Source organism: Scyliorhinus canicula, chromosome 13 (assembly GCF_902713615.1).
Source record: "Scyliorhinus canicula chromosome 13, sScyCan1.1, whole genome shotgun sequence".
NCBI classification, from domain to species: domain Eukaryota; kingdom Metazoa; phylum Chordata; class Chondrichthyes; order Carcharhiniformes; family Scyliorhinidae; genus Scyliorhinus; species Scyliorhinus canicula.
Window position 1 is genome coordinate 30,462,610 of NC_052158.1, and position 68,527 is coordinate 30,531,136.

The 68,527-nt window shown below is 45.7% G+C and overlaps 1 protein-coding gene across 1 annotated transcript; it reads right to left on the minus strand.

Moving 5' to 3' along the window:
- Nucleotides 1-6,635: 6,635 nt before the first annotated feature.
- On the minus strand, nucleotides 6,636-51,828 carry LOC119975535. The gene is made up of 13 exons (XM_038815327.1): nucleotides 51,786-51,828; nucleotides 49,642-49,983; nucleotides 39,850-40,170; nucleotides 34,884-34,902; nucleotides 34,490-34,527; nucleotides 28,828-28,856; nucleotides 26,938-26,981; nucleotides 24,096-24,133; nucleotides 22,231-22,265; nucleotides 21,412-21,506; nucleotides 18,805-18,839; nucleotides 9,243-9,283; nucleotides 6,636-7,806 (listed from the first exon to the last, which is right to left on the minus strand). The coding sequence occupies exons 1-13, from the start codon at nucleotides 51,826-51,828 to the stop codon at nucleotides 7,723-7,725; spliced, it is 1,164 nt and encodes a 387-aa protein (XP_038671255.1). The 3' UTR covers nucleotides 6,636-7,722.
- Nucleotides 51,829-68,527: the final 16,699 nt, after the last annotated feature.

Below are 68,527 nucleotides of genomic sequence, written 5' to 3' on the forward strand. Positions count from 1 at the left end.
CAGGAAGCAATGATAGACGGGAGGAAACAGGAAGAAATGATATACGGGAGGAAACAGGAAGCAATGATATACGGGAGGAAACAGGAAGCAATGATATACGGGAGGAAACAGGAAGCAATGATAGGTGGGAGGAAACAGGAAGCAATGATATACGGGAGGAAACAGGAAGCAATAATAGGCGGGAGGAAACAGGAAGCAATGATAGGCGGGAGGAAACAGAAAGCAATGATAGGCGGGAGGAAACAGGAAGCAATGATAGACGGGAGGAAACAGGAAGCAATGATAGGCGGGAGGAAACAGAAAGCAATGATAGACGGGAGGAAACAGGAAGCAATGATAGGCGGGAGGAAACAGGAAGCAATTATAAGCGGGAGGAAACAGGAAGCAATGATATACGAGACATTAAACAAACGGGATATTTGAATTCCATGCAATAACGACTGTTAATTCGTGGGGCTACCTGTTAAAAATGGTACAGGATTAAAGTGCGCTATAGAAAGACGAAACTTGAGTAGTTTACCAACACCTCCAACTCAATTCCGTTTCCAAGCACCTCTAATAGAAAGGGAAATGATGAGCAGTTTCATACATTGCTGTTTGTTAAGTGCCATGTGCAGTTATTTAGAGTTGTATTTCTGTTTCATTATGTTCCGTACACTCCTTCAGACTTGCGTTCTTTTTAAATCATTATGCCTAGATTAGTAATTTCCTACACACTGTTTATTTAGCAACTCGTGCCAGTTATGCACATTAAGTCAATTCAACTTGATGTACCTAACAAATTAGCCTTGAAAGCGATGGAAGTCAATATTCCGACGGACGGATTGGTTTAAAATGTATCCCATTGCGCTCATATCGACACCCACCACTATCTCCCGCCATATTTTGCTCTTCCTCGGGACCAAGTCCTGGTAATTATTCTGGAGCAGGGTCAACCATGGATTATGTTTGACGCCATGAACCCTGCACGCTGGCATGCCTTGTGAAGGGTAATTGGAACCGAGAAACCCAGTTTACGTGGGGTCTCCGGCACATTATCTGTGGGGTAGCCGAACAAGCCTGGCTCATTAATTCAAACTGTGAAAGTACTGTGAGTTGGACCTCTACCCTACACTCTTAAACCTCCCTCGCAAGGCACAAGGTGATTCTACTTATATAGCCAAAAAATAAACTTGTCAATGCAAAGTGCAGGGTACGCTTTTATTTGGTTAAAATGAGCAGCACCCTTACCCACAGTGGAAGGCCACTAAAGCTTGCTCTTGTCTATTTGGACTGAGATGAACGGGATGGGGTGGGGACAGACTGTACTGCTTCTTCCTAGTCAAATAGAATGCTGCTTCTAGTTTGGCCTGTAGTTTTATGGTCGACGTCTGAACGTCAGGCGTTCCTGTACCAAAAACAAATTGCTCCTCCCCCTCCACCCTCGGCCCACACTCTCCCCCTTCCTCCAATTTGGTTTGGTAAAATCCAATCTTCGGATCATGTAATGTGACATCGTTTGTTTTGTCTGGACATTAATTTTACCTTTGTAAAGTTTCCAATTGCCTTCCCCATGTCTTTAGCCCAAGTAAAGTCTATACTATAACAGGCTGGCGTGCGTGTGACCCCTTGGGCAACCACATGATGGGTGAAGACCCGTATATTCGTGGGTCCCTGAATACCTCCGGCTGACAGGAAAGACAAGACCAACACTGAAGGGATATTCGGCGATGTATTGAAAGCATTCATAATAATGAACAGGCCCGTATCATCTGATTGTAAATACCCTTGGAGTGATATTCAAACATGAGTGTCGACTTCAACTAACCAGCTCCCAGTATTTTGCTAAGGAGTTCAAAACTCTCTATTCTAACACAGTACGAGACATCCGAGCGTGTTAAACGCAGAGCCGCTGAAAAATCAGCCGCAGACAACCTGTCTCTTCACCATGTTTCCCATGTTATTGGGACATGTAGGTGGGGAGATTTCGCGGGATGGCTCGGCGTCAGGTGTGTGTCTTTTACTGCGGCTTTCCACTCAGTGGATGGAAAGTAAATCGAAATATTTCTGCAGAACTGCTTACCCCTTGCGTGCAAGGCTCGCCCACACAATCACACACAGCCTCTGAACAGCAATGCTCTACGATGTCGTCTTTATTATACAGATGCCGCCTTCACGGATTTTCCTTCGAGGTATCCTGTAGCTACGAATGAAAATATGCCCATACCAACAACGGGACCTGAGAATACCCACAGCCATCTGATCAATTAGGGACGGACAATAAATAATGGCCCAGCCAGAGATTCCCACATCCCATAATTGAATAGTTTAAGATATATATGTGTATGTATATATATATATATATATAATATATATATTATTGTTCGGATAGTTTTAACATGTATGTCTCTATTTCAAACCAAGTAAAACACACTTGATATCGCTTGGCCGTTTATTCTACCCGTTATTTTAACACATGTGTCAGCATGCTGTGCACTGCAGTCCCTCGACGTTGCTACCTTGTTACCTCCTTGATGTTCCATTATGATGGTTAATGAAACTTAGGCACTGTCGTTGAAGCAACGTGTTGGATTTCAGTTGGACGTGTTTAATAAATTGGAGCATTTTTATTCTGAATTTATGACTAGAGAGGTTTAGGTTCGAAATCACCAACGCAAACTAATTTACAAAGGGATGCACATATCAAAGCAAGTTGACAATTTAGAGCTCTTTTACACCAAGTACACAATTCCAAGTCCAAACTTGTGCAGATTAAGTGGATTAGCCATGTTCAATTGCCACTTAGTATTCAAAGATATGCAGATTAGATGGGGTTATAGGTGAGGAATTTGGCCTAGGTAGTGTGATCAGAGGGTCGTAGCCGAATCGATGGGCAGGATGGCCTTCTTCTGCCCTGTATATATTCTACTGGGTGTGAATACCGCCTTCGCTGCCGGACTTCAAGTCAATAGGGGTGGATTATCCGATATGTAAATGCGGGTCCAATACTGGGTTTGCGTTCACCCAATTTTGCTCACCAATGGTGTTATTAAACAGCAACATCGTACGGAGTGTTACACTGGCCGGTCAAAGAACAAAGAACAAACAAGAGTGCAGCACATGAACAGGCCCTTCGGCCCTCCAAGCCTGTATCGGTCATGGTACTACCCTTAGTTGGTGAGGCACGACCTCTTCTTCACAAAACAATGCTATTTGTCGCTAATAAGTCTATGTGTTTCCAAATGGGTATAAAGTCTGTCCCTAAGAATTCTCTCCATTAATTTACCTACTACCGACGTGAGGCTCATTGGCCTATAGTTTCCTGGATTATCCCTGCACATTTCTTAAAAAGCCGGACCAGATTCGCTATTCTCCAGTCCTCTGGGATCTTACCTGTAGACAATGAGAATACAAATATGTCAGTCAACGCCCCAGCAATTTCCTCCCTTGCTTTCCCCAGTATTGTGGGGTAAATTCTGTGCGGCCAGGAGATTAGTCTATCTTAATGTCTTTTAAAACACCCAATACTTCCTCCTTTTTGATGTAAACATGACCCAGACTGTCCACACACCCTTCCCAAGAATCGTCTTCCACAAAGTCCTTTTCTTTGATGAACGCTGATGCAAGGTACTCAGTTAGTACATCACCCATTTGCTCTGGCTCAACACATAGATTCTCCCCACTATTCTTAAGTGATCCACTTCTTTCCCTGGCCACCCTCTTGCTTTTTATATATGAATAAATAGCTTAGTGATTCACCTTAATCCTACTTGCCAAGGACATTTCATGGCCTCTCCTAGCCCTCCTACATTTGCGCTTAGGTAACTTCATACTTTCCTTATACTCCTAACGGGCTTTGACTGTCCCCCACCCTCCTAGACCGTACACAAGCCTTTTCCTTTTTGGCCAGGTTCACAATATCCCTCGGTATCCAAGGCTCCCTAAACGTTCATACTTATCCCTCGTTCTCTCAGGAAGGTGACTTTCCTGAATCCTGACCAACTGTCTTCGAAAAGAGTCCCACAAGTCCGATGCCGGTTTACCATCTAACAGCCGTACCCGCACTTAATCCAAATTCTCCAAATCCTGTCTAATTTTATCATAATTTGCCATTCCCCATTTTAGCACTTTGACCGATCTTACCCTCATCCCTATCCAAAAGTATCCTACAATTTATGGATTGTGGTCACTACTCCCAATATGTTCCCCGACTGAAACCTCAACCACCTACCCAGGCTCATTCCCCAATACCAAGTCCAGTACTGCCCCTTCCCTAGTTCGACTATCTGCATCGTTAATGCAGGATCATTCCTGGGTACACCTCACAATCACTGCCCCATCCAAGCCCCTGCATTAAGTGAATCCCAGTCAATATATGGAAGTTGAAATTCCCTACCAAGACAACCCTTTTACACCTCTCCAAAATCTCTGTACATATCTGTTCCTCTATCTCTCGTTTGCGTTCGGGGCGGGGGGTGGCTGTAAAAAATCTCCGACATTGTGTTTGCTCCCTTCTTGTTGCTCAGCTCTGAGCTCTACCTAGATTGCCTCATTGTATGAGCTTTCCATGCTTCCACAGTATGGCTATAATATTTTCCTGAACCGGTAACGCTAATCCCCCGCCTGCCTCTTTTACATCCCTATCTCGACCCAAGCATCTATATCCTTCAACGTTCAGCTGCCAATCCTGCTCTTCCTTTAACCACGTTTATTTGGTAGCCATAACGTCATAGTTCCAAGTACTAATAAGTGCTTTAAGTTCATCTGTCTTACCTGCCATACTTCTGGCGTTGAAACAAATACACTTCAGACCACTGCGTTTGAGGAGACAGGATAATGTTATCCTCTTATTTTCGTTCTCTATTTCCCCTTCAGTTATTACACATTCTAAACTAGCACCCTGGTTCCCACCCCCCTGCCAAACTAATTTAAATCCTCCTGAGTGACTCTAGCAAACCTAGCCAGGATATTGGTTCCCCTCCAGTTAAATGTAACATGTCTTTCTTGTACAAGTCCCACCTGCCCCGGAAGCGATCCCAATAGTCCATAAATCTGAAACCACTAGCACTCCTGCACCACTAGTTTGGCCACGTACTTAGCTACACTATACTGCTATTCGTAGCCTCACTGGCACGTGGCACAGGGAGTAATCCTGAGATTACAACTGCGTTTTAGCTTGTTGCTGAACTCCTTGAATTCATTCTGCAGGGCCCCATCGCTCTCCCTGCCTCTTCGTAGCTATGTGTACGACGACGTCTGGCTGTTCACTCTCTCCCTTCAGAATGCTTTCTGCCCGTTTAGAGATATCCTGGACCCTGGCACCAAGGAGCCACCATACAATCCTGGAGTCTCTCTCACGTACACAGAAGTGTCTATCTGTGCCCCTTCTAACAGAGTATCATATAACTATGATCCAGTGCTATTTGTCCCACACTGCTCAGCAACAGAGCCATCCGTGGTGTCACTGCCCTGGCTGATGCTGCTATTATCTCCTGTTAGGCCACCCCTCCCCAACTGTATCCAAAACGGTATACTTGTTAGAGGGGGAAACGACCACTGGAGATCCCTGCCCCTTCTATCGGTCACTCATCTATCTGCCTGCACCTTGAGTGTCACCACATCACTAAAACTCCTGTCCATGATGCTTTCCGCCACCTTCGTACTCCTAAATGCATCCGAATGTTGCTCTAACCTATCCAGGGTGTCTGTGAGGAGCTGCAATTGGGCGCACGTCCTGCAGATGTAGTCGGACGAGACGCTGGAGCGTCACGGATCTTCCGCATCTCACAAGTGCAGCACTTAACCCCACTTGCCGACATTTCTATCACCAACTAAATAATTTCAGAATGTTTTCTAAACTCTTACCTTCACTTATCGCTGCAGATACCTGAGATAGGTCTGTATCCCTTACCCTCTCAGTGTGCTCTGTGGATCTCTCCCTGCAGATTACCAGTTACAAAGCAAGAGGAAAGAAAACAAAACAAAAAGGGAAGAAGCACCTGCTCCTACTCTGCACCGAATCACTACACTGCTCCAAAAGACCTACTTTCAGTCCCAACTCTGCCTCCCACTTCACGAGTGCAAATCTTATTGGGAGTGCGTTTATGCCTCTCTTATATCAAGCTCAGCTAAAATCAGATGACGCACACTAGTTAGACTTCAGACAGAAGAATACAATTTGCCCCTTTTGCCTCTAATCAGGCTTCAGGTGATTGACAGGTAACTGCCGCTCAGATATGTGGGTGGGGCAGCTCCTTTTTTTGCCAGCTAACTAGACCATTAAATTTATAACTGGAAAAACAGGAGAATTAGATTTACCACATACCTGTTTAGTTACCAGCCTGCTCCAGATTACCAACTTTCAATCCCCACCCTGGCTGCCTCACGCAGGATGCTCCAACGTCACGTGCGCAAAGCTTACTCTATGCCTGCCGAGAATGTCAAGTGGAAATGAACTGATTGAAGCACGCTTGGCAGTTTCAAAACATGAAATTGGTATATCTGGAAAATTATTTATTTTCCGTTTGTTTTCGGCCGATACACTGGTGTTTTTCCCCAATTTGCTTTAGGTGGCGGATTAACCCCCCCCCCCTCCCCAAACACGTGCCACAACAGACGAAGCCAACGATATTTCATCACCAAAACATTTATGTTTTACAAATAATACACTGATTTACAGATATCAGGCTGATTGGAACAGCAAAGGACTTTGAAATTAGAGAGAGATAACTTTTATTTAAGTGCTGTCCTCGGTGGAAGTAAAGCGCTTTGAGGGGCACTGGGGTCGTGACAGGCGCATGATCAAGACATTTTTTGTTTTGTTTTACAAAGGGTGAAATAAAATCAAATTAGTGGTGACTTAACGCAATCTTTGAAATTATGAAAGATTCACTAATAATCGAGGAGGAAATTCTGGAAAAACGTCTTTACCAAAGAGTGGTGGGATGTTTTTAAATTATACATTTCCAGGATGTGGGCTTCACGGGCTAGGCCATCGTTTATTACCCAGCCTAATTGTCCTTGAGAAGGTGGTGGTGAGCTGTCTCCTTGAACCCCTGCAATCCATATGGGGCAGGTGCATCCAATGTTCCGTTTGGGAGGGAGCACTCGGATTTTGACCCAGACACAGTGAAGGAACGACGATATAGTTCCCAATCAGGATAGTGATTAACCTGAAGGGGAACCTCCAGGTGGTGGAGTTCCTAGGTCTCTGCTGCCCTTGCCCTTATAAATGTTCGCTGTCTTGTGTTTGGAAGGTGCTGTCAATGGAGCTTTGGTGAGTTCCTGCAGTGCATCTTGCAGATGGTACACAGGGCTGCAACTGCACGTGGGTGGCAGAGGGAGTGAAAAATTAGAGATGAGGTGACAATAAAGTGGGGCTGCTTTGTCCTGGATGGGGTCAAGCTTCATGAACGGTATTGGAGCTGCACCCATCCAGGCAAGTGGATTGTGAAATTCGGTTCCACGTGGCCTAGATAGGTAAATTATATAATTGCATTAAAGGGAAATTAGATAAGAACTTGTGAAAAGGGGGAATAGATGGTTAGGATGCTCGATTCAGATGGGAAATGATATTAAGAGCGTTTAATAGAGTATTGACACCGGCACGGAATGCCTGCATCGAATGGCCTGGCACTGTTCCGCGCATCATCATGCGTAATCCTGTGTCATCTTGAAAAATGAAACCGGAACTGGTTTCATAAAGTCTGACATCAGACCGGACTTTCTCATGGGCCTCTGAGTTTAAAATTGCAGATTGGTTTCCAGATCTTCATTGCCACATCCATCGGCCACTGCAGCAAACTCTTCCGAATTTGTTCCATTTCCCTGCGGAGATTATGACAGGAAAATCATTTTGCACAATCAACTCAGTAAACAACCCAGCATGAATACTGTTTTTTTTTAAAGTCTTCCACTTAAATATCATCCTATAACTTTCAAGCTTAACACGCCAAGGAGCTTATTTTCATTACAAACTTCAAAGGCTATTCAATGATTGCTTCCACATCTTAATAAGCAATAAGACAGCCTCGCCTGCACAATGGTCTGCAGAGGGACCTGCTCCACATTTGTGCATTTCTTTTACCCTTCGCTTCATGTCAAGCATCTGGGAGAGCCACAAATTGTACATTGCTGAATTGTTTGCTATGTTGACCCACGTCCAATTTGGTTGGTTTTGTTGGCAATAAATATGGAAAGTTGCTGACACGCATATTTATTACAAATAATATAAAACACGTTCTGACGAGGCTGCACGAATTCTGTCTTGTGGCGCAGTGGGTACTCTTCCTACATCTGGAACAGAAGTTACGAGTTCAAGTCCCGCCACAGGAATTGATGGCCATGGTTGATTAGCAGCCGGAAAATCCTCCCATTCCCCTGATGGCAGGCGGAAAAGAGCTGGAGAGTTTACTGTACAGCCGTGCTGCAGAAGGGAACTGCAAACCACTGCTGTGCTTTGTCAAACATAACCATAAAACAATCCAATGGAAGTCCGCCGATGATGAGGACATGGTGCCTGACGGAGGAGGAGGTACCAATGCCACATGGTCACCAGGTGATGGATGCTGAGCTCTCTTCAGTTTTTTCCATTTGACCTAAATCCACCTTTACCAAATCTCTCAGTTTCCTATAACACAATCATGAAAGACATAGATAGGTAGATAGGAAGAAACTGTTCCCCATAGTGGAGCGATCAATAACTAGGGGCATAGAGAGAGGTTATGGGGAAGAAGATTTAAAAATAGCTGAATCCCTGCACTGCAGAAGGAGGCCTTTCAGCCCATCGAGTTTGCACCGACCGTCCGAAAGAGCTCACTTAAAGGGGAATTGAGGAAAAGCTTTTTCACCCAGAGGGTGGTGGGAACCTGTAGCTCGCTGCCTGAAAGGGTGTTAGAGGCGGGAACCCTCACAACACTTGAGAAAGATTTAGATGAGCACTCGAAATGCCACAACATACAAGGCTATGGACCAAGATCAGGACAATGGCATTAGAATAAATAGGTACTTGATAGTCAATGCAGAGACAATAGACCAAAGGGTCTTTTTGTGTGCTGTAAAACTCTATGACTCCATGAATCTAACTAGTTTCTAAATTAATCGAGTCAAACCCTGACCTGATAGTCCAACCGCTGACCACTGCCCCGTACAGAAGTGCCAAATATCAATTAGACGCTAATTTTTAACTTGTGCTGGTTCCTATGAGTGAAGTTAAATATCGGGTTGCTTTACATAAGTGAAGGGCACAAGTATTGCTCTCTTACCTCATTTACTGAAATGTTTTCCAGTTGAGGATAACGTTTCGCTGTGAAGTAAACAAGAGGATTGCGTGTAAGTAGCATCATATCTTAACCCTACAAGGGAACAGTCTGAAAATATTTATTTCAGGCATTAATCTATTTAACCGTGCAATGATGTATTGAAAATAAAGTATACATTGTATATAATAAGCCAGAAGTCTGCTCCTGGTCATTCACAGGTAACTTGTTCATTAAAGTTTGCTTGCACTGTTGCAGGGAAAGAGATTATGAATGGGCCTAATTGGCCAGATCTTTCAAAGCAAAAGCATTTGGTACAATGTACAGAATGAGCCCCTTCTCTGCTTTTTAATTGCACGACAGTAGCAAGCTCATGAGAACAGAACTTCCTCCGATTCCCCTGCAAGGCAGGCGTAATCTATTTAGACATATGTCACTAGGCGAGACATCCAGGCTAATGCTCTGGGGAAATGGGTTCAAATCCAACTTTGGAAACTGGCAGAATTTAAACTCAAGTAATAAAATCTGGAATTAAATGCTTGTCTCGGTAATAGCGACGCTGGACCATCTGTCAACAGTCACAGAAAACCATTTGTTTCATTAATGTCCCTTAAGGATGGAAATCAGCCATCCTGACCTGGTCCAGCCTACATTGTGACTCCAGACCCACATCAGTAATGTGGTTGGCTCTTAACTACCCTCTAAAATAGCCTTGCAAGTCACTAGGTTCCAGCGTAATTCACAAATGGTGAATCAATGCTGGCCTTGACATCCCGCATGAACAAATAAATATATACATATTATTTTCATGCTTGCTGGGTCAAACTCCCCATATTACCTATCCAACACCATTTTGAGAGAACTATCACATCAGCTACCGTTATCCTCTGTTCTCAGAGCGACTAGAGTTGGTAATAAGTGCTGACCGGTTTACTTTACATGCATCACAAAAAGGATTTCAACAATCACAAAGTTTTCAGATGGAAAATGTTAATTTCGCAGTGGTGATGATAGAGAAACTGCTCACTTCATCATCTCCATTGTTGCTTCACTGAAACTGACAATAAAGTCAGAAATGTACAGAATAAGATGGAAGAGCAGATATCGCTGCAGCTAATTCTACACTTCTCCAGATGATATCTTGATTAAGACACAAAAGCTGTAATCGATTTGAAATCTCTGAACTGGCAAGAAGTTCCATTCTCATACTACTGTATTAGTCCAATCGAAAAAACCCTTGAAAATTTACACATAGTTCAATGGAGCTTGCAATTGGCTTCATCTTGGCACTATATTATTCGGCAAGAAAACTTTACATTGTGGAATCTCAAACTTCTGTATTATAATAAAACAACCACATATATTTAAAACATATTTTAAACTGTATATCTTAATTTTAACTTTTACAGTAATCCAATCTTGATTTATTTATTTTGCAAGCAGAATTATCAACTTAAAGATAAATGGATTCAGTCATTTTACATTCCACGATTGCTGTCTGTGAGAATGATTCAGTTTGATTGGTTTGTTCCGATGCTTGCTGACACCATCGATGCTGAATGCCTGGAGATCCCTTTGACTTAGCACCATATGCAAAGTGACAGAGAACATCACAGAGATTCGTACATCTAGAAATATCGCTTTGCAGGGGGCAAAATCGAAGTTAATTACTTACATGCTAAAGTCACACAGCATAAGTTGCCCAGAGTTATCTTTAGACAAACCTCCGCTCAGCATTCCTGGTCAACATTTTTATTTCAGCCTCCAGTTGTTTTATGCCTCTCTGAGTTATATTGGGAACGAGGGTCAAATGGTTTCAAATTACAGACCGTTTTCTGGTCCAAGAAGATGGCCGCTAAACTCCGTTTGAAAATGAAAAAAATGAAAATTGCTTAGTGTCACAAGTGGGCTTCAATGAAGTTACTGTGAAAAGCCCCTAGTCGCCATATTCCGGCGCCTGTTCGGGGGGCTGGTACAGGAATTGAACCGTGCTGCTGGCCTGCCTTGGTCTGCTTTAAAAGCCAGCGACTTAGCCCAGTGTGCTAAACCACCCCTGATGGTGGGGGAAGAGAACTGCGTCTAACTCCATTTGGCTAATTAAAACTGGCTATGAAAGGGGACTTCCGGTGGCAGTCATGGACTGAGTGGTCGCACATTTGGTCGACCCCACTCAAGGCTCTCTCCTGCCCGATAGGTGTAGTATTTGAGGGCAGAGGATACAGGAGCACCTGAGCAAGGTGTGGCTGGTGGATCGATGGAGTCCCAGGTCCCAGTGATCCAGAAAGTGGAGGAGGCGGGAGCACAAGGAGCAGTTGGCCTTGTTGGTAGCGGAGGTGGAAGTGATGCTGGAAAGCCAGACGAGGCTGGGGGAGAAGGTGGAGGATCTGGAGAATCCTGAGGATGCCTGAAGGCATTGAATGTGCAGAGGCCGGTGTAATGTGGCAAAGATACTGCACAAATTAATGGGGAGTGGCCTTCCATCAGTCCCTGGAGGTGGACCAAGTGCACAGTGCGCTGAGGAAGAGGCCGCGTGGGCGAGCTGCTGAAGACATTGATGGTGCAGTTGCAGTGCTTTTGGGACAAGGCGAAGATTCTTTGAAGGGTGAGGCAGACCAGGAAATGTACCTGGGTAGGGAGTGAGTTGCGGGTGTATCAGGGCCTGGAAGAAGAACTGGTGAAGAGGAGGGTCGGGTTTAACCGGGTTAAGGCTGCCCTTTAGGGGCTGAAGCTTGGGTATCATACCAAGCACACCTGGGAGTGACTTTCCAGAAGCGAGTGCTTAAGTTTGACATGCCAGAGGAGCTGATCAAATTTAGGAGGAACAATAGGTTGGAAGGCATGTGAGGACATTGAACTTTGGAGGAGTTTTGTGTGCTTTCCAATGTGTTTGGTGGTGGGTATTGCAGGGCAGGTCTTGGCGGGGGGTCAGTGATCGTGAGTGCACACGTTGTTACTCTTTAGAGGCTGATGGTCGGGTTGCTTTTGCGGGGTTGGGGGGGGGGTGGTAACCAAAGGGAGATAAGGTGGTTGGAGGACTTGGGCAGGGCCCCCATGCTAGCTGGTTGGGCTAGTTAATTGGAGTGAAGTGGGTGGCTGTCAGGAGGAGGGTGTGGGGGTGGGGAGGATGGGGTTGGTTCTTGGTTTAGGGGCGGGGGAGGGGAAGGGCTGCTGATGAGGGCTTAGTTTGTGTGGTGCAGTTGGGAAGGGATCAATGATGGTGGACATCCGAGGGCGTGCCTGGGGTTGCGTGACAAAAGCCTGGGGCTGGCTCAAAAATGGGTATGGCTGATGGGTAGTGGAACCGGTGGGGATTCCCTGAACCAGGCAACGTGAGGGAGCTGAATGGGCCAGTTAAAAGGTCATGTCTGTTCGCGCATCTGAGGAGTTTGAAGGCGGGTGTGCATTTATTGAAGGAAGCGCTGGGGATGAGATGAGGTTGAGAAAGGTATAGGTGGGCAGGAGTTTAATTTTGGGCTGGATCTGAAGACGAGAGGGGTGGCAGTGTTGGTTAATGAGCGGATTGTGTTTGAGGAGGGGTGTATTGTGGCTGATCTGCAGGGGGAGATGTGTGATGATCAGTCAGAAGTTGGAGGGATGTCGGTGGTTCTGGTCAACGTCTTTGCCCCGAATTGGGCTGACATGGTTTTATGAGATGGGTGTTGAGAAATATTTCGGAATTGGACTCACACCAGTTGATTATGAGGGGGAGAGACAGATTTTAACACAGTCGTAGATCTGAGCTTGGACCCGTCGAGTCCCAAGTCATTGAGGTGTTGGCAGTGGCGAAGGAGCTGAAGGGGTTCATGGAGCACATGAGGTGGTGAACCCATGGAGATTCGGCAGACCAAGGATAAGGAGTTTTCAAACTTATCCCATGTGCACTGGGTGTACTCCCAGGTTGACTTTTTTGCGTTGGACAAGATATTGCTGGCGGGTGTGGCTGACTGGGAATATTCAACAAATGTGGTTTCCGACCATGCGCCACACTGGATAGATTTGCGGGTGGCCTGGGGGCAGGGGGCTGTACCCGCAGTGAAGGCTAGGTGTGGGGATGCTGATGAACGAGGAGGTGCATAGGCAGGTGAGGGCTGCCATTCGGGGCACGTGAAGCTGAACAACATGGCGAGGTCACCACCACGCTGTGGGAGGAACTCAAGGCTGTTGTCAGGGCGGAGTTTAGATCAATTTGGGCGCATAGGAGAAAACGGAGGGGGAGGAGAGAGCAAGGCTGGTCGACAAGATTTTGAGGGTGGACAGCAGATATTCGGAGGTGCCAGAAGCTGGGCTGTTGAAGGAGAGGCAGAGGCTTCAGATATAGTTTATTTCTATAGGGAAGGCAGTGGGGCAACTGTGGAGGGCCAGAGGGACAGAGTTTGAGTATGAAGAAAAGGTGAGCACGGTGTTGGCCCATCAGCTGAGAAAGCAGGAGGCAGCAAGGGAGATTGGTATCGTTCAGAATGATAAGGGAAAGCTGATGGTGGAACCGGACGGGGTGAATATGGTATTTGAAACGTTCTATAAGTTTCTACAGGTCGAAGCCCCCAACTAGAGAGGAAGGGATCCAGTGATTCCTGGATGGGTTAGTTTTTCCCAAAGTGCAGGAGGGGCTGGTTCAGGGACTGGGCGGCCCAATTAGGCTGAGAGAGGTGATGGGTAGTATGGAAACGATGCAGGCAAGGAAGGCACCGGGGCCTTACGGTTCCAGGTAGAATTTTATAAAGGAACACCCCTCTACATTGTTGCAGGCTTCCATCCTGATTTTAAAGGACAAGGATTCGGAGCAGTCAGGGTCGTACTGCCTGATATAATTATCTAACGTGGATGCTACGATTTTGCTGAAGGTGTTGGCATCGCAAATTGAGGACTGTGCCCCGGGCGTGATAGGCAAGGGTGACGTAGGCTTTGTGAAGTGGAGGCAGTCATTGGCGAATGTGAGGAGGCTCATCAATGTAATCTTGATGCCTTTGGAGGGGCATAGGTGGAGGTATTGGTGGCGATGGTCACAGAGAAGGCATTTGATTAGATGGAAGGGCCTATTTCTGGAGGTGCTGGGCCAGTTCGGGATAGGGTAGGTGTTTGTGAATTGGGTCCAGCTGTTGTAATAGGTGCCGGTCAGGAGCATGAAGATGAACCGAGTGAGCTTGGGGTACTTCAAGCCGCACCGTGGGATGAAGCAAGGGGACACGCTCTCCTCATTGCTATTAGAACATAGAACATAGAACATTACAGTGCAGTACTAGCCCTTCGGCCCTCGATGTTGCGCCGACCTGTGAAATCACTCTAAAGCCCATCTACACTATTCCCTTATCATCCATATGTCTATCCAATGACCATTTGAATGCCCTAAGTGTTGGCGAATCCACTACTGTTGCAGGCAGGGCATTCCACGTCCTTACTACTCTCTGAGTAAATAACCTACCTCTAACTTCTGTCCTATATCTATCTCACCTCAATTTAAAGCTATGCCCCCTCGTGCTAGACATCACTATCCAAGGAAAAAGGCTCTCATTAGCCTTGGCGATAGCCATTTGCAACAGCACTTCAGGCGTCAAGGGACTGGAGAGGGATAGAAAAGTGGGAGGTGTCGAGCACAGGGTCTCATTGTGCCCAGATGACCTGTTATTATATATCTCGGACCGGGTGAGCAGCATCGGAGGCATCATGGAATCCTGAGGGAATTTGGTTGGTTTTCGGGACACAAATTGAATAAGGAAAACAGCGAGGTGGATGCCAGAGGGCAAGTAAGGAAACCAGGAGAATTGCAATTTAGAGTGGTGGGGCGAGGTTTAGGTATTTGTGTATCCAGGTGGTGCGGAGCTGGGCACAGTTGCATGAACTGAACCTGGCTCGATTGGTGGAGCAGATGAAGAGGGACTTTATGAGCTGGGATGTGCTGCTGCTGCCGTTGGCAGGACGGGTTCAGACAGTAAAAATGATGCTGCCGCCAACGTTTCTGTTTATATTTCAGAACCACCCAATCTATGTCGCCAAGTCATTTTGTAGGAAGGCCAATGGGCTGATCTCTGGATTTGGGTAGGCAGAGAAGACTGTGGGTCAGACGGACTTTATTGGAGTGGGGGTGGCGGGGGGCGGGGAGAGGAGGGTAGTTGGATTGCATTGCCGAATATGATGGACTATTACTCGGCAGTGAATATTGCTTTGGCTAGGAAATGGGCCGTGAGGGAGGGAATTGGTGTTGGGCGGGTGGAGGCGGCATTGTTTAGGGCTTTGTTGTTGGCACCTTCACCAGTCTTGCTGGCCAGGTACTCCATGAGTCTAATCGTGCTGTTGGCCCTAAGGGTGTGGGGGAAAACAGTCAGCACCTGGGGCTGGAGGGTGCCTCGGTGCGAGTGAAACCTGTAACCACCATTGGTTTGCACCAGCAGGGCTAGATAGATAGATAGTGAAATACAGCACAGAACAGGCCCTTCGGCCCATGATGTTGCGCCGAACTTTTGTCCTAGGTTAATCATAGAATTTTGGACAATTTTTCATGGCCAATCCACCCAACCTGCACATCTTTGGACTGTGGGAGGAAACCGGAGTACCCGAAGGAAACCCACGCAGTCACGGGGAGGATGTGCAGACTCCACACAGACAGCGACCCAAGTCGAAATCCAACTTGGGACCCTGGAGCTGTGATGCAATTGTGCTATCCACAATGCTACTGTGCTGCCCTTAAGAAGTTAACCTACACTCCATTATTCTACCCTAATCCATGTACCTATCCAATAGCCGCTTGAAGGTCCCTAACTTTTCCGACTCAACTACTTCCACAGGCAGTGCATTCCATGCCCCCACTGCTCTCTGGGTAAAGAACCTACCTCTGACATCCCCTCTATATCTTCCACCATTTATCTTAAATTTATGTCCCCTTGTAATGGTGTGTTCCACCCGGGGAAAAGGTCTCTGACTGTCTACTCTATCTATTCCCCTGATCATCTTATAAACCTCTATCAAGTCCCCCCTCATCCTTCTCCGTTCTAATGAGAAAAGGCCTAGCACCCTCAACCTTTCCTCGTATGACCTACTCTCCATTCCAAGCAACATCCTGGTAAATCTCCTTTGCACCTTTTCCAAAGCTTCCACATCCTTCCTAAAATGAGGTGACCAGAATTGCACACAGTACTCCAAATGTGGCAAAATGAGGTGACCAAGGTTTTGTACAGCTGCATCATCACCTCACGGCTCTTAAATTCAATCCCTCTGCTAATGAACGCTAGCACACCATAGGCCTTCTTCACAGCTCTATCCACTTGAGTGGCAACTTTCAAAGATCTATGAACATAGACCCCAAGATCTCTCTGCTCATCCACATTGCCAAGAACCCTACCATTAACCCTGTATTCCGCATTCATATTTGTCCTTCCAAAATGGACAACCTCACACTTGTCAGGGTTAAACTCCATCTGCCACTTCTCAGCCCAGCTCTGCATTCTATCTATGTCTCTTTGAAGCCGCCAACAGCCCTCCTCACTATCCACAACTCCACCAATCTTCGTATCATCTGCAAATTTACTGACCCACCCTTCAACTCCCTCATCCAAGGCGTTAATGAAAATCACAAACAGCAGAGGACCCAGAACTGATCCCTGCGGTACGCCACTGATAACTGGGCTCCAGGCTGAATATTTTCCATCCACCACCACTCTCTGTCTTCTATCGGTTAGCCAGTTTGTTATCCAACTGGCCAAATTTCCCATTATCCCATGCCTCCTTACTTTCTGCATTAGCCTACCATGGGGAACCTTATCAAATGCCTTACTAAAATCCATGTACACTACATCCACTGCTTTACCTTCATCCACATGCTTGGTCACCTCCTCAAAGAAGTCAATAAGACTTGTAAGTCAAGACCTACCCCTCACAAATCCGTGCTGACTATCCCTAATCAAGCAATGCCTTTCCAGTTGCTCAGAAATCCTATCCCTCAGTACCCTTTCCATTACTTTGCCTACCACCGAAGTAAGACTAACTGGCCTGTAATTCCCAGGGTTATCCCGATTCCCTTTTTTGAACAGGGGCAGGACATTCGCCACTCTCCAATTCTCTGGTACCGATGCGAGGTTTATCGGTAGTAACAGGCAGGAATTAAGTGCTTTGCTGACTTGCTTTGGGAAAATCTCCGGGGTTGGAGGACCTGGAGCAAGTGTATGAGTTGCCCAGGTAGAATGGCCTCAGGTACCTGCAGGTTCAGGACTTCGTAAGGAGAGAGATACTTTCCTTTCCTGAGCTGCAGCCCCTGAAGTTGCAGGACAAGGTGCTGTCGAAGGTCAAAATAGAGGAGGGGAAAGTATCATATGTCTCTCAGGCATTGATGGAGTGGGAGACAGATTGGTGGCGGATATTAAATATAAATGGGAGGAGGAGTTGGGAGAGCAGTTGGGGACTGACATGTGGCAACAGGCCTTGCGGAGGGTGAACACATCCTCATTGTGTGCGAGGTTAAGCATCATCCAGTTTAAAGTAGTATATAGGGTTCATTTGATTGTGGCGAGGATGTGTATGTTATTTGCGGAGATCGAGGATAGGTGTGGGTGAGGTGCGAGGGGCCCCACAAGGGGCCCCACATATTTTGGATGTGTCGGAGATTAAGCAGGTTCTGGCAGAGATTCTTGGACGTGATGTCCGAGGTGCTGGGTGTGGAGTTGGTTCCGTGGTCAAAGGTTGCGATATTGGGAGTGTCAGATGTTTTGGGCTTTGCCTTCCTCATAGCCCGGAGACGGATTTTGCTTGGGTAGTGAGACTCAGATCCACTTAGAGTGGGCTTGTGGGTGAGCAACTTGGCAGAATTCCTGAGGCTGGAGAAGGTTAAGTTCACTTTGAGGGGCTCTGCAGAGGAGTTCACCCTGAGATGGAAGTTGTTTACTGATTTATTTAACAACGTTTGAGGGGGCTCAACAAGGGGGGAAGGTTGGGGCTGGGTGGTTGGGGTGTTTAAGGGTTAATGGGGTTAAAATGGGAAAGGTGGGGTGACGTTGTTTATGATTTCTTGAATTTTTTTGTTGTTCATCTGATTCGTTCTGTATATGTGAAAATGCCTTGAATAAAAATATTTTCAAAAAACTGGCTATCAAATGGAGTGTGGGCATTACGGTAGCACAAGTGGATAGCATTGTGGCTTCACTGCACCATGGTCCCAGGTTCGATTCCCTGCTGGGTCACTGTCTGTGTGGAGTCTGCACGTTGTCCCCGCGTCTGCGTGGGTTTCCTCCGGGTGCTCCGGTTTGCTCCCACAGTCCAAAGACATGCAGGTTAGGTGGATTGCCCATGATAAATTGTCCTTAGTGACCAAAAAGGTTAGGAGGGGTTACTGACCTCCTTCTGCACTGTATGTTCTATATTCTATGTGTATAATAGGGGAAACTGATGGGAAACTAATCGGTCTGCCCAAGTCGAAATTCCATGACAATAAAGGGTCTCAAATACTTACGATCATTTGGGAGGAATAAAGTCATATTCAGTTAGCCAGTGCTTGTCTCAGATTCAGGAGGTTACAAGAGAAAAGTCAGACACAACAAACCACCCCCCGGTTACCCAAAGGTCGGTAATTTGCTGCGTTATTCACCTGTTATGTTAAGTTCGTCGTATCCATAATCATGTCTGCAAAAAAGGGAGACATTTTACATGCATTGAGAATTAAATGCCTGCTAAGAAATAGGTTTAATTTGATAGCTTCCAACAAGTTTGATATAAACAAATGCATTTTATGTTGTCTAAGCCTCCACCTCCACCCATATTATTTTTTTAATAAACTATGCATTTCAACGGGGTATTATTAAGAAATCCTGGTGAGACTGTTAGCAATACGAAGACAACCCCAGTTACGCTGTTTAAATCTGCATGTGGATAATATACACTATTGTCCTTTCCTGTAGCCATCGGCAATATCGACCTCATCTGTATCCCACAATATCATGCAAGGTTACTTTGGCTGGTAACATGAAAAAATACTGGCTGAATTTTGGAAAGTTCCCAAGGAGGCCCTTTTTAGACTTCGATTTTCAGATAACCTAATCAAGTTGCAGTAGGGATGGAACCGAAGGTTGTTAAAATGACTTTCCTCAGCTGGCCTTACAGCAGTCCTTATATTGAGTTTAGGTATCTTTGCATATAACTTGCATAAAAGATTGCACTGACAACAAACCATCCTGATGCCTGTCCACCATCTACAAGGCACAAGTCAGAAGCGTGGTGGAACGCTTTGCATTTGGCTGGATGAGTGCAGCTCCATCAACAATGGGGGGGGGGGGGGGGGAGGGGGGAGTAGTGGGGGGGGCGTGATATTACAGGCTACTTAAGAATATCACTCACCAGCCTGATTCGGAAATATATCGTTCGCCCTTCACTGTCGCTGGGGCAACATCCTGGAATTCCCTTCCTAACAGCACAGTGGGTGTATCTACATCTCAAGGACTGCAGCGATTAGGAAGGCAACTCACCACCACTTTATGAAGGGCAACTAGGTATGTGCAATAAATGCTGGCCTAACTTGCGACGCCCACATCCCGTAAATGATTTTTTTTTAATCATCCGGATCGCTGGATTAAAATCCTGAAACTGCTTATCTAGCATCACTTTGGGTGGGTCAAACAACCCAGGGGCTGCAGTAGTTCAAGAACGTGGCACATCAGTTATTTCTCAGGCGTAAATAACGATGGACACTAAAAGGTGGCCTTGCCCGGGTTTCTCCAATCGATTGAATAAAAGAAATGCTAACCGATGCTCTATCTGCATATAGCAAAGAGAGTAAACATATTTTAATTAATTGATACCGGATATATTTCTCAATTTATGGAATTATGTGCCAGCAAATTCCACTAATAGGAATGGCATTTTGGAATTGGATGCACCTCTGGACTAACCAATAACTTGAGATGCTGATCAAATGCTATTGCGTTAAATTGAAAGGGGTGCGCGCGGAGCGGCGGTCTGGGCGTTGAGGTCAATGGGTCAGATAGATTCAGCTTCTTTTTTAAAATAACTGGTCCAGTTGACTCTGCTACCAGGGCAGACGGACAAGACTGAGCTGAAGACGTTTGGCTAGTTCCCTCACAAAGGGAACTTTCAATTATCGGCGATAGTCTTGAGTGTCAGAGGCAGCAATGCCATTTATATTAAAGAAATCGCATGCTTGGATTGATTACTAGAATTTGAGGGATATCGACAACTTACATTGAAATGAATTCGAGAGAGTAACTCTTTCCGATAAAGAGATGCAGATTTAATGCACAAAAGGCAAATGTGTGGTTTTATTTTCTTACACTTCTGCGCATCTCCTGGAATCTCCGGTAAAATATTTCATGTGATTTCTTTCTGCAGTCTTAGCCTGACCATGGATAACATTGAAGTGGCCCCTGGGCTATACTTATACTCGATGTGGAGATGCCGGCGTTGGACTGGGGTGAGCACAGTAAGAAGTCTTACAACACCAGGTTAAAGTCCAACAAGTTTGATTCAAACACGAGTTTTCGGAGCGCAGCTCCTGAGCGCAGTTCACCTGAGGAAGGAGCTGCACTCCGAAAGCTCGTGTTTGAATCAAACCTGTTGGACTTTAACCTGGTGTTGTTAGACTTCTTAGTATACTTATACTCAACTGCAGGGGTCAGTATGGTTGGGAGTGTCAACCCAGATTTATTTCCAGGTGCTCGGCTCGTACCACAGCTCAGGTCTGTTTTCATCCCTATTTTCCCTGACCACATGGGTTCCAGGACTTCAATCTGCTAATTCGAAGTGTGGGTCAGTGGAACACTGATAGTTTTTGCTTCGAAACAATTGAGGAAGAATCCAAGTTTATTTAATTGACAATCGATTGTAATCCCGCTGTTTTCGCGCGTTGGCATCGGTCCAAAGAATATTATGTCCGAGTAACAAACTAAATCCAGTCCGCCATTCCTTATCCACAGCTTGTCACAAAAATTAATATTGCCACACGTACTTGGACTTGGGTTAAAATCACCATTACAAAAAACAAGCTATTTTGACGGGAAGTGCGTGTCCAGCAGAATTTTTCAATCTATATATAAAGGAACTTAACTCTGTAAATCCATTATTTTACTTTGCTGGGGAATAAAGATTTATTTCTGACCTTTAGGAAACTGTGATTGGAAATTAGTAACTGAAATGAGCATATCTGAAATGTGATTGGTTGCATGAAGAGAAAGTAATGACTCACTCTGAATCGTCGCGTTCCACAATTACCAGAGAAGACGATTGCTTTAAAAGATCCAACTTTATCGTCGCGTACTGTACATACTCTATTGCAGTAGTCTGTAAAAACAGGAAGATTAGATTAGTCTAGATTGGCATGGTGCATCTTCAGGAACCTCGCGTTCATCAGTTGATGTTTCTGCAAAAGATCAGCTATTCTATCTCTTTAAACTGGGATTAAGTACCACAGAACATAGAATCATAGAATTGCTACAGTGTAGAAGGAGGCTATTCAACCCATCACGTCTGTACTGACCCTCTGAAAGAGCACCCTACCTAGGCCCCATTCCCCCTCCCTATCCCCATAAACCTACCGAACCAGCACATGTTTGGACACAGGGGCAATTGAGCATGACCAATACACCGAGCCCACACATCTTTGGTGTGAGACTTTGGAGAAAATAAATAAGCAGACTATGCAATCAAACTCTGAAGCATAGGTGAACTCAAACACGGTCCGGATGTATGTTTGCAGAGACCTTGGGGGGGGGGGGGGGGTTCATAACCAATAAACATTTGGTCTTCTTCCATCTTGTACTCCTTTACAATTCTTAACATCTCGTAGTCGTAAAAGTGAAATGTATAATTCCTATCGATCGACATAGATAATTGTTAAAGATACCAATCTATTAAATCTATCCATGCTGCAGTTACCAAATTGTGTTCTGTTCCAGTTGCTACTGTAGAAAGCATGATATGGAATTTGGGGAATGAAATGTATCTCTTCGGTCTTCTATAACCTGAGACTTCGAAACAATTGCACTTCATTTATATTGCTGCTTACCTCATTCTGTGAATTGTGTAGAGAACTTTGGGAATCTACAAGTACAAATGTAATGGAGCGAAATGTCAGTGAAGTGAAATTCAATAAGGTGCAGCATAATATTCAAAGCGATTGATTGATGTTTGATGAGTGACGCTCAGACATATCGATATGTAGAAAAATAACTAATTTATTTGAGGGATAGCACAGGTATTCAATCGCAGATCAGATTCGAGAGGTTGAATGGTAGTTTCTGTTTCTATCACGTCTGGTCATGTTTCGCAGTGTCTCCGAGGTTCTTCTCATAGAGCTGATTACTTTGAGTGCATGATGAGCATGAATGTTAACAAACCAACACGGTTCCAGAAACAGCAAACAGCAATCAGCTAAATGACGAATAGATCATTTGTTTGTATATTTGTGTCTGTCGGTGTGTTTCAATAAACAGTATTAGAAAGTATACTGACATAACGTCTTGCTGATTTGTCAAGGAGCTAACTCTAACCTGGACAAGCCGGTATGGCGAGGAAATCTGGCAATGCTGTGCTCCACCCCTGCTACAGGAAGGCGCCATCATCTATTAAACTCTTGAAGTTAAACTTTGATCTATTTTGCTCCGGAAGCAAGCGCATCAACAATTGAATCGAAGTAACACAAGACAGGGCGACTAGGGGATTTTCACAGTAACTTAATTGCACTGTTAATGTCAACCTACTTCTGACAGTAATATATTATTATTATTGACTACTATTATTGAGAGACACTTATTTGTGCAAAGTCCAACTGACATTCATTTGAAACTAATAATAGCTGGATTACTTCATGAAAGCTAATGGGTAAAACAGCAAGCGCAGTCCTTTCATACCAACTAAATTAGCGATCACCAATGACCAAGCTGCATTGATAAAATCGTCACAAGTTTCTGGAATCAGCATTAATTAAAACTTGCACATATAGACAGATAGGTTTTATAACTGTAGATAGATGTTGTGCTCGCTCTCGTGAAGGACTCTTCCGTTACTTGCGCGAGGTCCAATGTAGCATGGGCGCAAAAAGAGCTCCAGAAAAGATCTCCCGTGTAAAATTTCCATTTCCCGGAACTGATATCTCATCACAGGACAATGATCCGATAGCGCAGTCGATTCTGCTTAATTTCCTGCGGGGAGAGCAGGTACACGAGAAATTGAACTAAGGTCCCTTCAAACTAAATTCACATGTGGACCCCTCACTGGGGAGGATTTAGTCTTATCTGCCTGGGGCCGACTGAAATCAAGACCCCACAAGTGGCATCATAAGTCCTCTTCTAGGCTCACTCAGAACAGCTGTGCTTTACTGTTTGCCGTGCCTCAACGAGCGGTGTTCTCTCGTCACCCAGTCAGAACGTCATGGCGCCGAACCTCACTTCAGCTTGAAATGGAGACCGACACAATACTCAAATGCTGCGAGAGTGCTGCTCTGCTAAAGATGTGTATTTCAGTTGGGATGCCATTTACAAAGAACCCGTGGCTATATTGGAAGAGGAAAATCAGAGTTCTCAACTAAAATCACTAAATCGCATCACGGATTGTTTTTCGAGGGGCCCTGCTATGCACAAACTGGTGTTGCTGACACCACTGCACCAGATCTTCGTCGGCTATAAAGCACTCCATGGCCTCCTGTGGTTATGTGAGGCGCTAGATTAATGCATTTTATCGTGCTGGAGCATAAGTTTGCAACACCGTGGTACTTGAGAACCTATAAAGGATAGATATTTCCAAAAGATCTCCCACCAGCTGATAGGACGTAGAAAGTTCAGCATACAACATGCATACTTATAATACTTCTAATGAACACAATATGTCATAGCCATGTCAAACATCGAAATTAATTCGTATTGAGTTACTTACCCATCAGGTTACCCATCGAATTGCTGAATGTCTTTAGGCTGGGGGGAGGAATAAAATAACGTGTTAGGAAATGAGAAGGAAAAGCAATCATTTGTTTTTCTACATTTTTCTTATACATTAGTGTGGACAGTCAGGTAACTGCGTCAAGGAATCTGCACCCACTTTCGAGGACTAATCAGTACGACCACCCCCTCCCCCCCCCCCTTCCTCCCCCATCACAAGGACCAGAGAGCACTCCCAGAAAATGTTTGAGAAGCCAATACTAGAGGAATCCTTTATAGACGAATAGAACAGTACAGCACAGAACAGGCCCTTCGGCCCTCGATGTTGTGCCGAGCCATGATCACCCTACTCAAACCCACGTATCCACCCTATACCCTTAACCTTACTTTTTAGGACACTACGGGCAATTTACCATGACCAATCCACCTAACCCGCACATCTTTGGACTGTGGGAGGAAACCGGAGCACCCGGAGGAAACCCACGCACACACGGGGAGGATGTGCAGACTCCACACAGACAGTGACCCAGCCAGGAACTGAACCTGGGACCCTGGAGCTGTGAAGCATTGACGCTAACCACCATGCTACCGTGCTGCCCTTTCACCAACTACTCGAGATGTAGCGACCCTGTCTCGATATGATATGGAGATGCTGGCGTTGGACTGGAGTGAGCACAGTAAGAAGTCTTACAATTCCAGGTTAAAGTCCAACATGTTTGTTTCAAACACTAGCTTTTGGAGCACTGCTCCTTCCTCAGGTGAATGGAGAGGTCTAGATAATCAAGGCATCATGCCCATGCTTGCCCAATAACACCACCCTTCATGGTGAACATTGACAAACAATGATAATCAAACAATGAGCATAAGATAACCATACCAATGATTGCAATTATACGAGCTGACAACACTGGGAGAAATGTTAATTTTGCTTGCTGGTGGGAGACCAAGAACAGGATCAGAGGGAAGAAAATAAAAATACCCGGGATGCTGGAAATCTGGAAATTAAGTGCTGGAAAAACTTAGCTGATCTGGCAACATGTGTGAAGAGGAAAATAGAGTTCATATTTCAAATCCGAATGGCTCTTATGTGAAGCTACGATCAGAGGGAACATCAGTTTTTGCCCCACCGAATATTATACCCTGATGGAGCCAAATTAGTTGGTTCTCAAAGCTTTCTTGGTAACCACTCCCCTCAGCATCTGGAAGGGGAGGTCATTTGTCGATTTTGTTTTTGCAAGATCAAGGGTAATACAAGGCATGACGCATAATTGGCATTCTACCAGATCACTCGTGGTTCCCGCCTTGGCTTAAACCAAGCTCCCGCTTTTTCAATCTGTGCCACAGCACTGCAAAAGCCAGGAGTCGGTGTCACGGTGGTATTACCCCTGTGCTGACACGGGGGTTATGCTGCAGCTATGCAAAACTTGGTTTGACCCCACTTGGAATACTGCGAGCATTTCTGGGCACCACACCTTAGGAAGGGTATTTTGGCCTTTGTTGAAGTGCAACGTAAGTTTTAAAAAATGATACCTGGACGACAGTGGTTAAGATATGAGGCGAGATTACTCAAATTAGGCTTGTTTTCGCTTAATTTAGAAGGTTCAGGCATGATCTGATCGAAGTATTCAAGATATTAACAGGGAAAGAGAGGGTAAATGAAGATAAATTATTTCCACTGGTTGAAGATTTCAAAACTAGGGGCCATAGTCTGCAAATTAAGGCTTGACCATTCAGGGGAGATGTTAGGAAGCACTTCTTCACCCAAAGGATGGTAAATGTTTGGACCTCTCTCCCATAACCCGTAGTTGAAGCTAGAACAGCTATATAGAATATAGAACATACAGTGCAGAAGGAGGCCATTCGGCCCATCAAGTCCGCACCGACACATTTAAGCCCTCACTTCCACCCTATCCCCGCAATCCAATAACCCCCCCTTAACTTTTTTGGTCACTAAGGGCAATTTATCATAGCCAATCCACCTAACCTGCACATCTTTGGACTGTGGGAGGAAACCGGAGCACCCAGAGGAAACCCACGCAAACACGGGGAGAACGTGCAGACTCCGCACAGACAGTGACCCAGCAGGGAATCGGAGCAGAATAGGTCAGAGATAAGATTAATCGGACTAATGAACCCCACAGCTATCACTTGTTCTTATATGTTGCTCCCACAGGGCAGAATTACCGAAATACATGATTGCTGCAGAAGGCAGAGGACCCACCGTGTCTGCACTTGCACTTGCTCTCCAAATAACCATCATGACTTAAAACCATTCCCTTGCATTTTTGTTCAACTAATCATCTCATGCCCTCTTGAGTGCCTCGATTGGATCTACCTCCACCACACTTCCAGTCAGGCAGTGCATCTCAGAACCGCACCACCCACTGTCTGACAATTTTTTCTCACATCGTTTTTGCTTTTTCTCCAAATCACTTTCAAACTGTGCCCTTTCGTGCTTTTTCCCCCCAATCCCCTCTCTCTAAACTCTGCCCCCCCCCCACCCCCATTACTTTTTAGCACTATCAAATCTCATCTTAGCCTTCTCTCCAAGGAGAACATCCTAACCTCTCCAATCTATCCTCATCAGTGAAGTTTCTTATCTCCGGAACCATTCTCGCAAACCTTTTCTTTGCTCTCTCCAATACGTTCATATTCTGCCTATAGTGGGGAGCCCAGAACTGTACACAACATTCCAGCTGACTTCATACACACCCATAATAATACAGAGATTGCAGTGTAACTAATTTCTGCTGACCACAAAATGCACCCCACAGCCATTTCTAGGAAACTAATACCTATAGGCTAATTGTAAACGTTAATGTTTGCGCCATGTAATTTACCTTTCCATTGGTGTATAGATCGGCTGTTCTTCTTGGTTTGTATCCTTCAACACAAATTAAACTGAATTAGTGATTTATTGCATTGACGTGAAATATAATCACGCACAAAGTGAAACATTCTTCCGGGCCATGCACTGAGAATCATGCCCTGAATTTTTCATAAGATAAAATATTTATCCAAGGAAATCAACATGTATATAGATCAAGAAATTCTAATTACATTAAAGGAGTACTTCCTCTATGATCTACCACGCATATATATAATATGTATCATACTCACAGACACACACTCTCAGACACAGATACACACTCACAGACACAGACACACTCTCAGAGACACACACACTCTGACAGACACACACACTTGCAGTATTGTATCAAAGTATTGCAAGCTTTCTTCAAATTGTTAAAAATGATAACAGCACTGAAACTGTGTTGGATGGATGAGTGTTTCGAATGCAGGCACCGAACCTAATTTGAATAACATGTAACAACTTAGTCTCACTATCTTTAACATGACACTAGGAGCCATTGAAATCAATGAAATATTCTTATGATGTTCAGCATGTTGCCAACGCAGAGTGAGAAACCCCCTTTTGCCCCTGTGTTCACCAAATCACCAACACATTGGGACCAAATGAGTCTTCCCACTATACTAACATCACCGACAGTAAAAGGACATTGTGCGTAATTTTATTAAAGGTATAGAACATACAGTGCAGATTTATATAGTATACATATATCATGATATGATAATGCTTTTGCACAGTATTTTTCATACTGTTAAAAGCTCACTTACTTCTAAATACACCAGCTCTAATTATTTCTGCTATCTTTGAGGACCTAGGCAGTAAGTACTCCATGTTTAAGCCAGTGCCAAGAATATGGACGAGAACATCAACAGCAGACCCTACGAGAGCGGGTTGTATTTGACAGCTAGACACCAAGCATTGATGGCAGGTTTACCTCAAATAGAACTGTTATTCTTGGCAGAATATTGGCTCATTACACATCCCATCGCTAATCTGACATAGACAGATTATTAATCAGTGTGGGAATCTATACTTACGGGGATGAGGTGGGAAAGAGGATTATCACATCAGATAAGTCACCATCTCACTCAATGACCGAACAGATGCGTAATGGGCCGAATTCTGAAACAGGACCATCAACCCATCGAGTCTGCACTGACCCTCTGAAAGAGCATCCTACTACAACTCCCCTGTCTTAACCCCATAACCGCATCTAACCCGCACATCTTGGACTGTTGGAGGGAACCGGAGCACCTGGAGGAAACCCAGGCAGATACGGGGAGGAAGTGCAAACTCCACACAGACAGTGAGCCAAGGTTGGAATCGAATCCTGGTTCCTGACATCATGAGGCAGGAGTGCTAACTACTATGCCGCCATGCCTCCCTCACCTTATGGTCCTTGTTCAGTGTGCCATGATAGGACAGTGGTTAGCGCTGTTGCTTTACAGAACCAGGACCCGGGTTCAATGCCTGCTTGGGTCACTGCCTGTGCGGAGTCTGCAAGTTTTCCCATTTCTGGTTGGGTTTCCTCCGGGTGCGCCGGTTTCCTCCCATAAGTCCCGAAAGACATGCTGTTAGGTGAGTTGAGTATTCTGGATTCTCCCTCTGTACCTGAACAGGAGCCGGGATAGGGTGATTAGCGGATTTTCACAGTAACTTCATTGCAGTATTAATGTAAGCCTACTTGTAACATTAATAAAAATAATTATTATGTATTCATTCTCAGCAATAGCCCAGTTATTTTTATGACCTAATATGTGATTTAATAAAGGGGCACTTGGGGAATTACTGTTCCAAACCTTCGCGGGGAATTTGGATTTCAAGTGATAAGATTTGTTTTTTTTGTTACGTTACTTACGAGGCCTTGCAGGGGTGTCATTATATTATCTGCAAAACAAATGATAAATATGAAACAATTGGGTATACGCCCTGGCACTGCACATGGCGAGTATGAGGTTACACTGTCTTTAATAATGGCAATCTATGATAGGAAAAACATTGTAAGTATGAGTATTGTTTGCAGGGAGTGTTTGCTATATATAAGATGTCTCATAAATATATCCATTAGACTGTTTAGCCATTCCAGTTTTGCTTAGTTTGTAATCCTGAATGGTGGAAGTTGTGGATTACAAGCTGCAGAACCTGAGAACAGAAGCTCTTCCTGCCATTGTTATCCAATACTGAGAGAGTGCTGCATTGTCAGAGGTTCCTCATTCAGTGAGATGTCAAAGAGAAAAACTGTCTGCCTGTTCTCATGGACAAAGGATCCCATTACACCATTCAAACAAAGCAGGATGTTCTTGCTCGGTGCTGTTTGACAACCTTCCTGTAAGCAAACCCGGTGAGAACCAATGTAATGCCTAATGGTCTCAGTTGCTTCTTGTTGGACCTTGTGTGTAAAAATTATTTAATTGGTCACCCAGTGCTTTGGGGGATAGTTGGGCGATATAACTACAGCCTATTTCTTATAGATGCAAGAGAAGAAGGTGTAATTGCATATTGTGCATTTTAAGGTATACTTCCAGCAGATAGTGGCCAGGAGTTTTAGCATGGCAGGGATCGCCATCCTACCATCTGAGAAAACTCCACGGGAATGTGCTGCCGGTCCTGCAGCCATATCAAGCTCCGATAGATGGATGCAGGCGGGACTTCCCCCGCTCACCTGGGCGGATGTCCCGATTTAGAGAGCTGCCAGCCAATCTCCACACCCTAGAGCGCCAAAGGCTGCAGTGGTCAGGACTGGGAGTGCACTCTGTTCCCAAAGCCGAAGTCCCAGGATTTCAGGGAAAGGTGCATTTGTGGATCTCATGGAAAGAAGGGTAGGGATGGCCTGGGAGTCATCAATTTTTTATAAATACTTTTGCGGAATATCGGCGTCGCTGGTTAGGCCAGCATTTATTGCCATTCCCTAGTGGCCCTTCAGAAGGTGGTGGTGAGTTGCCTTCTTGAAGCACCGGAGTCCTGGAGGTGTAGGTACACCCACTGTGCTGTTAGGGAAGGAGTTCAAGGGTGTTGCCCCAATGTCAGTGAAGGAGCGGCGATATATTTCCAAGTCAGGGTGGTTAGTGACTTGGAAGGGAAGGTCCAGGTGGTGGGATGCATTATCATCTGCTGTCTTGTCCTGAATGGATTTGAATTTGCATTTGCTTATTATCATGTGCATTGAGGTGCAGTGAAAGTACTGATCTGCGAACAGCTCAAACACATCATTTAGTACACGAAAAGAAAAGAAAATAGTGGGTTTGGAAGGTGCTGTTTAAGGAGCCTTGGTGAGCTACTGCAGTGCATCTTGTAGATGGTACACACAAATGCCACTGTCGGTGGTGGAGGGATTGGATGTTGTGGAAGGGGACGCAATCAAGTAAGCTCCTTTGTCCTGGATGGTGTAGAGATTCTTGAGTGTTGTTGGAGCTGCACTCATCCAGGCAAGTGGAGAGTATTCCATTATACTCTTGACTTGTGCGTTGTAGATGGTGGACAGGCTTGGGGGTCACAGGTGGCGAGTTACTCGCAGTAGGATTCCTAATCTTTGACCTGCCCTGGTAGCCACAATATTAATATGGCTAGTCCAGTTCAGTTTCTGATCAATGATAACCCCCAATATGTTGCTTGTGGGGGATTCCGTGATCTTAATGGGGGGATTCAGTGATCGGAGGTGAGGAAATAGCTGGGGAACTGAACAGGTTTTTTGGGTCGGACTTCACAGTGGAAGACACAAATAACATGCCAGTGACTGATAGAAATGAGGCTATGACAGGTGAGGGCCTTGAGATGATTGCTATCACTAAGGAGGTAGTGATGGGCAAGCTAATGGGGCTAAAGGTTGACAAGTCTCCTGGCCTTGACGGAATTCAGCCCAGAGTGCTAAAAGAGATGGCTAGGGAAATTGCAAATGCACTAGTGATAATTTACCAAAATTCACTAGACTCTGGGGTCGTCCTGTCAGATTGGAAATTGGCAAACCTGACACCACTATTTGAAAGAGGTGGGCAGAAAGCGGGTAATTATAGGCCAGTGCGCTTAACTTCAGTAGTAGGGAAGATGCTGGAATCTATCATCAAGGAAGAAATAGCAAGGCATCTGCATGGAAATTGTCCCATTGGGCAGACGCAGCATGGGTTCATAAAGGCAGGTCGTGCCTAACTAATTTAGTGGAATTTTGTGAGGGCAATTACCAGTGCAGTAGATAATGGGGAGCCAAATGATGTGGTATATCTGGATTTCCACAAAGACGTTGACAAGGTGCCACACAAAAGGTTGCTGCATAAGATAAAGTTGCATGGCATTAAGGGTGAAGTAGTTGTATGGATAGAGGATTGGTTAATTAATAGTAAGCAAAGAGTGGGGATTAATGGGTGTTTCTGTGGGCAATCAGTAGCTAGTGGTGTCCCTCAGGGATCAGTGTTGGGCCCACAATTGTTCATAATTTACATTGATGATTTGGAGTTGAGGACCAAGTGCAATGTTTCAAGATGACACTAAGATGAGCGGTAAAGCAAAAAGTGCAGAGGATACCGGAAGTCTGCAGAGGGGTTTGGATCAGTTAAGTGAATGGGCTAGGGTCTGGCAGATGGGATATAATGTTGACAAATGTGAGGTTATCCATTTTGGTAGGAATAACAGCAAAAGGGATTATCATTTAAATGATAAAATATTAAAACATGCTGCTGTGCAGAGACCTGGGCGTGCTAGTGCCTGTGTCGTAAAAAGTTGGTTTACAGGTACAACAGGTGATTAAGAAGGCAAATTGAATTGTGTCCTTCATTGCTAGAGGGATGGAGTTTAAGACTAGGGAGATTATGCTGCAATTGTATAAGGTGTTAGTGAGGCCGCACCTGGAGTGTTGTGTTCAGTTTTGGTCTCCTTACCTGAGAAAGGACGTACTGGCGCTGGAGGGTGTGCAGAAGAGATTCACTAGGTTAAGATTCACCCCAGGTCTGAAGGGGTTGGATTACGAGGAGAGGTTGAGTAGACTGGGACTGTACAGGTTGGAATTTAGAAGGATGAGGGGGGATCTTATAGAAGCATATAAAATTATGAAGGGAATAGATAGGATAGATGTGGGCAGGTTGTTTCCACTGGCGGGTGAAAGCAGAACTAGGGGGCATAGCCTGAAAATAAGGGGAAGTAGATTTAGAACTGAGTTTAGGAGGAACGTCTTCACCCAAAGGGTTGTGAATCTATGGAATTCCTTGCCCAGTGAAGCAGTTGAGGCTCCTTCATTACATGTTTTTAAGATATAGATAGTTTTTTGAAGAATAATGGGATTAAGAGTTATGTTGTTCGGGCCAGAAAGTGGAGCTGAGTCCACAAAAGATGAGCCATGATCTCAAATGGGATGGCGGAGCAGGCTCGAGGGGCCAGATGGCTTACTCCTGCTCCTAGTTCTTATGCTCTTATGTAATGCCATTGAATATCAAGGGGTGGTGGTTAGATCCTCGCTTTTCCACATTATCGTGTAGAAGCTAGTGCTGTAGCTGTACTGGAACAGCTTGACTAGGGGTGCGCAAATTCTGGAGAACAAGCCTTCAGTACTATTGCCGGAATATTGTCAGCGCCCATAGCCTTTGCAGTATCCAGTGCCTTCAGCCATTTCTTACTATCATGTGGAGTGAATCATATCGGCTGAAGAGTGGCATCTGTGATGCCAGGGACCTCCGGAGCAGACCGAGATAGATCATCCACTCGGCACTTCTCGCTGAAGATTATTGCGAATGCCTCAGCCTTGTATTTTGCTCAAATATGCTGGGCACCTTCGCCATAAAGAATGGGAATATTTGTGGAGCCTCTTCCTGCAGTGAGGTTTAATTGTTCACAACCATTCACGGCTGGATGTGGCAGGACTGCAGAGTTTATATCTGATGCATTCATTGTAAAATTCTTAGATTTGTCTATTATGTGCTGCTAATGCTGTTTGGCACAGATGGAGTCCTGTGCTGTAGCTTCACCATGTTGACACCTAATTTTTCAGTATGTCTGATGTTGCTCTTGGCATGCTTTCCTGCGCTTTTCATTGAACAAGGATTGATCCCCTGGCTTGGTGGTAATGGTAGAGTGTGACACATGCCAGGCCATGAGATTGCAGATTATGCAGAATACAATTTTGCTGCTGCTGATGGCCCACAGCACACTCAATATGCCCAGTCATCAGTGATTGGGGTGTGGGCAGAGAGACTGGAGCGGGGAAGCCCAGCAGTTACTGGGTCATAAGAGGAAGGTGCCCAAATTTAAAAGGGACTTCTGATAGAGGTGGCCCCCTTTCCATGCGAGGCCGAAACCCAATTATTTTCAGGCTTCTCCCATGCCCAGCAACTCCTCGTGCCAGCCTAAAATTGAGGCTCTGTAGGAAACGGCTCTCAAGTTGTCAATAATTGGCCAGTTAAGGGCCTTAATTGTGGGTAAGGCATGCTTTGCCTGCCCCAGTGTTTAATTACTGTCATTTGGGACAGGTGGGAATCCAACAGGAAGCTCATCCATGCAATTTCATGCTCACCTCCCCCTCCGACCATCACCCCCCGCCCCACCTCCCACCCGTCCAACCCCTCCAGCGTGAGTGTAAAATCCAGGCCCACGTGTACCAAATCAAGTGACTGCACGATAAAAGAAGCAAAGTTGATTAAATATTTCAACAAAGACAGTTGAAACTATTGCAATTTTAACTGAACCTACTGATAAAATTGTGCGGAACATTGTTTTCCTAATCAATCGTTAGTGTCTGGGTGAGAGAGGTCAACCGACGCGCAGCCAATTGGAGGCCCATCCGGTTAATATTCAATATTGACTTTGAGAATCCTGATTATCTGGAGTCTCGTATAAGTCAGAAAAATACGATTGCGACATTAATTGTGACTCCGTTCATACCTAATTTCAAGTCTAAAGTATCTGAGAAGATCAGAGTGGAATTCCTCAGGTTCCATCCATAAGAATAGAGCCACAGAACAGCACAGCAGAGAAGGATGCTACCGGGCTCTTTTGCAGCGCAGTTGATTTATTTGCACTGCCCTACTCTTTCCCCACACTCCTGCAATATTCCCTCTTGTTTAAGAACGTATCCCTACACAGATTTTCTTTCCCGACACAACCGAGAGTTCTTCCAATGTGCATTAATACATACTGCGGACTGTGAGCCTGTTGAGAGATCGAATTATAAATTTAGACATGGCTTAAATAGGAGAGAAGAAAAAAGTGTTGTCTGAAACTAAACTATACCACAGAGGCTGAAGACGTGTATACTGGCACAAATGCCGAGATGTTTTATCATAAAAAACGTTACATGAGTTAATACAACGGCAATGCACGAAAAACGTCGTTTAAGGGATTCTGTGTTGTTTCTGAACCATAAGCAGGTTTTAAATTGGAAACTTTAGAACAAATTTTTAAGTAAACAATTTAAATGAAATGTTTTGGTTCCAAAAACCCCATATGAAGTGGGGGTAGAAAGAGCATCTGGGAGCCCTCGGTTGGAATGGACAAGATGGGCACAATTATGTGTCCTTGCCATGAAAAACAATTTAACTTACCATCCACGCAAACGATTTCTGGAGAAACCGTGTCTTGTCTGCAAAGGAAGAAAATAGAAAAAAAACTCAATCTTATTTTCTGATAAAGTGGGACCACACAAACTTTGAGTGCTTTTAGACACAGAAGCAGGCCATTTGGCCCATCATGTCCATGCTGGCCAAAAATGAGCTAAGCAGCCAAATATGACTTCCCAGCTCCTGCCGTTAGCTCTGAAAGTTGTGCTGCGTATCCAAATCTTTTCTTTTTAAGGGAAGCGTATTTCAGTCTCCACTACCCTTTCATGCAGTGAATCGGGAGTCATTTCCCCTTTGGGTGAAAACTCCTTCAATTTCTTTGAATGTTAACTGTGTGCATTTTCAAACAATGAGTGTAGACAGGCTGACAATTACTCACCTTTGAGACAATTGAACGTCTAATGAACAGGGAGACAAGAAAGAAAATGGGATTACAAAAGATAATTCTTATAACTTAACTTTTATTGCTTATTGCTGTCAGTTCTGCACTTGGAGGAAAAGTGACTTCCCTTCAAAATAATCAATTATGCCAAGTGATTCAATTTGTATGAGAAACCTGCACCACATAAATGCAAGGCGATTGAGGGGTGTCTGAGAGAAATTCTGTGAGTCTTTAATGGCACGGAGGAGGGGGTGCATCGAAACAATATTTCTGCTTGTGGGATGAGTGGCCAACTGCAGTGTGGATGGACGGATAGATAGATGGATGGTCAGATGGACTGGGGGGCCAATGCATAAGCCAATAATCAGATCTAGTGCAGTAAATTGGTTTGGTTGCAAAGTGATTATGTCGCTGTGCCAGTAATCAAGAGGCCCAGAATAATGATGTGGAAACATGAGCTGCAAGGCCACCAGAAAAGTACGGGAAGTTAAGTTCAGTTAAATAAATGGAAGGTAGTAGTTCACTATCACCTTCGCAAGAGCAAGTAGAGCCCATCAATTGACACGTCATGCGGTGCTGGGTGTCCAACTTGCAGGCAATGCCATCCATGACCTGAAAACAATGGTGTTCTGACCTGGCGGCACTTGAGGTCCCGCAGATGTGCAACGGACTCCTGCTGGGACAGAATTTCACATTGGCCCCAAGCCCCATACCCTCCCTGGGAGCCGGAGCCCCACAACCCTAGCCACCTCACGGAACTGCGCTCCGTGCCCTTTCACGCTGCATGGAACAGTTTGCCGAATGGGCTCCTGCTGCACATCCTTCACCACCTTGCCATTGCCCATTGCCCGTACACATCTTGGCAAACCTTGTTGCCATCCGGCAGCTGATGTCCCCAGTGGAGTTCCCTCTATGGAGGAGTCCTTCTGCTCCCCTCAATCTTTGGGACATTGGGTGGAGGGTGTTGCATGTGCCATGCAACTGCCAATTAGATCATAGAATTAGATCGTAGATCATAGAATTGCACCGGTTCATGGACTCCCAAGAGGCCTGCCTTTTTTGCGACCTTGTGGAGTTCGTGGACCATGCCTATGTTCAATCTTGAAGGCTACACTTCCGTTTCAGTTTTTTGTCAAAACTTTTATTAAAGCTTTCTTTGCACTTCTGTCCCATGCTCCTGATATGTGGGTAACCAGTGCATAGAGGGATGGCGAAGGAGGAGGACCTCCTCATGAATCTGTTCCTGGGTCCAGCAAAACTTACAATTAACAGGTCCAGGCAGTGAATCATTGAGCGGGTTGGCCAAGCCAGCTATTCCACGGCTTAATTCACGGCCAGTATCATTTGCCAAGGGAGCATGCGGTGTCCATGGGCACCAGCGAGGTCTTCAAAGCCGATATGGCACCGCAGGGTCTGGGGTGCTTTATTGACCTCTTTAATCATCTTTTGTTTTAAATCTTTAAGTTTCCTTTACTCTTTGTTTTTATTTCAGGCAGTGCCCCTTTAAGGAGCAATTAGTTAAATTCAAAAGAGTTCAAGAGCAATTGAGAATGATCAATAAATGGTGCCTGGCCTGCTGCCCTTACATCCTCTAAAAAACTAAAATTAAAAGGTTAGTGAAAGTTACCATGAGCTATTGGCCTTAATTTTTTTTTAATGATCTGATTTACTCATGTCCTTTAAGGGAGGAAATCTACCGATCTTATGGGCGGCATTGTGATACACTGGTTATTACTGCGGCCTAACAGCACCAGAGACCCGGGTTCAATTCCAGCATTGGTTGACTGTATGGAGTTTGCACATTTTTTCCATGTCTGTGTGGGTTTCCACCGGGTGCTCCGGTTTCCTCCCATAGTCCAAAGATGTATAGGTTGTGTGGATTGGCCATGATAACTTGCCCCTTTGTGTCAAAAAGGTTAGATGGGATTACCTGGTGAGGGGAATTGGGTGGGGGCGTGTGTCTAGGTAGGGTGCTCTTTCAGAGGGTGGGTGCAGACTGGATGGGCCGAATGGCCTCCTTCTGCAGTGTATGATTCCTACTTGATCTGGCCTAAAAGTGATCAGGCCCAAGACAATGCAGTTGTATTAACTGCTTCTGAAATAGCATCAAAAGCCCCACAGATATCGCAATGAAAAACTAGAGATGGACAATAAATACTAACCTTGCCAATGATACACACATCTCGTGAATAGCAGATAAAATGACTGAATATTGACTGGGCAAGTAACAGGCAGCCATGTAATACTGACCATTTGACGTTAACATTAGGAAGGCAAATGAAACAGTGCTTATTGCAAGGCGAATGGCGTGTCGATGTAGCATTACTTTGCTAAAGTTCTATAGGGTGTTGGTGAGGCCACATGGAGAGTACTGTGTGCAGCTTCGGCCTCCTTATTTAAGAAAGATTATAAATGCAGTTCACTCGCTTGATACTTGGGCTGGAGTTGATAGGTTCAAAACATAGAAATATAAAATATAGGAGCAGGGGCAGGCTATTCCGACCCTCGAGCCTGTTGCACTATTCCTTATGATCATGGCTGATCATTTGTTCTCCTTCGCCCCACGTGCTATATCTAACCCTTGACCTCTACTGCTTTCTGTGGTAGCCAATTCCACAGGCTGGCCATTCTCTGGGTTAAATAATTTGTCCTCATCTCAATCTTAAATTGTTCTACCCGCAGATCCTTAGACTGTGACTCCTGGTTTTAGACACCCCACCACCGGGAACATGCTTCCTACATCTACTCTGTCTAATCCAGTTAGAATTTTATAGGTTTCTCCAAGGAAAGGCTGGACAGCCTGGGTCTGTGCCCATTGGAGATTAAAATATTGAGATATGGTCTTATTGAACCACGTAGGATCCTGAGGAGACTTGACAGGATGGATGCTGAAAGGATCTTTCCCCTTGTGGGAGAGACTACAACTAGGGGACACTGTTTAAGGGCAAGGAGTCTCCCATTTAAGAAATAAATTGGAAGAATGATCTTCTCTCTCAAAGGGTTGTGAATCTCTAGGACTCTCGTCCCCAGAGAGCAATGGGGAAAGGGTTAATTTTTTATGGCAGAGGTTGCTAGATTCTTGATTCACAAGGGGGTCAAGGGTGGGCAGAATAAGGTCACAATCAGATCGGCTATGATCTTACTGAATGGCCGACCAGGCTGACGGGTCCGAATGGTCTGTCCCATATCCTAATTCATGGCGGACCAACCTGACAGTGAAAACGTGATCTGCTGCTCATAATTCATATGTTCATATGTCCAGACCGAATTCCTACCTTGCTGCACATACATTATTTGGGGCACCTAAATTTTGAGAATTGTGTTGCATGGTTTCAGGGTGCATATCATTTTTTTAAAAATTTGTTGGCAATCTTTCTAATCAATTCATAATTTTCCTCAGAAGGCGTTAATTAGATTTTTCTTCAAGAAATTTATCTTATAACTATGGAGCTCGTACTAGAGACAGCGTCATGAGTTAACTGAAACTACCTGTAGATCATGATGCGATGGCAGATTCCCCATCTGTGTTTTTCCAAAACTCTGTTGCTTTCATAGATATTCCCCACACTGCCAACTCGTCACATTACACTTGAGCCAGGGTTAATTTTCTCTGACCTTCAGGGTGTCACTGGTCAATTATCAATTCTATTACTCCAGTCATTCTCCCATGTATCATGAATACCTCCAATTGAATACCTCCACCATGGAATTTTCAACATATTCCCACGGCAATATTTTACAACCATAACACTTGGAAATCAGCCTGTACCGTTCATTCTGCGTAAATGCAAACAGTGGAATACAACAAGTAGGAGGATGACCAGTTCCAACCCTGTGCTGATTAATATGATTGACGGTAGATATCTCATCGGTTTTGTTTTCTCTGCAGAGAGAAGAGAACAAGTTAGACGGGAGCATTGCTTTGGAGGAATAGGACCAGTCCATTCAGCACCCACATAACCATTCCATCATTCAACTAAGTCATGCTTGATCTGAATCTTAACTCAATCTACCCACCTATTTTCTGCATCCCTTCGTATTATTGTCCGAAGCGTGCTGCAAAACTAAGTCTGGAAGTTTTCAATCTTCCTGAGCTGACCAGCTTTATTGGCGATAGTGCCAAGTTTCCTGAAATCTTTTTAGCACTGCAACCATTCTATTTACTACGGGCAGAAGAAGTCAAAATCCACCCTGCCGAATCCGAAAAGTGAAAGACATGCCTGCCTTATCAAATCTCAGAAGAGCCAAAGACAGTGGCTGACTAACTGGCCCACCAAGTCCCAGAGCGGGAAAGGATAGTGTCTGACTCATTGTCTCATTCAGTCTCAGAGGGGAAATGTCAGTGTCTGACTCACTGTCCACCAAGTCCCAGAGGGGGAAAAGGACAGTGTCTGATGCACTGTCCCACCCAGTTCCAGAGGGGGAAAGGACAGTGTCTGCCTCACTGTCCCACCCAGTCCCATAGGGGGAAAGGACAGTGTCTGATGCACTGTCCCACCTAGTCCCATAGGGGGAAAGGACAGTGTCTGATGCACTGTCCCACCCAGTTCCAGAGGGGGAAAGGACAGTGTCTGCCTCACTGTCCCACCCAGTCCCATAGGGGGAAAGGACAGTGTCTGATGCACTGTCCCACCCAGTTCCAGAGGGGGAAAGGACAGTGTCTGCCTCACTGTCCCACCCAGTCCCATAGGGGGAAAGGACAGTGTCTGATGCACTGTCCCACCTAGTCCCAGAGGGGGAAAGGACAGTGTCTGATGCACTGTCCCTCCCAGTCCCATAGGGGGAAAGGACAGTATCTTACAGTGTCCCGCCCAGTCCCATAGGGGGAAAGGACAGTGTCTTGACAGCTCACTCTTCCACCCAGTGCCAGAAGGGTAAACGACAGTACCTAACCTATAACCAGCTCCAGAGTATGTGGACAATGGCAGTTTTTGCTCATACTACAGGCGGGAGAATCCCTTACCCTTCACAATGAGATGTGTCCCCACTCCATATTCCTTGCCGATACCCCTCACTTCGAGGCTGCAGTAATAGAACCCAGAGTCATTCACCTTCAGGTCCCTTATTTGAATGGAAGCGTTAAAAATATCCTTGTGTTTCGGCCTGAAGATCCGCCCTTTGTATTGGGCTGTTCCGTTAGAAATTTCCGTTCCATTTCTAGAATTCTTGTACCACTTATAATTCTCTTTCCGATGAGAGGCAGGGGCTGTGTGGGTACAGGGGATGAACACCGCCTGTCCTTCCAGAGCCTGGATACTGGACAACTTGTGAATAAGTTGAACATCTGTATTCATTTTCGGAAAAGGCAGAAAAAATGATGCTATTTGATTTGGTTGAATGGCATCCTTGCATAATGGCTAAAAACAGCAACTTTCAGCGTGAAGGTTTGTTTTTCTGAGCTCATTTCAGGTTTTGGAATTATGCAACCAACCAGCAGAGTGTTTCCCCACATGTGTACTACTTTGACGTGGAGATTCCTCTGCTTTGAAACACAAACGGGAAAAGGGGGGATGAAATTGGGGGAAACCAGTGGTGTCGCATTGATCATCTCTGATGCGCAGGGCACCATATTCAGTTACACTAGCTTCAGTAGCATTGAGTATAGGATATGTGCTCCAGCAGGAGTTAAAAGCCCGTTTTCCATCACAGTTCAATGTCACCCCTGGCACATGACGATATAAACACGGGGTAAACTTCTAAAAAGGATAAGGAGCAGAGGGACCTCGGGATATATGTGCATAGACAGGTGGAGAGAGCAGTTAATAAAGCATATGGTGTGTGATCAATGCACAAATTGTTATATATTATGTTTTATATTTGTGACAGTGATGTCATATCTTAAAAATACATACAACCAGTGCACCTACTAAACATGCAATTAAGTTGTCGGAAAATAACCATTGCCTTGTTTACAAAGAGATGGCGAGTGGAACATTGTTTTGATTGCAGGAAATTCCCTGGAGAGTAGATAATTTATGAGGGATTGTATTTAATCCTAACTAAACTGGTGATGGGACATATTCTCACTATGCATGTGGTTAAATTAATGGGAGGAGGCAGGTCTGTCTGTAGTTTTGCAGTCTGTTGTAGGGTTTTATGTTGAACCATAGTTTGCCAGAAGATTTCAGTCTTACAAGACAGAAATATTTTCAGGTCGTTCCTAAAAGTGTCTCTCTCTCCAATGGCCTGCATAGATAAGCAGGTAACCTGGTTTGTCAATTATGTTTATAAGTGGCATTTGAACTCTACTGGTATTAGTGGCAGGTGTAGATAATAAGGTACAGTTTTTCCTTTTTTAAAAAACTTTTTACCTGATAATTTTAAAGCTATTCATTTTATGTTAATGTAATTGAATCTATGTTTAAATTACAACTTGTTTTAACAGAAAATATATCTGTTCGTCATGACCATCACTCCGAGGGTGAAGGATACTTACCTCACAGTTTTGCAAATTGGAAAATTGTTAGAGTTTTGCGTCCGGCTTCCTAACTTAAGTAGGGTCCTGTCCAGTATCCTAACAGATTTTGTGGTCTTTAATAGCAGAATACAGTACAAGAGCAAGGAGGTTATACAAGACACTAGTTAGTCATCGGCTTGAATATTGTGTACAGTTCTGAACTTCACACTATGAGAAATATATGGATGGTCGAAGAGAGCACAGATGTGGTTTACAAAAATGGTTTCAGGAATGAGAAACAGTTGTGAGGGCAGATTGGAGAGATTGTGACTGTTCACCTTGGAGAAAAGGCTGAGCGAAGATTTTATAGACATATTCAAGATCATGAGGGGTCTGGACAGGTTAGATAGGGAGAAACAGCACCCACTCGTAAAAGGATCAGGAAATAGAGTGCACAGATTTAAGGTGCCTCAAAAATTAAACGAATCTGAAGTGAGAACAGAACTCTGTCACATGAACTTCCGGTGGTGTTCGAGGAGAGCAGCCACGTTAAGGAGAAGCTCCCACCAGTCCGCAATATCGCGGTCTTTTTTGGGGGTTCCCCGCTGGTTTTTAAAAAAAATTTAAACATCTCCGGGGTCAGTCCTGCCTCCCTCGCCCTGTTAAAGTGTCAAAGCTCTGTTTCATGGAGCCAGAGGGTTAGAAGGGCGGGAGAGGAGAGACTGGTCCCGGTGGGGTCGGCGGAGCGGCTGCACATGGAGGAGGAGCGGGGATCGTGACTTTGTTCCCTAAGAAACAACCTGAAAGCCGGAGGGCTTAAATCGCACAGAGAGAAAAATTTTTCTCTCACTCCCCAGAAAATTTGAAAGGAGCAGCGGGGGCGGAGCCAAATAGAGGCCGAGGTGACAGGCCCAAAGCCAGGGCGCGATGTAGGTGAGATGTCCGACATCGGATGGCTTTCGCCTAGAATGTGGTAAGAAGACTGAAGCCCGGTCCCATGGAAATTCGGGAGGAATACAAAAAAGATGAGAAAGAAGTTTTAAAGAAATCTGGTGAAAGTTCTTTTTTCCCATTTTATTTTTGAAGGAAGAAAAATTTTTTTTTGTTTTTCCTATTTAAAAAAAAGCCATTGAAGAAGGAAGGAAGGGTGAAAAGAAGAAAAGGGACAAATAATAAGGCATTAAAGGATGCGAAAAGCAGCATCGCAAGAGGGAGGAAACGCTTGCTCGCCGTTGAATGAGAGGACGAGCAAAAGCGCTGACAAGATGGCTGATGCTGGACCGCATGGTGGGGCCGCACTACTTACGGTGGAGAAGATGACCGAGGTGATGGCGGTGGAGCTGGAAAAGCAGTTTGCGCGGCACATGGAGGCTTCAAGGAAGGAGACGGCGGTCGCATTAAATTCATTAGTGGAGGACGCAATCGCCCCGGTGAGAATAGCTGTGGCAAAGATATTGGCCGAGTTGAGAGAGCAGGGCAAGAAGATGAAGAAAGTGGAGGAGGCCGTGTTGCAGCACAGCGACCAGCTCACCTTGATGCGGGCCGAGCTGCGGAGGGTGGTAGAGGTCAACAGAGGACTCCGAGCAAAGCTTGACGACTTGGAGAACCGCTCAAGGCGGCACAATCTGAGAATGTGGGCTTGCCCGAAGGGTCAGTGATCCAAGGCCAACAGAGTACTTCGCTAAGAAGTTGGTGGAGCTGATGGGGGAGGGTGGGAACCCCTCCCAGTATGAGCTGGACTGAGCTCATCAGTCATTAAGGCCAAAGTCCAAAGTGAATGAGCCGCCAAGAGCAGCAATTATCTGCTTCCATAAGTGCTGCATGAAGGAGAAGGTGTTAAACTGGGTGAAGCAGAAGCGTGAGGTGCAGTAGGATGGTGCTGGAGTTCAGATCTACCAAGACTTGACGGTGGAGTTGGCAAAAAGATGAGCGCCGTTCGGGCGAGTGAAGGCGGCACTGTACAAATAGCGGGTTTGATTTGATATGGTATACCCGGCGAAGCTGAGGGTGACGTATAATGCCAAAGACTTTTATTTTGAGACAGCGGAGGCGGCTGAGGCGTTCGTGAGGGCAAAAGGCTTGGGACAGCCGTGAGGTGCAGAGCTGGAAGAGAGACTGTGATTGGGGAGCTGGAAAATGTATAAATGCTAAAACTTTATTTTTACTGACAAATATTGTAATTTACTTCTCCACATTGTTACAGAGTTCAAGGTATTGGTTGGATTGATTGGCATTCTGTGCTGAGACAGTTATATCTTAGTTTAGTGAATTGTATGTGTTGGATTGTTGTTTTTGTTTTTTCTTTCATGGGACTGGGTGGGAGGGGACGGTATATCTTGGCAGGGAGAGCCATCCGTGCTAGCTAACTAAAGTCGGCTAGTGAACAGAGGTGAGGTGAGAGGAGGGCTGCAGATATTGGAGCCGGGTTAGCAGGTTTCAATGGGCCTACAAGGCAAGCGAGGCAGGGGGAGCGATTGATACTGTGGGATGTTTTTTCAAGAGGAAATGTCGGGGACAGGGATGGGGGAAGGTGTTTAATGTTAATAATGGACAGGGGCGGGTCAGGCTCATGGGGCAGGGCCCAGAGGTATGATGACGGTGGATAAGAAGGGTGGGGGGTGGGGGTGGTGAGAGACCCCTAGTTAGGATAGTCACGTGAAACTTGAGGGGGTTAGGAGGGGTTAATTATTTTTGTTAATTTATTGCTTCTGATTTGGGGAGGGGGGGGGGTTACTGTTTTTTCTCTTTTTCTATTTTTCTTGGTCAAGAGGTCAATGGTGTTTGCGCATCTTAAAGTTTGAAAGCCGCTGTACCAATGCTATGGGAGACTCATTTGAGGCTGAAGGACCAGGTGAGACTTAAAAAGGGCTGGGTTAGTCAGGTGTTTCACTCTGGACTTGGCGGAGAGGCTCGAGGGGTAGCAGTGATTGTCAGCAAACGAGTACGCTTCCAGATGGAGAAGGTGGTGGCAGATCAGCGGGGTAGATATGTGATTGTGCCAGGGGCACTGGAGGGGAGGTTAGTAGTGCTGTTAAGTGTATACGGCCCCAATAGGGACGATGTGGGATTCACAATGAAGGTGTTTAGGGCCATCCCCGACTTAGACACACACAAACTGATAGTGGCGGTCTGGAACTTGGTGCAGGAGCCAAGCTTGCACAGGTCACGGCCACGCTCGCTGGTCTCATCGGGGGGTGGGGAGCTAAGGCATTTGCTGGGCTCATGGTGGAAATTGGAGGGGTGGACCCATGGAGGTTTCTGCATCTGAGGGAGTGGGAGTACTCATTTTTTTCAGCAGTCCATAAGGAATACGCGCGGATCGTCTTTATCGTGGTGGGGAAGGCTTTGCTGGCTGGGGTTAAGGGGTCAAATACTTGACAATTGCTGTATCAGATCATACTCCGCATTGGGTGGGTATGGTGCTGGAGAAGGGGGCAGCGCAGAGGCCGGGGTGGAAATTAGATGTGGGACTTTTGGGAGACCAAGTGTTCTGTAACAGAATTGAAAAGGTAATTAAGTTTCTGAGCTGGCACAGGGCAGGTATCAGGCGGATGGGAGACCTCTTTCACAATGGGAAGTTTGCGACCCGAGAGGAGTTGGAGGGAAGGTTGGGCCTTCCCCCAGGGAACACATTCAGATACATGCAGGTAAGGACGTTTGTCAGGCGGCAGGTGGCGGCGTTTCAACTGTTGCCGTCAAGGTGGGTTCAGGACAGGTTGCTCTCGGGACCATAGGTCGGTGAGGGGAGGATATCGGCAATCTACCAAGTGATGCAGGAGGGGGAGGAGGCCTCGGTGGAAGAGCTAAAAGATAAGTGGGAGGAGGAGTTGGGAGAGGAGATTGAGGAGGGGACATGAGCAGCTGCCCTGGGGAGGGTGAAATCCTCCTCCTCCTGCGCGAGGATTAGTTTAATTCAATTAAAGGTACTGCATAGAGCGCACATGACTGGGACTAGGCTGAGCCGGTTTTTTGGGAGAGAGGACAGATGTGTCAGGTGTTCTGGAAGCGCAGCAAACCACACCCACATGTTTTAGGCGTGCCCTGCACTGGTGGGCTTTTGGAGGGGTGTTGCGGAGACGTTGTCAAGGGTGGTTGGTTCCACGGTTGAGCCGGGCTGGGGGCTCGCAATGTTTGGGGTAGCAGTGGAGCTGGGAGTGCAGGAGGCGAAAGAGGCCGATATTCTGTCCTTTGCGTCCCTTGTAGCCCGGCGCAGGATTCTTTTGCAGTGGAAGGATGTGAGGGCCCTGAGCATGGAATCCTGGATCAATGATATGGCTGGGTTTATCAAACTGGAGAGGGTCAAGTTTGCCCTAAGGGTGTCGGTGCAAGGGTTCTTCCGGCGGTGGCAACCGTTTCTAGGCTTTCTGGCGGAACATTAGAAGGTGATCAATTTCAGCAGCAACCGGGTGGGGGACGGGGGCAGCAACCGGGGGGGGGGGGGGGGGGCAGCAACCCGGGGGGGGGCAGCAACTTGGGGGGTGGGGAATGGGCGGGCTTGTTCTTTTTCCTTTATTGGGTAGGTGTATTTGTTCCAATGTTAATTATTTTTGTTAATTTATTGCTTCTGTTTTGGGGGGGGTTTACTGTTTTTTTCTCTTTTTCTTCTATTTTTGTTGGTTAAAATTTGTTGAAAATTTGAATAAAAATTATTTTAAAAAAAAAGAAAAGGTAATTAAGGAATATGTAGGTTTCAACTGGACAGGTGAGGTGTCGAAGGCAGTTGTCTGGGAGGCTCAAAAGGCGGTGGTGAGGGAGGAGATGATTTTGTTTAAGGCCAGGGTAGACAAAGAGGAGAGGTTGGAGTGGCAGAGGGTAATAGATGAGATGTTAGAGCTGGTTAGGAGTTATGCAGAAGATGGGCACCCTGCAATGCTGGTAAATAAGAAGGAACTACTGGCGAGCTTTGACCGACTATCTGCCAGGAAGGCAGTGCGCTAACTGAGACGAGCAAGGGGTGCATTTTATGAACATGGAGATAAGGCGGGGTAGATATGTGATTGTGACAGGGGTGCTGGAGGGGAGATTAGTGGCGCTGTTAAGTGTATTCGGCCCCAATTGGGATGACGTGGGATTCGCAATGAAGGTGTTTGGGGCCGTCCCCAACTTGGACACACACAAACTGATAGTGGGGGGGACTGGAACTTGGTGCAGGAGCCAAGGTTGGACAGGTCACGGCTGCGCTCGCTGGTCCCATGTATGTTAGCAGTTCAGCTCCAGAGGGAAGCAGCGGCATGGGAAATTGTGCAGGTGAGGGATAGGGCAAGGAGGTTGGTGGTGGCTCCAGATCTGATTAACAAGGTGTTTGAGGAATTTAATGAGAGGCTGTACAGGTCAGAGCCACCTGAGGGAGACCGGGAGATGCAGGAATGTCTAGAAGGGTTGGAATACCCGAGGTTAGGGGAGGGGGACAGGGCTACATTTGAAGGAGCAATAGTGAATAGGAGATAAAGGATGCAGTTGGGGAAGGTGGCAGGGCCGGATGGGTTTCCGGTGGAATATTATTAAAAAGTTCAAGGATCAGCTGGTACCCTGATGGTGGGCATGTTTGAAGAGGTGATAGGGAAGGGGGTGTTGCCACAAACTTTGGGGCAGGCATCGATTTCCTTGTTGCTAAAATAAGACAAGGATCCAACGAATTGTGAGTCGTATAGGCCCATATTGCTTCTGAACGCGACGCAAAAGTATTGGCGAAGGTACTGGCGGGTAGGATGGAGGAGTGCCTCCCGAAGGTGATAGGTGAAGATCAGACAATGTTCGTGAGAGGGAGGCAGCTCTTTTCAAACGTTAGAAGGTATTGAACGTCGTTATGGCATTAGCAGGGGGAAAGGAAAAATAATTGGTTGTGGCATTGGACGCTGAGAAGGCGTTTGTCTGGGTAGAATGGGGGTACTTAATGACAGTTCTGGAGTGGTTTGGGGTTGGGCCAAGATTTATGAACTGGGTAAAGCTACTATATAAGGAGCCAAGGGCGAGTGTCCGCACAAACGACATCAGTTCAAGATACTTTTCTCTCCACCGTGGAACGAGGCAGGGATGTCCTATGTACCCCCTGCTGTTTGCACTCGCGATTGAGCCGTTGGCCATCGCATTAAGAAGTTCGGGGGTATGGAAAGGAATAGTGTGGGGGGGATAGAGCATAGGGTGTCCTTATATGCCGATGACTTGCTGTGATACGTGTCAGAACAAAATGTGTCGATAGGGGGAATATTGCAGTTGCTTTGAGTGTTTGGGTCTTTCTCGGGGTACAGCCTAAATCTAGACAAGAGTGAGTATTTTGTGGTGTCTCGGCCGGGGGTGGGGGAAGGGGTGGGGGGTTGCTATTCCATAAGGACTCACTTTAGGTACCTGCGGGACTGGTGGGGGGGTGGCTCCGTAGATACAACATTTCTAGTTTGGTGGGGTGTGAAAGCTGACCTAGCGAGGTGGGATGGTCTCCCTCTGTCACTGGCGGGTCAGATACAGGTGGTTAAAATGAACATTTTGCCGTGATTTCTGTTTATTTTTCAATGCCTGCCGATTTTCCTGCCAAAGGCTTTTTTCAGAGAGATTGAGGGAAGGATTACGTCATTCATATGGGGAGGGAAGGTGGCCAGTGAGGAAGGTGCTGCTGCAGAGGGGTAGGCAGGCAGGGGGTTTGGGTCTTCCGAACCTGATGTATTACCACTGGGAGGCGAATGTGGAGAAGGTGCGGAGCTGGGTCAGAAGGGTTGATTCCCAGTGGGTCAGAATGGGGGAGAGTTTGTGCTGGGGGTCGGGACTGAAAGCACTAGCAACAGCGCCACTCCAGATAGCCCTGGGGTAATCCTCAGGGAGTCCGATAATAATAGCTTCATTGAGAGTTTGGAGGCAGCTTCACCAATACTTCGGGTTGGGGCAGGGTCAAGGGAAATGCTAATTTGGGGGAACCACAGATTTGAGCCAGGGAGGTGGGATGGAAATTTCCGGAAATGGGAGAAGGGAATTAAGACACAAAAAGGTTGTTTCTTAGGGGTCGGTTTGCAGGACTGAAGGAGCTGGAAGCAAAATATGGGCTGGAGCAGGGGGAAATGTTTAGATACAAGCGAGTTCAAGATTTTGCCAGAAAGGAGATACAGGGCTTCCCAGTGGAGCCGGCCTCCACTTTGCTGCACGAGGTGCTGATGCCAAGGGGACTGGAGAAGAGGGTAGTATCAGCAGTTTACGGGGCTATTTTGGAAGAGGAGAAGGCACCACTGGAACGAATCAAAGCAAAGTCTGAGGAAGAGATCGGAGAGGCTATGGAGGAGGAATTCTGGTGTGAGGTGCTCCGGAGAGTGAATGCCTCCACCTCGTGCACGAGATTGGGGCTGATACAGCAGAAGGTGGTATACAGAGCACACCTTATGAGGGCGAGGATGAGCCGATTCTATGAAGGAGTGGAAGATGTGTGTGAACGTTGAGTGGGGGTTGGGGGGGGTGAGGGGGGTGGGAGAGGACGCTAATCACGTTCATATGTGTTGGTCCTGTCCAAAGCTAGAGGATTACTGGAAGGAGGTTTTTAGGGTAATTTCTAAAGTGGTGCACATAAAATTGGACCCGGGCCCCCAAGAGGCCATATTCGGGGTGTCGGACCAGCCAGGGTTGGAAACGGGTGCGGAGGCAGATGCTGTAGCCTTCGCCTCGTTGATCGCCCAAAGGCGGATACTGATGGGTTGGCGAGCAACCTCTCCACCCTGTGCCCTGGCGTGGCAGGGGGACCTGTTGGAATTCTTGACTCTTGAGAAGGTTAAGTTTGAACTGAGGGGAAGGGTGGAGGGGTTCTACAATTCATGGGCATTTTTCATTATGCACTTTCAACAATTGGATAACCGAACATTAGTTGGGGGGGTGTGGATGGGAGGGTTGGAGAAGGGGGGGGCGGTGTGTGTTAATGGTGACTATGGGTGATTCCTGATTCCTTTTTGTCATTTGTTTATATTAACATGCGTGCTAATCTTTGGGGTTTGGTGGGAGGATGGGATCATTGTTATTGATTTGGGGATTGACATATTTGTTACTGATTATTGTTTATTCTTGGTGGGTATAAATTTTGGAGAAAATGAGAAAAAGGAGGAGAATAAAAAATATTTTTTTTAAAAGGAACTGCTTCACACAGAGAGGGGATCTCATGTGGAATGTACTGTCTGGAAGTGTGATGGGTGCAGGTTCAATCGAGGCATTCAGGAAGGAAATAGATAATTATTTGAATAGGAACAATGTGCAGGGATTACGGGTGGGACATCAGGAGAATGGCACTAAGTCATAATGCTCATTTGCAGACACGGTGGGCCAAATGGTCTCCTGTGCCATAACAAGTCTGTATTTCTGTGATCATTCAGTTGCCTGATATTGAAGGCTTACCTCTCACCGTGAGCCATGTTCCAGCTCCATATTCTTCGCCCCGTTGCATGACCATCACTTGGCAGTAATACACCCCGGAATCGTTCACCCTCACATCCCTTATTAAAATGGAGGCGTCTCGGGCATGCAGAAAATCCTCTTTGGACCTGTAGATCCGTCCTCTGTACTCTTTAGTTTCATTGAAAACCTGAGTGCCATTTCGGCTGTCCTTGAACCATTTGTAAGATCCTATCACCTTGGTGATGTTCACTGTGAAGTTACAGGGGATGTGCACGTCCTGTCCAGCCTCTGCCAGAATGCTGGGCAGCTTTTGAAGAACGCTGAGCTTATCCGCATTAATTCCTGGAAAGAAGAGGGGGGACATTTATTCTACTTTATTGGAAGTGTTGTGGCTAAAGGGGAACCCATGAATGCACTGTACTTTGTTGGGGTGCTCTTTTAGAGGATCAGTGCAGATTCGATGGACCAAATGGCCTCCTTCTATTGATTCTCTGGATTTTATTGATTCTTCTTATCATGAGGGTCATAAAAGTGAAAAGAGAGGTGTAAAGAGTCTGGAGGAGCTAAAGCAGAGGGTAAAGCTGCTGAAGCGGAGTGAGTTCAGGTATCTGCAGGTTAGGGACCTTGCACGAAAGCTCTGGAGGGGATTCCTTAGGTTGCTGAGATACACCCTGCTGGAGCGACTGCTGTTTCCGGCTGTGGAAGGGGAGGGAAGAATTAGAGATATATACAAGTGGCTGGGGGAGCAGGGAGACGAGCGGGTGGTAAAGATCAAGGAAAAATTTGAAGCGGAATTAGGAGGGGCGATCAATTGGGGAGTATGGAGTGAGGCACTGCGTAGGGTAAACGGGACCTCCTCTTGTGCAAGGATGAGCCTGATACAGTTTAAGGTGGTGCACAGGGTGTTTATGACTCAGGCAAGAATCAGTGGGTTCTTTCAGGGGGTAGTAGATCAGTGTGAGAGGTGTGGGCGGGGCCAGCAAATCACACGCACATGTTTTGGGGTTGCGAAAAATTGGAAAGATTCTGGGCCGGGAGTATTCACGGTCTTAGCCAGGATAGCAGAAGAGGAGGTGGACCCAGACCCTTTTGGTGGCGATATTTTGGGTTTCAGAGAAGCCGGAGCACATGGAGAGGAGGAAGGCCGATATCTTGGCCTTCGCCTCTCTGCTTGCATGGCGGCGAATTTTGCTGAAGTGACGGTCGGCATTGCCACCGGGGGTAGTGGCTTGGTTGGGTGACCTGTACGATTTCCTGTGATTAGATAAGATAAAGTATGAGTTGAGGGGCTCTTCAGGGGGGTTTGAGAACAGGTGTGGGGTGTTTGTGACCGTGTTTAAGGGCTGTTCGTCGTGGGGGAAGCGGGTGAAAAAGTGGAAAAATCTGGACAGACTGTATAGTTGATTGTTGGGAAGTATGTTTCTCAGAGTGTTTATTCACTGTAACCTGTTTTGATACATGTAAACAAATACATTTTTTAAAAAGATTTCCTTTTCTGAAGAGCATGAGTGAACCAGATGGAGGTTTACTACGATTAAGAACAGATCTGAAGGCCTCCACCATCACTGAGACTGGCCTTACATTCCAGATTGATTTTTCACCCATGTCCATCACAGCATGAGTTTGACCATATAGATTACCTGACCAGCAACAATCGCCAGTGCGACACCAATATGCGGGAGGGGGAAATAGAGAGGGAGCAGCAAAAGACGAATTCATGCAGGGAAAAATAAGTGCAGAATAATGGCATAAATATGTCGCCGGGAGCACATTTTTGGGTTCAGATATTTTGGGTTCAGCCTCAAGACACTTACTCGGGTGAGGAATGAAGTCGACAGATAGGAGACAGAATTTGTAGCAAAGGCTGATGGCAACAGCTTCAGTCTTTGCGATATTGAAGTGGGGCAAATTTCTGCTCACAGAGTACAGCATGTTAGATGAATAGCTTGAGAAATCAGCAGTAGCAGGGGAGTGGAGAGGGCTGATGAGTGGTGAGTGACATGTGGTGGAGCAAGAGACACTTTGGACAGCAGGGCAGTGTTTGGGCATTGAAAACTGGTTTGTTTTCCACTGCCCATTCACTGTTGTCTATTTCTGTGCATTCATCCAAGACAGACTTGTAGCATAAGAAATAATGAACTTACCCAAGAAGACAGCCAATATCCAGAGGATGGCACTGATGTTCATTTTCCTGCAGGGGATGGAGCAATGAATGACAGAAGATATGAAATTAACACTCAACGTTCAGAAACGAAAAGCCCATTGCAATTGGAATGATGAAGGTCTTTACGAGTATTGATCAGGGCCCTGGGGTTTCTTTGAGTGCATTTCTGGAAGTGCATCAATTCCACCGTTGTTCAATTACAGCCAAATATCCACTCCAACTCACAGGATTCACCCGCACTTATATGTGAACATATGAACAAAGGGCAGCAGGCCATTCAGCCCATCAAGGCTGCTCCACCATTGATAAGATTGTGGCTGATCTAACAGTAATCTGAAATCTGCGTCCTGCTGAGCCCCAATAACCTATCACCAAGAATATATCCACCTCTGCCTTAAAAATATTCAAAGACTCAGCTTCTGCCAGCTCTTGAGGAAGAGAGTTGCAGACATGCACAACCCTCAGAGTTAAAATAACGCTCTTCATCTTTGTTTCAAACGGGGGCGGCATGGTGGTGCATTGGTTAGCACTGCTGCCTATCGCGCTCAGGACCAGGGTTCAATCCCGGCCTCAGGTCACTGTCCGTGTGGGGTTAGCACATTCTCCCCGTGTCTGCATGGGTTTCACCCCCACAACCCAAAGATGTTCAGGTTAGGTGGATTAGCCATGCTAAATTGCCCCTTAATTGGAAAAAAATAATTGGGTCTTCCAAATGCATTTATTTCTTTAATGTTTGTTTCAAATGTGCGACCCCTTATTTTTGACACAGACCCCCTATTTCTAGATTCTCCAACAAGAGGAAGCATCCATTCCACATTCACCTGTCAAGACCTGACTGGGTAAATGGTTGTAGTTCAACATAGATCTCTGGGGCCAAGGAAACTGCTCAACCCAAAGAAGGATAATTCATTTTTGAGTCTTAATATTAAATTTTCAATTTATTGAACCTTAAGCCATGCACAACAGGCAAGGCAGCTTAAATAACCTGCAATCAAGGAAGCTTTGCAATTTATAATATTGCATGTATGTCATCATCAAAAATGCATTGGAATAAACTACAACAGTGTTTTTCAAACGTTTGTTCCAGGGACCCATTTTTACCAACCAGCCAACCTTCGGGACCCAACCCGGCAAACCATGGTGGCCCACGGCAGCCGGCCTTCACGACCCACGCTGGCCGACCTTCCCGGCTCATTCTGGCCGACCTTTGCGACCCACGCCGGCTGACCTTCCCGGCCCACACCGGCTGACATGCGTGACCCACCATTTCTTCTTACCCTGTAATGTTTAGGTGAAATGTGGTGAACCTCCAATTTCTAGAGGATGAAAATATTTTCAGTTTCTGCATTTTTTTCCTGTAAAATGTTATCAAATAAAAACTCTCCAAAACTTGTTTAAAAAAAAGGCTGCAACCATATTTAAAAATATGCGGCCGCACTGCGCATGCGTGCCCGCTCATCAGTGTGCATGCACACTGATAAGCAGGCACGCATGCGCAGTGTGGCCATATTTATTTTATATGTTCGCAGCCATTTTGAAGGCCACTTGCAGCCGCCGTTATTAATAGCCAGCTGCTGCGGCTGTTGCGTGCAAATTTGTGCGATCGGGAGCTCAGCGACGGATAGCGCCGCAACCCTTCCGACACCCACCCGCTACCCACCCGCAGGCCACGCCCCCAAGTTTGACAATTCCTGAACTACAATACCAGCTTCAGTAAGGACAGGTTTTAGAAGAAAAGCTTAACATGCTAGAAAAAATATATAATCAATTGCATGCTGATATGGATGCTGATATGGATGATATGGTTCTTTTGCACTTTGGGTAGCTCTGCTGAATGTGACAATTTGAAAGTGGGTTTCAGTTTGGGTGAGATAGATCTGCCGTTCTATTGTTCACTTTGCTTGCTAACCCCATATCTCAACTTCCGACGAGAGACATGAAGAGGTTGCAAGTCCATCCTATCATTACATTCACTCCCTCCACCACTGATGCACAGTAGCCGCCATGTGTACCATCCACAAGTGGCATTGCAGGAACTCACAAAGGCTCCTTAGGTAGCACCTTCCAAACCGAAGACCACTGCCATCTGGGACAGCGGGAGCAGATAACTGGGAATAACACCACTTTGAAGTTCCCCTCTAAGTCGCTCACCATCCTGATTTGGAAATATATGACGTTCCTTCACTGTGTGAAAATCCTGGAACTCTCTACCGTACAATGTACCTACACCTCAGGGACAGCAGCGGTTCAGGACCGCACCTTCTCGAAGGCAATAGGGATGGGCAGTAAATGCTGGTCTGGACAGCGACGCCCACATCCCGTACATGATTTTTAAAAAATCTCTATAATATGGTGCCCCGCACGCACTCAGCTCAGCTCATCCCCAAACTAGCTTTCTGCCCGAATAATCGCTTCTACGCCCCCGAATTACCCTAGACTGTTTTATTCCCTGAACTCTTTATCTTTCAATATGTTGGAGGTTGATAAGGTTTATTTCACATCAATGGCACAAACTGTTAATTCCAAAATTGCCTCTCCAGGTGGTCCTCCCAGGAGATGTGAGCTAGTTCGCATGATGGCTGATGCATCGATGCTCGCTTGCAGGCGCATCCGATTTTTTTTTATAAATAATAAATTTGCACTCATCTCTGGTCTCTGGGCCATCCGATTATGCAACTTGTCTGCTTTCTCTCCGCTTCCAGAAATAAATCCGCCTGTTTTGCTTCGTACGTGGTTTGAGTCGGAGACGACACGTTCTATTACGACCCAGCAATGCGGCCAGCTGAACACACGCTCAAAACCCCATACCCACGACATCGTCTACTGATATCGGCTGCCTCGAGTGAAATGTGACTTTATTTTAAGCAACAGCAACAACAAAAATAAACTGCTTCTTTCTTTAACACCAGCTCCCGCCAGCTCGGTCTGAGAATGAGGGCGCTGGTGATATTTCATCAATATACAACCGGGACATTCAGAAAGACTCCCACAGACAGAAAGATATTTCACTCACATACACAATGACACAGATAATTTCAGTAAGACGTCTTACAACACCAGGTTAAAGTCCAACAGGTTTGTTTCCTTCCTCAGGTGAATGAAGAGGTATGTTCCAGAAATATATATGTAGACAAATTGCCAGACAATGCTTGGAATGCGAGCATTTGCAGGTAATCAAATCTTTACAGATCCAGAGAAAGGGATTGTCACGCTGGGTAGCCTTCAGAACAGCGACCATGACACCACACAACCCTGCCATGGCAATCTCTGCAAGACGTGCCAGATCATCGATATGGATACCACCATTACACGTGAGAACACCATCCATCAGGTACGCAGTACATACTCGTGCGACTCGGCCAATGTTGTCTCCCTCATACGCTGCAGGAGAGGATGTCACAAAGCGTGGTACATTGGCGAGACCATGCTGACGCTGCGACAACGAATGAATGGGCATCGTGCGACAATCACCAGGCAGGAATGTTCCCTTCCAGTCGGGGAACACTTCAGCAGTCAAGGGCATTCAGCCTCTCACCTCCGGGTAAGCGTTCACCAAGGCGGCCTTCAGGATGCGCGACAATGTAAAATCACCAGCAGAAACTTATAGCCAAGTTCCGCACACATGAGTGCGGCCTCAACCGGGACCTGGAATTCATGTCGCATTACATTCACCCCCCACCATCTGGCCTGGGCTTGCGAAATCCTGCCAACTGTCCTGGTTTGAGACAATTCACATCTCTTTAACCTGGGGTTACCCCTATCTCTGGATCTGTAAAGATTTGATTACCTGCCAATGCTCGCATTCCAAGTTTTGTCTGGAATCTTTGAATTTGTCTATATATGTTTCTGGAACATACCTCTTCATTCACCTGAGGAAGGAGCAGTGCTCCGAAAGCTACTGTTTGAAACAAACCTGTTGGACTTTAACCTGGTGTTGTAAGACTTGTTACTGTGCTCACCCCAGTCCAACGCCAGCATCTCCACATCACAGATAATTTCGGCAGGATACATGCACCAGTGTGGCAGAAACGTCCACAGAGGCATAAAGGCATTAATTTAGACAAATCCTTCAATACATACAGGTGCACTGACAGAGCGGGGTTCACACAGACGGATTTCCAGACTCAGATATGTGCATGCTCGCGGACTCAGACAGAATGAATACAAAACTAGGGAAGTCATGCTTCAGTAGTGAAGCGCATTGGTGAGACCACATCTGGAGTAGTCTGTACAGTGTTAATCTCCTTATTTAAGGAAGGTTGTTAATGCATTAGAAGCATTTCAGAGAATGGTTACGGGACTGATTATTAGGTGGATTGGCCATGATCATTTATGCTGATAGCTTGGGGATAGGGTAGGTGGATTATATTCTGCTACAGAGAAACAGGCATAGAGAAGTACAAAACACACACACCAAGGCACACTTAGAGACACACTCGCAGAGACACTGGCAGAGTGACATAAGACACAGACATACCCATAGAGACACACTCATACAGACACTCTCACAGAGCTACTCAGCACAAATGCACTAACATAGAGGCAAAACTGACAGATGGCATACAGAGACACACTCACATAGGTGTATACATCGGAGACACACTCACCAAGACACACTGACAGAGACACACTGACATGCTCACAGATGTTATACAACAGAGAAACGTTCCCCAAAACATACAGAACATACTCAAAGACACAGTCAGAGACACATTGAGAGAGACAAGGTAAAGGAGACATACACAGACACTCAAAGTAACCCAACCCAGATGCACACTTGTTTGCAGAGACATGCACTCACAGACATAGTAAGAAGTCTTACAACACTAGGTTAAAGTCCAACAGGTTTGTTTCAAACACTAGCTTTTGGAGCACTGCTCCTTCCTCAGGTGAATTGCTTCTTGATTCACCTGAAGAAGAAGCAGTGCCATGAAAGCTAGTGTTTGAAACAAACCTGTTGGACTTTAACCTGGTGTTGTAAGACTTCTTACTGTGCTCACCCCAGTCCAAAGCCAGCATCTCCACATCATGGCTCACAGACATAGATTGAGACACACGCACATACAGTCAGTGTCACAGAGGTACACAGCAAGGCTGAGGCATTCGCAATAATCTTCAGTCCGAAGTGACAAGTGGATGATCCATCTCAGTCTCCCCCAGAGGTCCCCAGCATCACAGATGTCAATTTTCAGCCAATACGATTCACTCCATGTGATATTACAAAATGGCCGAAGGCATTTGCAAATGCAAAGGCGATGGACCTTGATGATATCCCGGAAATAGTACTGAGGACTTGTGCTCCAGAACTACTACACCCCTAACCAAGCTGTTCCAGTACAGCTACAATACTTGCATCTACCTGGCAATGTGGAAATTTGCCCTCGTATATCCTATGCACAAAAAACAGGACAAATCCAACCCAGCCAATTACTGCCCTATCAGTCTGCTCACCATCATCAGGAAAGTGATGGAAGGAATCATTAGCAGTGCTATTAAGCGGCACTTAATCAGCAATAACCTGCTCACGGATGCTCAGTTTAGGTTCCGCCAGGGTAACTCAACTCCTGACCTCCTGAACCTTGTGCCTTGGTTCAAAAATGGAAAAAAGTTCTGAATACCAGAGGAGAGGTGAGAGTGACTGCTCTTGACATCAAAGCAGCATTTGACCAAGTATGGCATCAAGGAGCCCTAGCTAAACTGGAGTCAATGGGAATCAGGGGGAAAACTCCCCGCTGGTTGGAGTCATACGTGGCACAAATGAAGATGGTTATGGTGGTTGGAGGTCAATCATCTCATCTCCAGGACATCACTGGAGGAGTTCCTCAGGATAGTGTCCTTGGAACAGCCATCCTCAGCTCCTTCATCAATGACTTCCCATCCATCATAAGGTTAGAAGTGGGGATGTTTGTGGATGGCTGCACAATATTCAAAACCATTTGTAACTCCTCAGTTAATAAAACAGTCCATGTCCAAATGCAGCAATAACTGGAAAATATCCAAGCTTGGGCTGACAAGTGGCAAGTTATGTTTTTGCCATAGAATTTACAGTGCAAAAGGAGGCCATTCAGCCCATCGAGTCTGCACCGGCTCTTGGAAAGAGCACCCTACCCAAGCCCACACCTCCACTCTATCCCAACCCTGTAACCCCACCCAACACTAAGGGCAATTTTGGACACTAAGGGCAATTTAGCATGGCCAAGACATCTAACTTGCACATCTTTGGACTGTGGGAGGAAATCTGAGCACCCGGAGGAAACACACCCACACATGGGGAGAACGTGCAGACTCCGCACAGACAGTGAGCCAAGCAGGGAATCGAACCTGTGAACCTGGAGCTGTGAAGCAATTGTGCTAACCACAATGCTTCCGTGCTGCCACGCAAGTGCCAGCCAAAGATCATCTCCTATGAGAGAGGATCTCACCACCACCGCCCCTTGACATTCAATGGCATTAACTTCGCTGAATCCCACACAATCAACATCCTGGGGGTTACCTTTAATCAGAAACTGAACCGGACTGGCCATATTAATACTGTGGCTACCAGGGCAGGTCAAAGGCTAGGAATTCTAAGGCGACGAACTCATCTCCTGATCCCCAAAGCCTGTCCACTATCTGCAAGGACAAGTCAGGAGTGTAATGGAACGCACTCCACTTGCCTGGATGAGTGATGCTCCAATAACATTCAAGAAACTCAACACCATCCAGGACAGCACAGCCCACTTGATTTCTCCCCCTTGCTCGAACATTCAAACCCTGAACTACCGATGAACAGTAGCAGCCATGTGTACCATCCATAATATGCACTGCAGCAACTCACCAAAGTTCCTCAGACAGCAACTTCAAAACTTACGGTCACTACCATCTAGAAGGACAAGAGCAGCAGCTACCTGGAAACCCCACCACCTGGAGATTCCCTCCAAGTCATTCATCACCCTGACGTGTAAATGCAGAATCATAGAAGTTACAGTGCAGAAAGAGGCCAATCAGCCCATCGAGTCTGCACTGGCCCTTCGAAAGAGCACCCTACTTCAGCCCATACCTCCACCCTATCCACTTCATGCCACCAAACATTTTTCGACACTAAGGGCAATTTAGCACGGCCAATCCACCTAACCTGCACATCTTTGGACTGTGGGAGGAAACCGGAGAACCCGGAGGAAACCCATGCAGACACATGCAGAATCTGCAGGCTCTGCATAGACAGTGATCCAAGGAAGGAATCGAATCTGGGACCCTGGAGCGTGAAGCAACAGTGCTAAACTGTGCTATCGTGCTGCTGAGGCAACATCCTGAAACTCCCTCCCTAACAGCACTCTGGATGTACATACACCTCAAGGACTGAAACGGTTCAAGAGGCCAACACACCGCCACCTACTGCAGGGCAGTTAGGGATGGGCAATACATCCTCAACTAACCAGCGACATCCACATCCTGTAAATGAATAAAAAACACAGAGGCACTCTCATGGATACACGCTCATACAGAAACACTAAGGCATAAAAAAGACATACACACAGACACTCTCATGGAGGCACACAAAACAGATACACACTCACATACCCGAACACAATGCACGTTCTCACAGACAAACTCTCACAGATGCACAACAGAGACACAGACTCAATACTCTAACACAAATATGCATTCTCAGAGATTCTCATAGGCACACAACAGAGTCACACACTTATAGAATCTACAGTGCAGAGACACTGATACACTCTCACAGATAAAAATAAGCATTAGGAGGAAGTGAAACCCGCATGGCCTATCAGCCTGTTCCACCATTTAACATGATCATGGCTGATCTCCGCTTCGAATCCACTTTTCTTTCTAACCCCACAAATGTTACATCTCCGAGAGACCAAAAAGCTGTCTATCCCAGCCTTAAATGTGTTCAGTGATGGAGCATCAACAACACTCTTAGGTTGCAATGTCCAATGTTTCACAATCTTTTGCGAGAAGGGTTTTTCCTCATCTCAAGCCTTACCAATCAGCCCCTTATCCTGACACTGCCGTATTTCAGATTTCCCAACCAGCAGAAAAAAATCTTTTTGCATCTACCCATCAAAGCACCGTCAGAATCTTGATGGTTTCAATGAAATTGCCCTCTCATGCTCCTAAACTAGAGAATATAAACCCAATTTCTCATCATAGAACAACACCCAAATCTGAGGGACCACTTTCGTGAACCTTCACTATATTGCCTCCAATACAAGAGTATCTTTTCTTAAATCTGGAGACAAAAACTGCGCACAGTATTCCAAATGTGGCATCCCTAAAACCCGACACAAGCGTGGCTTCTTTATTTCTGTACTCCAAGCCCCTCGCAATAAAGGCCCATATGCAATTTCCCTTCCCAATTGATGACTGCACCTGTATGCTGACGTTAAATGTCCCTCGTATGAGCGTGCCCAAGTCTCTCTGAAGATCAATGATTACAAGTTTCACGTCTTTAAAAATACATTTTATTGCTCTATTCCTGGAGCTAATAACTTCTCACTTGCCTATATGAAACTTAGTCTGCCCACTCCCTTAACCCGTCAATATCTCTGTGCAACCTTTGCGTGCCCCCCACAGCTTACCTTCCCACCTAGCTTTGTATCATCAGCAAACTTAAGATGCTTTACTCTCTATCTTTCATCCAAGTTGTCAATATAGTTTGTAAATAGCTGAGATCCACGCACAGATTATTGCTGTACTCCACTTTTCATTACCTGCCAAATTAGAAATGCTTTGTTTATCACAGAAGTGTTATGGCGCAGAAGGAGACCAATTAGCCCATTGTGTCTGCACCAGCTATTCAAACTAACAGCATGGTTGCGCATTTAAATGTACCATCCCACTGCCTTTTCCCTATATCCCTGCACATTGTTTCTTTTAAAGCACTCACCTAATAAGCTCTTAAATGCTTCTATTAAACCTGCCTCCACCATACTTCTTGGCAGTGTATTTCAAACCTCAACTGTGTGAAAAAGTTATTTTTCTCACATCGCATTTATTCTTTTGCAAATCATTTGAAATCTGTGCTTCGTTCTTTGCTTCCTGTCTGTTAACCAATCCTCTATCCATGTCAATATATTACCTCTGATCTTGTGAGCTTTAATAATGCCTACTCACCGAAACAAAGGACATACTGACAGAGTCATGCAGTCACACAGACAGACAACACACTCACAAACATGCACAATACTCATCCAGACACACTGGGCACATATACACACACACGCTAATACACAAGGCAGACAGCAGACATTTACAGCTGGAAGTACCATGACACAGGATTTTGTGTTCTATAGGGTGTTCCCAGGGGCGCACACTGAGACAATACCAGTTGTTGCTGGAGGATCATCTAATCGTTGAAAGACTTTCTTTGGTCTGGACTACACATCTTGGTCTTCCAGTGCAAAGATTTGTCTCCAACCTGACGTTGCAGACTGGCACATTGCTGACAACTAGTTGCGGAGGAATGCACTAAAACCTGGGGCAACCACCGCAGAGGCACAATGGGAAAAGGTTGTTGTCTTTCATCCATTGTGAACTGAGGGACTGGAAATTGTATAGAATCTCCTCGGGCTGTCCAACTTACATTGAATGTATAGAATAAATATGACTTCTGTCACAATTGTATTGAAGCACTTCAGGCTGCAACTTGATCTATGTGGATGACTTGAGTGCCATTGTACCATTTGTAATGACCATTTTGACATGTCTGTAACGTTTCTTTGATAATACGGAAGCACCTCCGAGTGTATAAGACCATAAATACCAGAAGAAATAGGAACAGGAGTAGACCATTCAGCCCCCTGAGTCATAAATGTACCCACTGCTCTCTGTGTCAAGGAGTTCATAGACTCACAACCCTTGAGAGAAGAAATTCCTCCTCATCACAATCTAAATGGGCACCCCTTTATTCTGAGACTATTCCCTCTGGTCATAGACTCTCCCATCAGGGGAAACATTCTCTCAGCATTCACCCTGTCAAGCCTCTTGAGAGTCCGATATGTTTCAATTAAATCACCTCTCATTTTTCTGCATTCCAATTAGGATTTGCGACCCTTTTAACCTTTGCTCATAATCATCATCCGAGTAAACATTCTCTGAATCGCTTCCAATGAAATAATCTTCCCTTAAATAAGGGGACCAAAAGTGCTCACAGTGCTCCAGATATGGCCTCACCAGTACCTTATACAGTAGCAGCAAGACTTCCCTGCACTTATACTCCAACCCCCTTAAAATAAGGGCCAACATTCCATTAGCCTGCCTGATTACCTGCTGCACCTGTGTGCTAGCGTTCTGTGTTTTATGTACAAGTACCCCCAAGTCTCTTTGTGTTGCAGCTTTCTGAAGTTTTTCCTCCATTAAAATAATCTGTTCTTTTATTCTCCCTTCCAAAATGAACAAGTTCACATTTTTCCATATTTTACTCAATTTACAAGTATTTTCCCCACTTATTTAACCTAAAAACATCTATTTGCAAACTGTTTGTATCACTCGCAATTTGCCTTTCCACCTACTTTTGTGCCATGTCCAAATTTGCATTCACTTCCTTACTCCAAGTCAATATATATTGTAAACAGTCGTGGGCCCAACACTGATCTCTGTCTAACCCCACTGGTTACAGTTTGCCAACCTGAAATAGAACCCCTTATCCACGTTCGCTGTTTTCTGCCCGTTAGCCAATTCCCTATTCCTGCCAATGTACTACTTACAACACAATGGGCTCTTCTCTTATGGCTTTATCTTTTGTGATATAACTTGTCAAACACCTTCTGGAAGTCCAAATACAACACATCTCTGGTTCCCCTCTATGCACTGTGGTTGAGATGTCCTCAAAAAACTCCAGTAAACTGGCGAGGTCATCGAAGGCAGAGAGTAGCAATGAAAGGGTGCTTTTTTGATTGGAGTGCTGTGACTTGTGGTGTTCCGCAGGGATCAGTACTGGGACCTTTGCTGTTCATAGTATATATAAATTATTTGGAGGAAAATGTAACTGGTCTGATTAGTAAGTTTCCGGACTACACAAAGGTTGGTGGAATTGTGTATAGAGATGAGGACTGTCAGAGGATACAGCAGGATTTAGATTGTTTGGAGACTTGGGCGGTGAGATGGTAGATGGAGTCTAATGCAGGTAGGGACTATACAGTGAATGGTAGAACCCTCTAGAGTATTGACAGTCAGAGAGATCTAGGTGTACAGGTCCACAGATCACTGAAAGGGGCAACACAGGTGGAGAAGGTAGTCAAGAAGGCATACGGCATGCTTGCCTTCATTGGCCGGGGCATTGAGTATAAAAATTGGCAAATCATGTTGCAGCTGTATAGAACATTAGTTAGGCCACACTTGGAGTATAATGTTCAATTCTGGTCGCCACACTACCAGAAGGATGTGGAGGCTTTAGAGAGAATGCAGAAAAGATTTACCAGGATGTTGCTTCGTATGGAGGGCATGAGCTATGAGCAGAGGTTGAATAAACTTGGTTTGTTCTCACTGGAATGACGGAGGTTGAGGGGCAGCCTGATAGAGGTCTACAAATTATGATGGGCATAGACAGAATGGATAGTCAGAGACTTTTTCCCAGGATAGAGGGGTCAATTACTTGGGGGCATAGGTTTAAGGTGCGAGGGGTAAGGTTTAAAGGAGATATATGAGGCAAGTTTTTTATACAGAGGGTAGCGAGTGCCTGGAACTCGCTGCCAGAGGAGGTGGTGGAAGCAGGGATGATCGTGACATTCAAGGGCCATCTTGACAAATATGTGAATAGGATGGGAATAGAGGGATACGGATCCCGGAAGTGTAGAAGATTTTAGTTTAGATGGGCAGCATGGTCGGCGCAGGCTTGGAGGGCCGAAGGGCCTGTTCCTGTGCTGTACTTTTCTTTGTTCTTTGTCCTTTGTTCTAATTAGTCAGACACAATTTCCCTTTCACGAAGCCACGTCAATTCTGCTTGATTAGATGCTGCTATTACTTCCTTAATAATTGATTCCAAGATTTTTGCAATAGCTGTCAGGCCAATCGGCCTATAGTTATCCCCTATTTGCCTCCCACCCTTTTGAATAGAGGTGCCAAATTGGTAGTTCTCCAATCCTCTGATACTTCTCCAGAACCCTACTGATGATGATGGTATTTAATTGCTCCCCATATTCTTTTGTATGAATGAGATGTTCAAAATATCTTCCAACATAAAGACTGATGAAAAATACGGATTTAATTCCAATGCCATTCCATTCTTCCCCACAACTATCTCCCCTATTTTCATTTTGACTTATCGCTTCCTTTTTATTATATATTTATAGAAGAAAACCTGAAACTGGGGGCAGCACGGTAGCATGGTGGTTAGCATAAATGCTTCACAGCTCCAGGGTCCCAGGTTCGATTACCGGCTGGGTCACTGTCTGTGTGGAGTCTGCACGTCCTCCCCGTGTGTGCGTGGGTTTCCTCCGGGTGCTCCGGTTTCCTCCCACAGTCCAAAGATGTGCGGGTTAGGTGGATTGGCCATGCTAAATTGCCCGTAGTGTCCTAAAAAGTAAGGTTAAGGGGGGGTTGGGTTACGGGTATAGGGTGGATACGTGGGTTTGAGTAGGGTGATCATTGCTCGGCACAACATCGAGGCCCGAACAGCCTGTTCTGTGCTGTACTGTTCTATGTCTATTGTTGCACTTTGTGTGACGGCCATTTTGAAATGTCAGTAATGTTTAGATTTTAGAACAGTACAGCACAGAACAGTTGTTTCAGATATTTTACGAATGATGTATATTTTCTCAAAAATAAAAGTACACTAACGAGCCTCCTGTTGATGCAAGCTCAAATAACTTTCAGAAAGGTTCTGTTTCTAAGAGCGCTTGGAGGTGTACCCAGTAAGGTAATCAGAAAAAATAAGGAATACATAACTTCAATAGAAAGATCGCAAGCAACAGCGAAGCTCAATATATTGAAGGGTTTTGATCGTTTTATTATGGCTTGACATGTTCCCGTGACAGGAGGGCGGGTTGTCCGAGGACACGGATTTCCCGTAATTGACGGACTAAGGGTTTATGTTGAAATGTAATGTTGTTAGTTGTTAGAATCGGAAGGTACTGTCTCAACAGTTGGTGGAAGCAGCTTTTCAAGAGTAGCGTTCAATGAGAAATGGGATAAATAGTTGGGATGGAGGAATAGTCACATCGGAATATGAAGGAGGGTCAGATGCGTGGGACTGATCGAGAAACTCTTTTAAAGGGCTCACAAAGCCACGATGGCAGAACGGCCTACTTTTATTTTGCTGCCGGATTCTATGACAATCTGCTAAAAACAACCCCCTCCCATTTCAAAACATTGGGATGGGATAATATCCGGGACAGTTCTTTTTTTAAATGGTGGCAACAGTGTTGAAATGATAATGGAACTTTCTGCAGCTAGCTAGTGGGTTTCACAAGTGACTGCTTTGATCAGGCCAGGCCTTCTATGTGAACCCCCCGGTCAGTCTCTTCTCTGTTTTTTTTTAAATTAGCATTACACAGCTTGTCCCTTCTCTGGATCTCCTGACAATCTGCATTTTCTACTAAAAAGGCTGAAGAATCAGGTCGTCACTCGTCTGAAAGCTGTAGGGAATCGACCCGGCCGTTTATTGTTCAAACTAAAAAGTGGAATATTTCAAAGCAGCCACTAAATTTTGACTCTGGGGCAGTGAGCCAAAGCTCTCAGAAGCTGATTTGGTCAAACCAATGGTGAAACCAGATGTCCTGGTATTGCTTCGATTGGCTGCATCCACCCATCTCCTCGGTGGACGAAAATGGATCAACTTGGGAGCAATTTCGACTTTGCAACTTTCAGGGTGTTACATACCGAATGGACTTGCGCTCAGTTACTATTCCACCCTCGCCGCCCCCCCCCCCCCCCCCCCCCCCCCACTCCGCTGTTAATGTCTTACCAACTGCCGTCGGTTCACTTTCTCCCCAAAGGCCTGTTCACATTCCCTGGCTGGTACTTCTCAGTACGTCTTGAATTCGTAGGTGAGGAGGATGAAATCTGCTTGCTCACTCGCAACTTCCGCGTTGTATTCGGAGAACCTGGAGGGGGAGGAGCAGCAACCCCACATCCTCACACCAGCACCCCAAGGCGGAGTGGGGTGGAGGGAGTTGGAGGAACAACGCTCAGGAACCCCCCACCACACACACACACGCCAAGTCCCATCCCCGGAAATTTAGTATTGGTCCAGTGGCATTTCCGATGCCATCGACTGCCTTTGGGAGAAGACCTCGCTGGATGTATGTGTGGCTGATAATCAATTTAGCGGCCCGCAGAAGGTTACACTTACGAGGTTTATTGTGAGAATGTTAGATTTTGAGACGGTGTGATTGATTTAAGTTAAACTGAAGGAGGTCTTTTGAAGTCTGCCTCACAGAATGTTTGGTTGGTTTGCTGGGATGGGGGGGGGGGGGGTGTCAGGGTTGCTGTTTTATATTTGAAGATGATGGCATTTGCCTGTGTGCTCACAGTGAATAGACTGTCAATCTCCAACGTCACAGAATAGTGTTGAGAATTTTTTTCCCCTTCTTTATACATTCACGGAACTGGGAAGGCCAGTGTCATGTTCTGTACACTGGCCAGTGTGAATGATGCAGTGCAGAGCATCTGGTTCTTGACTAGTTAAAATTATTTATTATAAACCAAATCGGTGGTAAAGATAACTGGAAGCTATACATACAAAGTACTAACACTCCCTAATTATTCTAGAACTACTGCAAAATACCTCTGTCCACCAACACGACTTACTCCCAACTCCCCTGGGCAGAGTCATGTGGTAGGTTTTCACTACCGCCTGCTGGTTGAAGGTCATGTACATTATTATTATACAAGATTGCTTTTGCATATCATCACAGCCAGCATTTGTTCCCCACCCCTAATTCTATTTGAAATTGCCTTGCTCGGTCATTTCCAGGCATTGAAGAGTCAGCTACATTGCTGTGGGTCTGGAGTCACCTGTAGTCCACACCAGGCAAGGATGACAGATTTCCTTCCCACAAGGGCATGAGTGAACCAGATGGGTTTTTATGACAATTGGTGATAGTTCCATGGTCTCTGTTACTGAAATGAACTTTACATTCCAGATTTATTAATGAATTCCAATTCAGACTTGAATGCATACCCCCAGAACGTTAACCTGAATCACTGGAGTACTAGTCCAGTGTCATTACCATTATGCCACCATCTCCCAAATTGTGTGGTAAACAGTTGTGCTCTAAACTGTCCTTTTAATTTCAGGATAAAAAGTGGGCTACTCAAGAATAGCTGATCAGTATCTCTACCTAGATATATGTCCCGTGCGATTCGTGTTGTGAAGTTGATGGATTTTTAGATAGGAATGTCATGGAGAAAGCCGTAGTAATATTGGTTACAATTCCTGAATATCACAGGCAGGATCACTTGGATGCGAGAGAGAGTTAGAGGCCAAACGTCTATGGTCCATCATACCTGAATGCAAGTGGAAGCTGACACTGGATTGAAAATCTGAAACTAATTAATAGTTACAATGAAGGTGGAAAATTGTCCAGCTAGTGATAGGTTCTCCAGTGAGACTGAACAGCCCAGGTCCAAATCTAGCATCACCTGGAAAATATCCACGTTTGGGTTGACATGTGGCAAGGAAATTTGCTTCACACAAGTGCTAGGCAATAGCCACCTCTCTTGATGCTCAATGAAATTACCATCACTGAATCCCAATCAACACCATGGGGGTTCCCGTGGGCTAGTAACTGTACTGGACTAGCCATATAAATACTACCAGAGCAGGTCAGAGGCTGAGATTCCTGCAGCCAGTAAGTCACCTCCTGACCCCCCACAGCTTATCCAGCATCTACAAGGCACAAGTCAGAAATGTGAGGAAATGATTTCCCCGTGCCTCGATGAGTGCTGCTCCAACAATACTAAAGGAGGTCGACACCATCAAGACCAAGCAGCCGGTTTGATTCCACAAACATTCAATGCGTCCACTACCGAAGAACAGTGGCAGTCGTGTGTACTGTTAGGAATTTGGAACAAAAAGGAAAATGAATAATTGAATAAATAAGAAAATAACTGGCCTATAGCTGCGCTGAGGGCTTGTGCGATGCAGATTAGGTGAGTAACAGGGTGAAATCACTCCTTTATTAAGCAAAGTGGAATCTAGCAGTCTGGTAGCCTAGATCACAGCCACGCCCAGTTTGCAGTTTTTTTTAATCTCAGAGAGAATCAAGCTGTTTGACAGAATGCAATAGCAATCTGCCTGTGTTTGACCACAGAGATTTTACTCAAACCTCAAAGAAGGGTTCCCAAAAGAAAACTGAGACCCTGTGTGGTAAATATTTGCTGGAAGTGGTTCATAGTGTTAAAATCTATGTGATTCTGTTTTGAGGCAGGTGTATTCTCGGAGTTTAGAAAAGTAGATAGATTTATATTGAGGGGATAATTCGAATATACTGTCTGGGCAACTATTCCATAGAATCTATAGAATCCTGACAGTGCGGAATGAGACCACTCAGCCCATCAAGTCTGCACCAAATATCCAAAAGAGCACACTACCCAAGCCCACTCCCCTGCTCTATCCCCGTAACTCCACCCAACCTGCGCATCTTTGGACTGTGGGAGGAAATCGGAGCACCCGGAGGAAACCCACACAGACATGGGGAGAATGTGCAGACTCCTCACAGACAGTGACCAAGCCGTGAATCGAACCTGGGACCCTGGAGCTGTGTAGCAGCAGTGCTA

Excerpts from the sequence above, each read along its gene's own strand:
- LOC119975535 (XM_038815327.1), bottom strand. The coding sequence starts at position 51,828 with ATGAACATCAGTGCCATCCTCTGGATATTGGCTGTCTTCTTGG. Across the intron at positions 26,982-28,827 it reads TGACACCCCTGCAAGGCCTC|GATACAAACCAAGAAGAACA; the intron begins GTAAGTAACGTA and ends TTTGTGTTGAAG. Across the intron at positions 18,840-21,411 it reads GTGGAACGCGACGATTCAGA|ACATGATTATGGATACGACG; the intron begins GTGAGTCATTAC and ends CCTTTTTTGCAG.